The sequence below is a fragment of the Lactuca sativa genome, chromosome 9, assembly GCF_002870075.4.
Source record: "Lactuca sativa cultivar Salinas chromosome 9, Lsat_Salinas_v11, whole genome shotgun sequence".
Taxonomy (NCBI): Eukaryota; Viridiplantae; Streptophyta; class Magnoliopsida; order Asterales; family Asteraceae; genus Lactuca; species Lactuca sativa.
In genome coordinates this window covers 225621305-225693393 of record NC_056631.2, presented here as the reverse complement: position 1 = coordinate 225693393, position 72089 = coordinate 225621305, and the positions used below count along the sequence as shown (strand labels likewise).

Below are 72089 nucleotides of genomic sequence, written 5' to 3'. Positions count from 1 at the left end.
TGCTGCTAAGTGTATACGCAAGAGTGGTATATAATTTAGACTTCACAAGATTTAGGATGTGTGATTCTATCCTATCTCCTATTCCTTGTCTGGTTGTGGATTTGGGGCAGAACCACCCATCCGAACGTTTAGTCAATTTAAATTATATACGAATTGTATACACGAGGTGATGGTGGAGGACCTAAGTATGAGTCTTATCATGAACTTCAGAGCAAAAGCCCGCAAGCTTAATACAAACAACCGGAGATACCTGAGTGGAGGTGGTAGCGGATTGCAAAGAACTTCATAGTCAAGTTAACCAAGGCAAAAAGTGGACTTGATTGCTATTTTGGGTGATCGTCGTCAGATTCACCAAATCCGTGCCCTTCCTACAAATTTTAAGGAATCGGACAAAATATAGAAGTTAACTAGGCCATGTGTCCGAGAAATTTGTTAGACTGCACAGTGTTCCAATATCTATTATCTCCGCTTGAGATAGAAGAATCATCTCCCAGTTCAGGCAGTCACTTCAAAAAATTTTGGGAACTAGGCCAGTCATGATGCATAACCTACCATCCTTAAAACAACAGACAGAATAAGAGAACGATTTAATCATTAAAAGTTGTGCGGCTAGCATATGTGATAGACTTTGGTAGAACATAAATACCCACTTACCAACTAGTCGATTCCTTGACCATATTAGCATTTAAAATTTGTTCCATTCGAAACCCTCTTTGGTCGCTAGTGCAAATCCTCTATGCATTGGGTTAAAGCAGGCGACACATAACTAGCTAGAGGTCCAATTTCCAGACGGCACCTTTGCTACTCCAGAATTCATCCAAGAAACTACAGAAAAGAGAGTACAAAACCAGGAGCGTCTTGAAGCTCCCAGGTTCAGGTAGAAAAACTAACGCCTTCGATAAGAGAAAACCCTTGGAAATTCCAGGTTGGTGACCTCGTCAGGTGATGGTCTCACCCGGAAGGGCAGAATACGCTTCGGAAAGCGGGGAAGACTAAATCCAAGGTACATAAGATCATTTTAGATTCTTACTAGGGTTGATCCAGTAACTTATCGACTCTGACTGCCTCAGGAATGCAATGACATACACCCTACTTTCCACGTCTTTAACTTGAAAACTAGTCGTCCGACGAGACTTTTGTTATCCCACTTGCTTTGATTGAGGTAAGCGAGAACCTCAACTTTGTGGAAGAATCAGTAGAGATCATGGACCTTGAGTTCAAGCAAACAAAGCAGAGTTGTATTCTCGTTAGTGAAGGTTTGCTAGAATGCCAAGCGGGGACCTGAATTCACTTGGGAGCGGGAGGATCAAATGAAACTGAAATATCCCCATCTTTTCCCTTAGTTTATCTATAATTTCTTAAACTTTAATTTTGATAAAAAATTCCCTTTAACATGCGAATGATGTGACAACCCAAATTTTCTATCTTGTAAAGCCAACCAACTCAATCAAAAGTCAGACTTGTTTCTGGTATCATTTAGCATTGTTAAGGTTCTGTTTAAGAGTTATAAGCCTAGTACATCCAAGGATTGTGTTAGGATGTATTAACTTAAATTCATTGAGTTGAAATCGAGCCGGAAGCACCTTCACAAGGAGTTCACGGCCGCAAACTAGGGTTTACGTACGTAAACCCATTGTAGCTGTGAACCCCTCTCCATAAGTATGGTTTTCCTTCATTTCTTCCTCGTTTCTCACATCTTCAAGGCTAAAAACTCAATTCTCTCTCAAGTATCATCAAGAACACTTCCATTTCTCTTCAATATTGTAAGTGATTCTTTCATTATTGGTGGATATCCTTCTTATTCAAGAAAAAACCCATTGATTTCATCCATGAATTCAACTCTTTTGGGTTTAGCTCTTCAAATCACCAAGAACACACACGTGTTCTGTGGGCCGTAATCACCATATAAGCTTCCAAAATGTAAGTATCCTTTTCATATACGTGTTATACATTAGGAGCTCTTGAATCCCCATGAAACAAACACCTGTTAAGCATCATCTTCCAGAGTTCACGGCCGTGAACCCTTCTTGTGGTTGTGAACCCTTCAAGTGATCTTGTTAGGGCCGTAAACCCTTCTTAGTTCATGTGGTAGCCGTGAACTCTTCAACCCATGGCCGTAAACCCTTCTTAGACCAAGCTTTGTCCGTAAACACTTAAGCATTATTGGCGATGAACACATCCTTGTGTGGCTTAACACCCTTTCATACAATCATATGTGATTGTAACAATTCATTCCAAGTGTTTCCTAGTCCCTAAGGTTGTTTCCCTACATGATTAGTTGTTATATACTCTAATTATATACATATATGTGTCATTATATGCTTAATAAGATCCGTTTGTGTTCGAGACTTCACTTGGCATACTTAGATCCTATCGATCTTTCGTTCGAACAACTCACTACAGGTGAGTTCATACCCCTAAACTTATCTTTTAATGATTTTAAATGCTTTTATGGGGGGAATACAAGTAAAAAAACATTATAGTTATAATATCAATCATATGTGATTTATAACTATCAAACAAAAGGATTTCTTAGACTTCAAAACTGTATTATCAAACAAAGTGTTTCAAAACCTTTTTATAAGCTGACATCAAGTGATCAATAACCATTCAAATGGTTAAAACTCTTTTATATGATAAACTCTTTAAATCACTACAAGAAAAAGACCCTTTTACGACGCGCAAATCACGACGCTCATTGATTTATGTTACGCAAAAGAGAGTGACATTAAAAACGTGTCATCTCTTCAAAAAATTTAAAGATTTAGGTTACGCATTGTTGCACGCCCTTAATTTAGTGTCTCATGTAAAAAAAATTAAAAACACAGAGGGCATTTTATCTAAAATGTGCGTCCTCTTCGAATGTCGCTTTATGATTTTTACTCAAAACGCGCGTTTCTAAAATTTTTAAATACCCGCTTCAAGATCTCCCTTCGCTCTCTTCTTCCCTTCTCTCTGCAAACCCTAATCGCGATACCATCTCTACTATACACCTCCACACCTCATATAATAATTCTATAATTTTTTTCTTAAAAACTCGCGTTCATTCCTGAAGATCAGAAAATGGCGACCAACAATTAGGGCTTTTATTTCCCAATTACATATAATCGTGATTTTTGTCAAGAGTTTCAAAAACACCTCCCTCACATACGCTTTTATTCTTCAATCTCACATCCAACAACAAGGGCTTTTATTCCCTCACGGCAACTGCAAGGTTCGAGGAAAAACTTCAATCGATTTAGGAATGGCGCAAGAATTGAAATTACGGATCTATAATCAGGTGCCTAGAATAACGAAGCGTCAAAACTCGACTCGCAGGAAAGAATCAAGATGGAGACGAGGCAAAGCAGTAAGCCAGTAACTCTCAAGAATCATTTATTCTGTCTCTCTCTCAATTTCTGAATTTTGGATACATCCAATTTCCATATACCCTCGTCCATCTTTCTATCGACTTCTAAATACCTCTCTGTAGCTTGTGATTTTCTCATAACTTAGTTGCAAAACACGTATTGCAGATCCTGCTTCTTTGGACCGCAATGATTAGGCATCGCCGAGCTCTTTTGGCAATTTCTTTTTGACATCAATCAGGTACTTTACGTGTTAATAGATTTCTAGGGCTTATGTATGTTTCAGTTTCTATGCAACTTCCCCAAATTAATCTACATAAAATTCAAGGGTTTGTAATTTTTTAGGTTATATGCAGTGATTAGGTTAATTTACTCATAGTTTTGATTAAATTTTTTTATCATCATGTCCAGGTCCCTTCTCTACTGTGTTCCGTGAAATGATACTCTCCTACATTATGCAGCCATGTTGTATAATCTTAGCCATTACACCTGCAAATTCAGATTTGGCAAACTCAAATGCACTTCAAATGGATGGGATTGTTGATCCTGATTGTAATTATCAAATATACTATGCTTTGTTAATGGTAATTATCAGGAGTTCCATTTGTAATTCACATAGCATTTCAATTTTGAGTAGCTAAATGCTTATGATAATAATATAAATATATATATTTTTTAGATTGGATCTTCACCTGGATTTGAAGATGGAGAGTTTGAATCTTCTAAAATAATTCGCCCTGCTGCTTTGTTTTATCACAATGAGGATGATTCTTTCTATTTTGTTGACTCAGAGGTATTCTTTTTTAAATGAATAATTACAAATATATTGATGGGGATATAGTCTTATTATGGTTTTTACTTTTCATATATCAAAAATAATTAAGAACAAAAAGTAGTTTAGTGACTTGAATCATTGATAAACTTTAGAGTGCGAAAGACATTCCTTCAAATTCTGAGGAAGTTGATCCTAAATTACATTTTTACCCCTGGCATCTTCTCAAGTCATTGGAAAATTACCACATTTTACATGTCATATTTTAATTAACATGATATACTATTAATCTGCTATATAATGTTTTCATGCAGTTTTGAAACTTTATGGATCATGGATCTGTCATCTGGTATCATTTAATAAGTGGTCAAAGGTTTGACTTCTATTGTCCACATATTCTTTTGATGTTTCTAGGTTAATTATGATGTTATTCAATAATATTTTTTGTGGTGTGAAGGATCTTCAAAGATTATAGAGATCTGTGCACAGTTGATAAAGGAGAAATCATCCGTTGTAAAAGAAATAATGCCTAGTCAGCAGCTGCCACAAAATAATTTCTCGGTGGAGGGTATTTCACGTGCGGGTCTGCTTTATTCTGTGGTAACTTTTCAGGACAATATCGTAATTTGTGACACAGGTAAAATTAAATATTTTCTTTTTGTTTTAATTGATGAACTACAATATCCTCTAAGAAACAAGAGTGTTTAGATGGTCAGGTGGTGCGGAAATACAACAAAACTTGTGAGCCAATGACAAGCTTTGAGTTTTCAAATTTTGGAATGCTAGGATTGCGATACTAGTTGTTGCCCCTTATGAAATCAACTTATGATGTGTGAGTAATCTTATTCTAATTCTATAACCCATGAATCGACCCGCCCCACCCTTTTAGGACACTCATGTATGTATACCTTTTTCTATCGATGTGATAGTGGTTTTGGTGTCTCGGGACTTCCCATGGATCATATTCAACATTTCAGCTTGTTACCAGGTAATTAATTACCTGTCTCTATCTACATGCTCTTTCACTTGATCATTGAATCTTAGCTAGAAAAACAGGTTAACTAATTTAGTTAAGTAGGTAACAGCTTTTGAAATAAATTACATGTCAATGTAATGGTTATTTTATATGAATATTTTTTTGTAGGAAAGATATTCTAATATAATATATGGATAGACATTGAATCGTGCATAGTTGGTAGGGATGATACAGTCACATTAACTTACATCTCAATGTTTATTAGATTAACTCTGTAATAATCTGTAGTTGCCATGTGGAATTGGATTCCAATTCCTGCCAATCCCATGGAGGGTCATTATGAAGTTGGAGGTAGTCCTGCTCGACCTCAACATGAAAATCCCATGCACTTTCACTACCAGTCAAATCTGTCTCTTTTAATCTTGTATAAGGAAAGTGGCCTTGGGTTAGAATTGAATTTAGATGCATGAATAAATAATTCACACCACTTTTAATCACCCTGTTGATGAGACTGCATTTCAGGGTAATACATTCTACTACATTTGAAATTCCTTTTATAATTAGTAATGCATTTACAGTTGGATCTTATGTAATTTGCTTCCTTTTTTTTTCTTCTAGAGCCTTGCTGGTATGCTTGTAAAATTTTTAGCCATTCCAAAAAAAGAAGTAATGCATTTACATTTTTCTGAATCACTCTGTTGATGAGACTAATAAAATATCGACACAGTATCGCCAACCTAGACAGAAAACTTAATTCAGTCAATTCAAACAATATATCAGCTTCCTAATTACTAAAAAGTAACCTAAATTAAAGTAAAATAATCTTCCATAAAAGGCAAATTAAATGACAGGAGGAAAAATCCTGATGATAGAAGGATAAGTCAAACTGAATAAAAGGATAAAGAAACAAAATAAACAGATAAGGAATCTAAATAAAAAGACAAGGATGTTTACTAAAGGGAGCGTTTGGGTCGCGAAATTGGTCTTTATGTCAGGATTTTGGCTGCAAACATGAAGTAATCATTTTTTTCTTTTCATTGATTGCCTTTTCAAATTATGTACCTAGGCATAAACAAGTAAGTGATCTCTTCATACTTGAAAGCATATAAATTTGGGCTAAATGCCAGAAATATCAACATACTTTCATCTATTTGTAATTTGTGGATTATAGCATTCCCCTTCTATTACAGCATAGTAGTTTAAATGTGCAAGGGATTTTCAGTCACATTAACTTACATCTCAATGTTTATATGAGCTCTATTTTTCACATGGTCTAGGACCACTAATTGCTTAGGATGGTAACTGGGTTGTCTTTTCGCGCCCTCCTTTGATACACCATAAAGGCATGAAGATTCTCTCTCTCTCTCTCTCTCCAAATACTAAAACAAACAACAACAGGTAAATAGATGCCAACATTTTGCTTAAAATTTTGTGAACATTGAAAAAAAACGAGGTCGATAGTGCCTTTTTCATGAGATTGTCAAAAGTTGAATAAAATAAAAAAATAAACAAGGGTAATATTGTAATATGGAGGGTCTTAATACATAAAGTGACCAACCTCTCACTTAGCACGACAAGTCATTTTGATTTTATTAAGTAAAAAAGAAACAACCTTATCTATCTACATGCATTTAGTCATGTACTGTTGTCCCACAATTTGTCATCATAGAAGAAGACCCTGCTGTCCCACAAGGGTAATATTGTAATATGGCTGCTTTATATGTCATCATAGAAGACCCTGCTGTCCCATAATTTGTAACAATTTGTATTATCATTATTTGATTTTAATAATAATATGTTTTGTTTTATTGTTGAGGTTATAAACTGATAGTCTTATGTTTTATTAAATCTGGAGGATCAGCTTTGAAGAGGAAATTACCAGAGGGAGAGGGAGAAGGATCCCATTTGAAAAAGCATATGAAACATGTTCATTACAGCTTTCCCAATAATAATATTTAGAAACATGTTCACTATTATTTCTATATATATATATATATATATATATATATATATATATATATATATATATATATATATATATATATATATATTTCATATGTCATTGTCACAGGAAGTAGATCCATTTGAGAGATTAACTGATCAAGACATCCGCACTGCAATCCACAATGCAACTGGTCCTAGATCCGCTTTATTCGTGCTAGAGGTTTAAATATTTATTTATTTATTTATTTATATTAATAATTTAACCCTTTAATATATATATATATATATATATATATATATATATATATATATATATATATATATATATATATATATATATATATATAGGTTCCACTTCAAGTTTTGGTCCGAAGACAAATAGCTTGGTTGTTGGATCATTGTCTTCAATGTGCTAGACTTGTATACAATGAATTAGTAAAGGTATTATCTTTTTTTCTTTTTCTTTTTCTTTTTCTTTTTTTATAATTCAGAATAAATAAATATTTGGGAAATATTTCAGATCAGCTATAGTTTTCTAGTGCATAAACATCAACCTTCACAAACAATGATTGGACACTTAGTAGAAATGGAGGTATTAGACCAAAGTACTTCAATTGCGATTTTTATACATACATGTTCCTGTTCATTAAACCAAAGTATTTATACTGTCAGGTTACTTCAGTAAAAACTTGTAGTTTGTATTGACCATTGACTATTGATTGACTTACTTTTTTCTGTTTGATGCAGAGTCAACTGGTAGGGAAATTGTTAATTTTTCAAAGTAAAACAAAGGGTTGATTGAACGAGGGAAAAGAAAACACCAACACTCCATGGCTAATAAGAATAAAAAAATAAAGATATGAGGCAAAAAAGGTAAAACAAACTCGTATGTATGAATATGATTTGTATGGTAATTAAATTTATAGTGTATGTATGTTTTGGTTTGCATGCAGTCTTTGTTTCGCGGCTTGGACAAACTTTGTAGCACCTGATCGTCCATGCCATTCTTGGTAAAAACAAATTTATAGTGTACTTCTTCCATTCATGTTAGCATTTTCTCATTATGATGTGTTGTTTCTTTTGTAATTTTATTTTTAGGATGTATTTTACTTTCTTAAATGTTTAAAGTTACAGGACATGAGTATGGGCACATCATGGAACATTTTAGGGCAGTTGTTGGTTTTCCTCTTGGTGATCCATCAATGAAGTGGCCAACATCATGTAAAAACATTTTAGGGGAAGATGTAAGTATATGTTTTTTTAATGAATAATGTAATCATATGTATGAATATGAAATAAAGTTTGTTATTTGTATGACAATAAATTTTATGCAATGGATTGTATTTTTTGTATATTGTATTTTATTTTCTGTTACGAGGCATTAAATGCAAATTTAATTTGAAAATTAGTAATCTGTAACTAATATTTTTTTTTAACATTTAAAATTATGATTCGCAAAAATGTGTGTCATCTTCATTTATGACATGCCCTTTCTTGACAGGGCTTCCTTGATACGCATTGCGTGTCATAAACACGCGTGTCGTAAGGTTATGACACGCAAATGCATGTCGTCTTCCTTTATGACAGGGCCTTCCTTGATACGCATTGCGTGTCATAACCGCGCGTCGTAAATGCGCTTCATAAATGCGCGTCGTCTATAGATGACGCGCAAAAGAGCGTCGTCTCTCTTTATGATAGGGCCTTTCTTGACGCGCATCTGCGCATCGTCTGAGTGTTTTACGACGCGCAAGGAGCGTCGTAAAAGGCTGTTTTTCTAGTAGTGAATGTTTTACAAAACTCTTTTAAACTTATATATTTTCAAAATCATGTTTATATAGATATAGTAATATTAATAAGATTTAAAGCACTTAGGAGTGATAATTCTCTTTATTTCCTTTTCATTGTTTGGATGTGGACTTAGGGTATCGGTTGTTTGAATGAATGTCGTTTAAATCTTAGTTATATATTATGTATATGTATGTAGATATAAAAGTACTTTCAATCAGTTCAATACCTTTAGGTAGCAAAGGTGTACAACACTTGATCAGTCATTCAATTACAGAGCTTACTAGTAAATTATAATTGGTATAGTTTAGGAGGTTACTACTTACTATTTCTAGAGCAATTAAACTTACATGAATTAGTTCTTACGTAACAACGTGAATTTCCAAAACAATTTTCATTTTTAAAACAGAATTTCATTCATAACAAAATCAATTGTATTACATGTCATCTCAATAAACAACTCCAGAATCTCAAGTACATAAATCTTCAACAGTGTGTACAGATCATGTCGGCGCCTTCCCGCGATCCTCACTAGTAGCTGAAACACATATCACATAACACGGTAAGCATAAATGCTTAGTGAGTTCCCCAAAATACCACATACAACACATACGCCACTCAGGGCCATAGCATTATGGGACCTTCCGATCCACATATCTCAGGGGTCTTCCTTCCCAACCCTAGTAGATCTTCCCGCTCTACTCGTAATGACCTTCCGTCCCTCATCATCTTGACCTTCCGGTCCATACACTGTTAACCTTCCGGTCCATATCATAATGACCTCCCGGTTCATACCATACTACTCACAACATAACATAACACATATATATCATATAACAACATACATCACATTCTACTCATAGCACATAAGACCTTCCGATCACACATAACTACCACTCTAGGTAAAGTATAGTGACAAGACTCACCTCGTACGATGTCGGATAACCTCTCGTGCTCGATAACCCAACCTAGCCTCTTCCTATCAACATAATAACATCTCTAATCAATACTTCCTCATGTCCTCATTTCTAAAGGATGGGTAGAAGACCATTCTACCCCTCCCTGACCTCTCTTGAACCAGCTTGACCAAAATCCAAAGGTCAACTGAAGTCAACTCTAGTCAACGGTCAAAATTTGACCAGACTCGTCGAGTACACTCGGGTGACTCAGCGAGTCCAAGCGTGTCCTCTGAATCCTTCTAAGGCCTCACTCGACTCGTCGAGTGAACCTTCCACTCGATGGGTTACCACTGGTCATGAATCACGGGGCAAGCCCGACTCGACTCGTCGAGTTCTCTTATGGACTCGGCGAGCTTCTTCCATAGCAACACTCAAATGACCTTCTGAGGTCAGATCTGTTTCGCTAACCTATAAATCTGACTTCCCAATGCTCAATAATCACGTAAAGGTCCCATATTGACACTCATGCATCGTCCATAATGCTTCTTTTGGTGAAATAGCTTCTAAAATGGCAACCTAGGTTCATATCTCTAATGGAACAACATAAAGCAGAATGGAAGGGACTCTCTAGACCTCTTAAGGTCCAGATCTAAGAGTTATTCCACGTTGGGAGCTTAGAAGCTTCGAATCCAAGCTAAAGAAGGTATAAGAAAACCCTAGATTCAAGTAAATCACCATAAACACGAGATTAACCATAGATCCATACCTCTAATAGCCTCTTCTGATAAAATGGTAGCAAATATAAGCTCCTTAAGCCGACTAGCTTGCCCTCCTTCCATCTTCCTTGCAAAATCACACTAGAGAAGATGAAAATGGCTTCCTCTCTCTCTCTCTCACTATGCTCTTTGGTTCTCTGGTGCTCTCAAGGGTGAAGGTGGCTGCAAATGAGGGCCAAAAGTTCCCTTAAATAGGGCACAGGCTCGAGGATTTAGGGTTTCTACCCACAGTGCGGACTCATCGAGTTAGCAAATCGCGATCCTACTCGACGAGTCTAGGCGTCAACTCGTCGAGTCCCTCTCCTTGACAAAAATAAATAATTAAAATATGATACCTGGAATTCTGGATGTTACATCTTACATGAGTTAGTTCTTAAATGAGTCAGTTCATACATGATTCAGTTCAAATATACAATAACTAGAACAGGAAGGAACATACAATAACTAGAACAGAAAGGAACATACAATAACAAGAATAGAAAGGAACATACAATAACAAAAATAGAAACGAACATAGAATAACAAGAACAGAAAGGAACATACATCCTTTCACAAAAACAGATAACAATAATGTGAGATACTACTTCACGGCATAGCAATATATTTCTTATGTCGTGTTTTGTAACCAGAGTCTCCTGGACGGAGAGCGTGCATTGTGTGTATAGGTCTATACAGGACTGACAATCCCACATCCCAACTATTAGCTACAGTCCGGTAGGCAAGCAAAGGGGGTGATAAATGTCACATAAATTTTGACGCCAAAGGTATAATCATAAATTGTTAGTTCATAACTTTATGAATTTTGCGTTTTTTCTCGGGAAGTCTTAAGGCGAGGATGTGTTGATAGAAGTGTAGAATTTCTCGTTACCTTTATATGGATATAAGGAACGTAGAAAACGCACTTAGAACGAAGGAGTTATAGTCGATTGAAATTTAAGTGTTTTGGAGCTTGGTCGAGTACGTGGGGTGTACTCATCAAATATGTAGGGTGTAGTAGATGAAATGGTTGCGGGTGGCATCTGATTATGACGGACTTACTCATGGGTACGCAGGGCGTACTCCTTTCTACTTGAAACCTTGATTTTTGGGGACTTAACCCTATTTAAGCTTCTTTTATTCATTGAGCCATGCAAAAGCTCAAAGTTAATGACTTTATGGATCAAGGCATGTTTTGGAACTAGATCTAAGCATTAGACATTTTAGCTTAAGGGGTTAAGACATTTTCTAAGTGGATTGTGGATATAGTGCGTACGTGGGGCGTACCTCCTGGTTCGCGGCGCGTACTGAGGAAAGTCATGGTACGCTGAGCATACCAAATGAGTACACGGGGCATACTCAGTCTATTGGGGTTATCTCAATGTGTTGACTTTTTGACCTTGGACCGTTGTCCAGAAGTTTAACCTGGGTTAACCATTGGGTATTTTGGGCCATTTAGGATATTGGGCCTTCTCGGATTAGGCCTATGACGGGTTTAGGCCCAATTTGGATATTGGGCCTTATGGTGTCATTTAAGGGATTGGGCTTGTGATGCTAGTGGATTGGTCTTTGGATTTTGGCAAAGTAAGGAAAGAGGTCAAATGTACTTTTACCCTGAAGGTTGGTCGTTGGGCTAGAATTCTTGTCAGGGTCGGATTTGGGCGTCGTTTGGGGGTGGGGCACATACCATTCTGATGGAGGAGGTGCACAGGTCGAGGTTCTCGATCCATCCTGGGGCCACTAAGATGTATTTGGACCTGAAGAGAGACTATTGGTGGCCCTGTATGAAAAGGGATGTTGCGTGGTTCGTTGAGAGGTGCTTGACCTATCATAGGGTCAAGGCCGAGCACCAGCGTCTGCATGGCAAGTTGTAGCCACTTAAGGTTCCCCAGTGGAAGTGGGAACATATTTCTATGGACTTTATCACCAAATTGCCAAGGACCGTGAGGGGTGTCGATGCAATTTGGGTAATCATTGTCCGGTTGATGAAGAGCGCTCGCTTCCTTGCTATCAGTGAGAGCTCTTCTATAGAGACACTAGCAGAGTTATATGTGAGGGAGGTGGTATCGCGGCATGGTGTACCGATCTCGATTGTGTCAGATCGAGATGTACGTTTCACTTCTAGGTTCTGGAAGAAGTTGCATGAGGAGTTGGGTACGAGGCTGCATTTCAATACCTCTTACCACCTACAGACGGACGGACGGACGGACAGGGTGAGAGGACGATTCAAACGCTCGAGGACATGCTTCGAGCATTTCTTTTGGACTTCGGAGGAAGTTGGGACACGTATTTGTCGTTGGCTGAGTTTTCCTATAACAACAGCCACCATTCGAGTATTGGTATGCCTCCCTTCGAGTTGCTATATGGGAGGATGTGTCAAACTCCCATCTGCTGGGGAGAGGTAGGGCAGCGAGTGATTTGCAGCACTGAGATAGTTCTTCAGACGACAGAGCAGATACAGTAGGCCAGACAGAGGTTGTTAACAGCTTAGAACCGCCAGAAGAGTTATGCGGATAGGCGACGGTCCGAGCTCGAGTTTTAGGTGGGAGACATCATACTCCTAAAGGTATCTCCTTGGAAATGAGTGATCCAATTCTGGAAGAGGTGAAGTTGGGACCCCGGTACATTGGTCCTTTCAGGGTGACCGCTAGGGTGGGCAGGGTAGCATACCGTTTGGAGCTACCTGCGGAGTTGAGCCAGATACATGATACCTTCCACATGTCTCAGTTGAGGAAGTATATTGCCGACGAGACAGCGGCTGTACCGCTAGCGGACATTCAGGTGGATGTGAGCATAAATTATGTTGAGAGGCCAATCGCAATTATGGATCGAAAGATCAAGGTTCCGAGGAACAAGGAGGTGCCCTTGGTTCAGGTCCAGTGGCAACATCGGAGAGGGTCCGAGCTGACTAGGGAGCCGGAGTCAGAGATACGGGAGCAGCATTCGTGGTTGTTTACGGCATGAGACTTCGAGGGCGAAGTCTAGTTCTAGTGAGGGAGAATTGTAATATCCCGAAATTCAGGTATATCTATTTAACCCTTCTTCCCTTCTAAGTTGTCAAGTTTAGTCCTTAAAAGAAGATTATGGCAAATGAGTACGTTGGCGTACTGAAGAGTACAATGCACGTACTCATGTGCTTAGATTTGACACGGAGTCAGTTGGCTACGCTGGGCGTACCAAGGTTACACCGGGCATAACCGGCCCAAATGCAAAACCCTAATTGTGGCTTGAGCCCTTTATAAGGAATGTTATGGCCTTATCCTCAACCACCATTTCAGAGAGTGAAACCCTAAGAGAGATCTATCCTTCGTTCTTAACCTGTGTGTGTGCTTTTGAACTTGGAAGTTCCTTTGTGTGTTTATGAAGAAAAAGAGAGGATCATTGTGGGAGCTAGTCTTGGAGTGCAAGCTTTGGATATAAGCTTTGCAAGGGTGGGAGCATCACTTGGAGGTAAAAAGCTCAGAACTTTCCTCTTCATTTTGGTTTTGTGTTTCATGGTCCAATTTCTTAGGGTTTTGTCCCAAGATGGAGACTTTTTTAGTAAATGGTCTCCATAAGCCTTGATCTGCACCCTTTCATCTTTGGATGTGTTGTAGACACATAAAAATCCAAACTTGGTCGTCATTATGGAGTCATGCATGAGTTATGGTCTTAATGATAAAAGGGGATCAGAGGTTGGAAGGAGTTATAACCTTTTCAGCCATGCAAAGGCCGAAAGGTTTTGACTTTATGGTTTAGGAGGTAGTAGAGTGCCTAGATATGTATGAATCGTTGTCTTAATCGATTTAGACCAAAACTTTTGAGAATGGGAGACTGGGACTTACTTTGGGCGTAATCCCAGTATGCACCGCATAGGGGGTCGAGTCCCCCGATTTTGGTTAGCCGGAGTACGCCCCGCGTACACGAGTTGGTACGCCCCACGTACTGCTTGCTATTGACTTTCGTTGACTTTTAGGGTTTTGGTCAACATTTGGACTTTTGGGTCAAGGAGGGGTAAAATGGTCTTTTAGCCTTTTGTGGAATTGTAGAAAGAGTAACCTAGCCTTTGGGAGTCGTTATTTAATTGAGGAAATTATTTATGTGGTTAGGCGGAGGCTAGATCAGTATTTCGAGAGCGAGATTATCCGAGTTACCCGAGGTGAGTCGTCTCACTATACATTACCTAAAGTGGTATCTATGTGCAGACCAGAGGGTCTTAGGTGTATATGTATGTTTGAGATTTTGTATTGTGATATATGTATGCTGTGTGTTGTATAGACCGGACCGAAGGGTCCAACAATATAGACCGGACCAGGGGTCCAATGATATAGACTGGACCGGAGGGTCCAATGAGTTACGGGAGTAGAGGGTCCCGCTGAGACACATCGACCGGAAGGTCATACAGAGATATAGCGTCGAGTGGCGTATGTGTTGTATGTGGTATTTTGGGGAACTCACTAAGCATTTATGCTTACAGTTTTTTGTGATGTGTGTTTCAGGTACCAGCGAGGATCACGGGAAGGCGCCGGAGTGCGTCGTACACACTGAGGGATTTTATGTATTGAGATCTTGAGATTTGTTTTATTCGGATAATATGTGAAACATTGGATTTTGGGATTTTCTTCTGAATGAAATTATGTTTTTTAAAATGAAAAATTGTTTTGAAAATTTACGTTGTTACAAGTACTCAATGGCTATCGAATTAAATTAACCAATTATAATGTTATTGTTCGGTTGGGGCCAAACACCGAACCAAAAATCTATATACACAACCCTAGTTATCTTTACTATGTTAATTTATAAGTCTCGATATTTGTGGTTGTCTAGGGTAATATGATTATCTTCAACTAGAAAGACTATATTGCTATTAGGATTATAAAATAATATATATATATATATATATATATATATATATATATATATATATATATATATATATATATATATATATATATATATATATATATACACACACACTAGATGTATGCCCACGTAAAGTAGCGACGATAAATTACTATTTCGCAAATAGTTTTGTTATGGGGAAATATATAATTATTAGATTTTATTATTAGTTATTATGTAATAAAAAGTTGATATTTTAAAATAAAATATTTATGTTTAGAACTTATATCTATATTGTTTGTTATACACTTCATGTAAATTAATTATTTTGGTGTCTAGTTCAAGAAATATAAATTAATTTATATAGATAAATTTAATATCTTAAAATTGTCATTTTGCTCCATATTAAATTTCTTAATGACCTTTCTTAATTCAAGTCTTTAAACTTTTGGTAAGTATTAATGATTTGTTTATGCATAACTGATTTGTACATAAAGTTGTGTATCTTGTACCTCTTAAAATTCAAGATATGACTAATATGTTATATATATATATATATATATATATATATATATATATATATATATATATATATATATATATATATATATATATATATATATATATATATATATATATATATACCATAACTTAACGTCCCCTCTCCCGGAACTGGTTTTTAAACATTTTTTTTCAAACTAGTAAAATTATGGTCCTTTCATGCTTTTTATACTCGTTCCCAAACTATTGGTCTGACCCGGTTTACAATAAAGAAGATGTGCATTATTATGTTTAAAATGTACAATTTTAATATAAAACTTTATCATGTTAGTCGGTTCAGATTTGATTCGATAGTCGACTGAAACTACAACCTTTTCTTTTTGTTGGTTAGATGGTCGATGTGTAGGGTTTTATAAGGTTCACATCCAATCCAAAATAAGTAATTATTATATTTTAAAAGATATATTATATACAATTAGATATAATATTAAAGCCTTGCTTTTTTATTAGTTGCATACTAAACTTGGTTACTTGGTTGGTTTGTTGAAAATGATTCATTGCAATCATCAAAACCAACTAATAATTTTAAAAAGAAAAATTAGTCTTACATAAATTATACCCTATGAACCTACAAAAGCGCATTTTATACGATTCGGTTTGTTTGTTGTCTATGTGACCATCTTAGGCCTGTCAAAAATAACCGAAACCCGTTTTACCCACCCGACCCGTTCCGAATTAAGGTAAAATGGGTCGGATAGAACGTGTAAGGGTATGAATATTTGGGTAATAGGTTAACCCGATAATAATATAGGTCGGGTTTAAGATTTGGATATTAATTTTCGGGTATACCCGAATACCCGAATTCGTTTTTTAAATAATACCCAATATACATTATAGTATCAAAGGTAGTCAGGTCATGCTTCAAAAAAAAACCCTTTGGTTTCTTCTTATGATCGACGCAAGCAAATACCACGTTAAACCCTCATCGACTCAACCTAAACGACGTTAAACCCTCATCAACTCCATCTGAACCTTGATCGATCAAAAGTTGGTTCGAGTATGCAATCACAATCACAGGTTCGATTCTTTGTTGTGTTATATATGCATGTCGATATATCACAGAACTACGTTCCAATGTTATGATTAATAGAGGTCTTTGCATTCTTAGTCTCTTTACTTTACTGAATCCATGTGGGCGGATATTGAAACCATATGCAAAATGTACATTTGAGAAATACTTTTATATTCAATTAGGGATTTCAAACTTTGCATGTACCTTTTAAGTAAAGAAGAAGACCAATTTGAATCATCAATTTGAGAATGGTTAGGGATATCAAGTAAATTTTGGCCATATATATATATATATATATATATATATATATATATATATATATATATATATATATATATATATATATATGTGTGTGTGTGTATTATATATGCATGTCGATATTCTGAAGCTTACTGAATGAATTTTTTATGTGTTGAAACCATTTTGATCTATTTGTTTATCCTTCTTTATCTTAATTTAGTTATTTAAGTTGATAGCAATCTAGTTGGATTGTTGAATTGTGATCCTCTAATGGCATTATTTGATATGGAAAACAGTAAGATTTTTTTTGTGCTCTTTATCTCAAGTTTGATTGAAAGTAGTATTGGTTTTGTAAGGAAAATATCAAGGTAGTAAGTATTGGTAATTTGTTACTGTTTTATATGTAATTGTTGGTAATTTGAAAGACGACTATTTTATTTTTTGCAGCGGGTCTCTAATCAGTTTGCACCCCCCCCCTCCCCCCCCCCCCCCCCTTTATATATATATATATATATATATATATATATATATATATATATATATATATATATATATATATATATATATATATATATATATATATCTTAACCTCCATACAATTCATATTTAATTTTCATACTTTTTTTTTATATACTTGTAGATGTCTGAAACGAATGAGTATTTTGAAGATGAGACGATTAACCTTGAAAGCCCAACCAATGATTCAGTTCCGGTGGTAAATGAGAGACAACCAAAAAAGTACAAACCAATATCCAAAGTTTGGGATGAATTCGAAAGATTTACGGACAAAGAGGGAGTTGAAAGATCGAAATGTAAGCATTGTGGTTCAGAGTGATACAAGTGTGAAGGAAAAGGCTATGGTACCAAAAACCTTTTAACTCATTTAGAAAAATGTGTGCCTTACTTGGCTAAAGTAAATGCCGGTCAAACACAAATAGCTTTTGGTGATGAAAACAAATTAACATCTTGTAATTTGATCAAAAAGAGAGTAGGAAGGATTTGACACACATGTTAGTAGTTGATGAACTTCCATTTAGTTTTGTGGAAGGTGCAGGCTTTAAATATTACAATAGTGTTACTCAACCAATGTTTAAAATTCCATGTAGAAGTACAAGTACAACCGATACCTACCAATGGTTTCAAGAAGAAAAAGAAAAACTTCGAGCTTTTATAAAAAAAAAACATTGGTAGGATTTGTTTGACCAGCAACACTTGGACTTCTACACAACAATCAAGTTATATGTGTCTCACCGCCCATTTTGTAGAAAATGAATGGAAATTGAAAAAAAAAAGTGTTGAGTTTTTGTCCTCAAGAGAGTCATCATGAGGTTGATATTGGATTAGTGGTTGAGAAATGCTTAATAGATTGTGGAATAAAAAATGTTTTCACAATTTCCGTTGACAACGCAAGTGCTAATGACGTAGCAATTGAGTTTTTAAAAAAAATCTTTCAAAATTCCAATAAGTGTCTCTTAAATGGGAAATGGACACACATGAGATGTGTTGTTGAGATAATTAAATGGGCGGTAAAGTGGATTAGGCAATCACCTTCAAGAATTGGTAAATTCACCAAGTTTGCTTAGCTTGTTAATTCGGGTACAGCAAAACACTTGGTTAGAGTTGTTCCAACAAGATGGAACTCTACTTATTGTATGTTGAATATTGCCCAAGCTTATGAAAAAACTTTTGAGAGATACAATCTAGAGGAATATGAGTTTCGTTCCAACATTAAAAAGGCAGGTTTATCGATTCCTTCACCGAGCGATTGGCAACATGTTAGGCATTTGTGTCATTTTTTAAAACCATTTTGTGATGTTACTGAAAGGATTTCCGAGACACTATACGTGACATCAAACACGTGCATTGAAGATATTTATTCCATTTGTACACTCTTGGATGATGCTATTTCTGATGCTAGCATTTGTGATATTGCATTGGCAATGAGAGTAAAGTTTGATAAGTATTTTGGCGACGTAGAAAATATGAATTTGTTGCTTTACTTTGCTTTGATTCTTGACCCGAGGAACAAAGTAAAGTATTTGGTTATACTACTTGAGGATCGTTATGGAAAAGAAAAGATGGAGGAGAAAAAGAAATATATTATGGATTCTATGTATGAATTATATAATGATTACATTAGAATTCATTCTCCAAGTACTACTTCTAGTACTACCAGGTCTAGTAATTCATCGTCAATTTTAGGGAAATGCCAAAATACGAATGCTACAACACCAAAACCACCATTGACAAATAAACTAAGATAAAAGTGATGGGTTTGAGCCATAAGAACTTTCCTATGTGCACATGCAAACCTTAATGCTTGGATCTAGGTTTCTCTAATTGAACATGCATTGAATCCAAGACTTACAATACTAGATCTAATGTAAACAATTGAATCTAATCAAATGAAATTGGATCTAGAACAATACCTTGGATTACTTGCTTGATACTTCTTCTTCTTGGAGCTTAGAGTCACAATTGTCACTCCTCTAATGGCTTACGAACACCAACTAGCAAGAAGATGATCTTAAGAGAGAGATAGAGTAGGGTGAGAAATCGGCCCTAGGGTTTCTTGCCTTGCATGAGTGCCGATTTCCCTCACCCAAGGGATCTATTTATACTATGAGCTACCAGGGTTTCACCCTTAACCCTAATTGAATAACTTAGGCCCTAAGCAATCCAAGATCCTCCTAGATATTAGGCTTGGACGATTTTATGGTCTCCTAAACCTAAAATCCGTCCACCCTTATATCCATAAGGATACATAGCCCAAAACATAACTATCACACATTTGACAGTTTATGCCCCTTTATTCAATTAGCCTCTTTAAGTCACCAAATTAATTCTCAATTAATATATGACTTATATTAATCAAATAACATTATTATTCCTTTAATATATTACTCTCATAATATATTAACAATAATATATCTTCTCTCTTAACAAAGCATCCTGTCAAGTTGCTATGGTGAAGGCAACCCAAAAGGACCATGCACAACCGGGTCAAGTACTTACCAAATATAGTTACAGCCTTAGACACTAATCCAATAGTCTCCCACTTGGATAAGTCTAGGAACTATATATGCAAACACAATCCGATTAGCAATCGTAGCACTCAAAGACACTGTTAAATTCTGATCATATCAGTATCCTGTCCTTTAGATAAGGGATCGTATAGTCCTCTGTTTAGATATTGTGCAAACAATCTCATGGAACTTATTGTCCAGCAGTTGGTTTCTCGATCTCATATTCATTTGACATAGAACTTAATTGAACACATCAATTCAGTCCTGACCGGGCCCAGCACATAAGTCAAATAAAATCATCGAGGAGCCCTGATATCGCTTTTACCCTCTTAGGATAAAAGTAACATATAAACTTCGACTTATATGCATTTACTTATTCACTAATCAACTATACACAATAATGCGTTTTATGACATCAATTTACTGATGCGTTTTCGCATTATCAATGCACAACCAATTAGTAAACAACAAACCATATATCTTGGTTTTAAGACCATATGATATTATCGTCTTGCGATCACCCATTTGTCACATTCCATAAGGTGATTCCAGCAAGCACAGGTTTATTCCAATGCTATAAACTTATTCATAAGTACTCATGAACGTTGTAGCAAACATTTGCTATGTCCAATACCTTTTAGACAATCTACACACCAATTCATGACAATCTTCATTCATACCTACTTCCAACATATGAACGATTGTGGACCATTCGAATAATTCGATTATTCTTAATAACTCAATTATTCAGGAAGTCAAAACATGCAAAGTGAAACAATAGTTAAACAATTAACATAAGACAGTATCTTTACTCATAAATAATACTCCTTTATTTAATCATCAAATGTCAATTACATTTATCTATTACATGTTTCCAAACTATCTAATCTAAACTAATATCGTCTTTCAGCCCAATGCTCCTAGTGTGCTGCAAATTCTTAACCCTACTCAGTCCCTTCGTAAGCGGATTTGCTGGGTTATCTTCTGATGATATCCTCTTAACCACGAGGTTCCCTTCTTCTACTCGATGTCTAATAAAATGATACTTTTTGTCGATATGTCGAGATCTACCATGATCCTTTGGTTCCTTGGTCAAGGAAACCGCTCCCTCATTATCACAGAAAGTTTCCATAGGCTCCTTTATGGCAGGCACAACTCCAAGATCACCAATGAAGTTCTTCAACCACATCGCCTCCTTTGACGCTTCGCTCGCTGCAATGTACTCTGATTCGCACGTTGAATCAGCTACGGTCTCTTGCTTGGAACTTTTCCAAGTCACTGCTCCTCCATTTAGGGTAAAGACCCAGCCCGACTGCGAACGGTAGTTGTCCCTGTCGGTCTGGAAGCTTGTGTCACTATACCCTCGCACCTTTAACTCATAACTTCCTCCGAGGACTAAGAACCATTCCTTGGTCCTCCTAAGGTACTTAAGTATATTCTTTACTACAATTCAATAAGCTCTGCCTGGGTTCCCTTGATATCTACTGACCATGCTCAAAACAAAGGCCACATCAGGGCGAGTACAAGTCTTAGTGTACATGATTGAGCCAACTATGGAAGTGTAGGGTACTCGGCTCATTTCAGCTATCTCGGCTTCGGTACTCGGACTTTGAGTTTTACTCAATTTGGCATTACTCTGTATCGGTAGTTCTCCCTTCTTCAAGTTTTCCATACTAAAACGTGTTAGTACCTTATCCAAGTAAGTATTTTGACTAAGTCCTATTAGTCTCTTCCTTCTTTCTCTCACTATCCTTATTCCGAAAATACAGGAAGCCTCTCCGAGGTCCTTCATAGCGAAGCACTTCCCAAGCCAGGACATAACCTCCTGCAGAGTCGGGACGTCGTTTCCTATGAGTAGTATGTCATTGACATACAAAACGAGGAAGCTAACTATACTCCCACTGGCCTTGACATATACACATGATTCATCTTCACTTCATACAAATCCAAACTCTTTGACTTTCTCATCGAAGCAAAGATTCCATCTGCGAGATGCTTGCTTAAGTCCATAAATGGACTTCTCAAGTTTGCACACTCTATTGGGATGCTTCGGATCGACAAACCCTTCTGGCTGAGCCATGTAAACATCCTCAGCCAACTTCCCATTAAGGAAAGCGGTCTTGACATCCATCTGCCATATCTCATAATCATGAAATGCAGCAATGGCTAGCATCACCCTAATAGACTTTATTTTGGCAACTGGCGAGAAGGTCTCATCATAGTCAACTCCGGGAGTTTGAGTAAAGCCCTTCGCCACCAATCGCACCTTATACGTGTGCACATTCCCATCCACGTCGGTCTTCTTCTTGAAGATCCATTTGCACCCAAACATCTTACATCCGGGCACATTGTCAACCAAATTCCAAACTTGGTTGTCATGCATGGATTGAATCTCGCTGTCCATCGCCTCTTTCCATTTTGCAGACTCTGGGCCTGCCATGGCTTCTTTATAGCTATTAGGTTCATCTAGATTTATTAGTATACCATCACTAATATACGTGTCCCCTTCGGTAGTAATATGAAAGCCATAAAACTGAGGCTGAACTCTAACTCTTTCGGAAAGTCTAAGAGGTAAGGACTCGTCAATTGGTTCAACCGGAGTTTCCTCCTCGGGTTGAGTGCCAGTGTTAGAGGTTTCTTCATCGCTCGATTCTTGAATCTCTTCAAGATCGATTTGCCTCCCACTGTCTCCTTGGCTTATGAGTTCTCGTTCTCGGAAAACCCCTCTCCTCACAACGAAGAAAACATTGTCACTCGGTCTATAGAAGAGGTAGCCGATGAAAATACTGATGGGTTTGAGCCATAAGAACTTTCCTATGTGCACATGCAAACCCTAATTGCTTGGATCTAGGTTTCTCTAATTGAACATGCATTGAATCCAAGACTTACAATACTATATCTAATGTAAACAATTGAATCTAATCAAACGAAATTGGATCTAGAACAATACCTTGGATTACTTGCTTGCTTCTTCTTCTTATTAGAGCTTAGAGTCACAATTGTCACTCCTCTAATGGCTTACGAACACCAACTAGCAAGAAGATGATCTTAAGAGAGAGGGAGGAGGGTGAGAAATCGGCCCTAGGGTTCCTTGCCTTGCATGAGTACCGATTTCCCTCACCCTAGGGATCTATTTATACTATGAGCTACTAGGGTTTCACCTTAAACCCTAATTGAATAACTTTGGCCCTAAGCAATCCAAGATCCTTCTAGATACTAGGCTTGGACGATTTTAAGGTTCCCAAACCCTAAATTTCGTCCACCCTCATATCCATAAGGATTCATAGCCCAAAACACAACTATCACACATTTGACAGTTTATGCCCCTTTATTTAATTAACCTCTTTTAGTCATCAAATTAATTCTCAATTAATATATGACTTATATTAATCAAATAACATTATTATTCCTTTAATATATTATTCTCATAATATATCAACAATAATATCTCTTCTCTCTTAACAAATCATCTTGTCAAGTTGCTATGGTGAAGGCAACCCAAAAGGACCATGAACAATCGGGTCAGGTACTTACCAAATATAGTTATAGTCTTAGACACTAATCCAACAGTCTCCCACTTAGATAATTCTAGTAACTATATATGCAAACACAAACCGATTAGCAATTTTAGCTCTCAAAGACGTTGTCAACTCTGATCTTATCAGTCTCCTGTCCTTTAGATAAGGGATCGTACAGTCCTCTGTTTAGATATTATGCGGACAATTTCATGGAACTTATTGTCCAGCAATTAGTTTCTTGATCTCAGATTTATTTGACATAGAACTTAACTGAACACATCAATTCAGTCCTAACTGGGCCCGACACATAAGTCAATTCAAATTATCGAGCGGCCGTGATATCGCTTTTACCCTCTTAGGATAAAAGTAACAGATAAACTTCGACTTATATGCATTTACTTATTCACTAATCAACTATACACAACAATGCGTTTTATGACATTAATTTACTGATGCGTTTTCGCATTATCAATGCACAACCAATTAGTAAACAACAAACCATATATCTTGGTTTTAAGACCATATGATATTATCGTCTTGCGATCACCCATTTGTCACATTCCATAAGGTGATTCCAGCAAGCACGGGTTTAGTCCAATGCTATAAACTTATTCATAAGTACTCATGAACGTTGTAGCAAACATTTGCTATGTCCAATACCTTTTAGACAATCTACACACCAATTCATGACAATCTTCATTCATACCTACTTCCAACATATGAACGATTGTGGACCATTCGAATAATTCGATTATTCTTAATAACTCAATTATTCAGGAAGTCAAAACATGCAAAGTGAAACAATAGTTAAACAATTAACATAAGACAGTATCTTTACTCATAAATAATACTCCTTTACTTAATCATCAAATTTCAATTACATTTATCTATTACATGTTTCCAAACTATCTAATCTAAACTAATATCGTCTTTCAGCCCAATGCTCCTAGCGTGCTGCAAATTCTTAACCCTACTCAGTCCCTTCGTAAGCGGATCTGTTGGGTTATCTTCTGATGATATCCTCTTAACCACGAGGTGCCCTTCTTCTACTCGATGTCTAATAAAATGATACTTTATGTCGATATGTCGAGATCTACCATGATCCCTTGGTTCCTCGGTCAAGGCAACCGCTCCTTCATTATCACATAAAATTTCCATAGGCTCCTTTATGGCAGGCACAACTCCAAGGTCACCAATGAAGTTCTTCAACCATATCGCCTCCTTCGACACATCGCTCGCTGCAATGTAGTCTAATTCGCACGTTGAATTAGCTACAGTTTCCTGCTTGGAACTTTTCCAAGTTACCGCTCCACCAATTAGAGTAAAGACCCAGCCCGACTGCGAATGGCAGTTGTCTCTGTCGGTTTGGAAGCTGGCGTCACTATACCCTCGCACTTTTAAGTCATCACTCCCTCCAAGGACTAAGAACCATTCATTGGTCCTCGCCCACGGGTCTCACCCAACCATACTACTGAGCAACCCTGCTCTCAGGTCTCACTTACACTGCTAATCTCATACGGGCCTCGCCCTTACTCCGCTAACGAAGCTACTAAGGAATGCTACAGCTGACCCGCAGTCTTACATCACCTTCCATCACTGACTGCTAATGAATGTTACAACTGCTTTGTAGTCTTACAACACTTTCTACCACTGACCGCTAATACGAAATCACCTCGTGCTATCAGTTCTCAAGATCCACCTTCTGGCTCACTCTAGTCCTACAGGCGATCCTCCAACCTGAATTCCCAACCACATACTAACCATCACCATTATACGCACTAGCTGAGGGGGGGGGGTTCTCAAACTCCCAACCCTAAACTCCTCGATCCATCAAACGCTATACTACTTCCTTTCCTTCTCAGAGATCGAGCACTCATTCTGGATCTGCGTGCTCCTACCTTTTCATACTCGGAGGATTCTCCCCCACTTCGATCCTGCTTACCCCTTGCTGCTTAATACTCAAAAAGAAATCCCAATCCTTGCTACCATTCCATAATCAATCTGCTGAGGAACCCAAGCTTACCATAGCCAGGGATCTAACCAATCCATCTCCAAAACTATACTACTCCGAACTAGCGAGACGTACCAAGTCCCTCCCAAGCATGCTACAGTTACTGCATCCTATGAAACCTTCTCCAATAGAGCACATCTCCTAACTACCATTTAAATATCCTGGGTATGCAGATGACATATAACTCGATCACAATCAACCGCTAAAAAATAAAATACTCAAACCGATAATGATACAGAACCATAACAATATAATCATGCACATATAAAAGAACTGAAAACGGAAGTCGCATACCTGCAACGTCCGGCGCTACTCGCGTCTCCAAGGTAGTCATCTGAAAAGCCCTGCCTCTTACCGCAGGCACTTCTGCACGGCCCTGACGGCCGTCTGTGATCCTCAAAGTTGCAGGGGCAGGTGCCATCACCCGTCCTGCTACAAACAAACTGGGGCATTGGGCCTTCTTGTGGCCTCGCTGATTGCAGTGAAAACATATCAAATCCGATCCCTGAGTGGTGGTAACAGTACAATCCCTGCAAAAATGACCAGTCCGACCGCACTTGAAGCAGCTAAACTCACCACCGCTACCACTCCTGCATGCGCCCCCATGCGCCCTGCCACACTTCTCGAACCGGCTGCGGTCCTGATGATCCCTCGATCTCGAATCCGATCCCTTGGGCCTTTTGCCCGAACCTGCAGCTACCTGAACCCCATCTGGCTTTCTCTTCCGGATCTGCTCCCAATCAATTTCCCTCTCTCTAGCCCAAGAAATCATATCTTCTAGCGTCTTACAGCTGGATCTGCTCACGAACTCCCTGATATCATCCCTCAACATCTCATGGTATCGGGCCTTCTTCATCTCCTCATCCGCGACATACTACGGTATAAGAAGATCCCTCTCCCTAAACTTGGTGATGATCTCCACCACAGTCTCAGTGGCCTGCGTCAAATCCTGAAACTCCCGTGCCAACTGCTGCACCTCAATAATCGGTGAAAACCCCGCCCTGAACCTGGCCGAGAAATCGCTCCAAGTCATCGCGTCCAACGCGGCATCATCCCCCAAAGCATGACCAATCTCCTCCCACCAATCCCTCACTCTGTCCTTCAGAAGACAGGAAGTGAGTATGACCTTCTCCCCCTCAGGACGTCGGCTCGTACGGGATGCGTTGGCAACATCAGCCAACCACCTGCTGCTAGCGATAAGGTCCCAAGCCCCATGATAATCTGGTGCCCCGCAAGCCCTGAACTCCCGAAATGTCAGGGTACGCGCTCCCACCAAGGGCATCATCTCGGTACGGAAGGCTCCCATCCTCTCATCCAAAATCTCTGGTATACCCTCCTTGACCGTGACAAAGATCACAGGAGTCTGGTCTAGAATACTGCGAGTAACCTCAGCTGATATCAACTCCCTCATTCGCTCCTCGAGCTGCTCGGCTCCTGAACCCGAGCATGATCTCTCTCCGGCGCCTGATCCGCCCGTTGGTCTCTCTCTCAACGTCACCATGCTGAAAATATAATACATCCACTACCAGAATACTCATCACTACGGCGAGACCAAACACACACCCTACCAGGTTCCTAGTTTTGTCTCGGCCCTTCCCGAATTGAGTACGGATCCTCTGCTTTTAGTAGTACGGGCCCATACTACCTTCCACATATATCCGTACTTTCCTCAGGAATTGCTTTGACTCCACCAGGTCCCTTATCCACTACTACTGCTCCCAGCACTATCTCATCCTAGGCTTGCCCTAGGGAAACCTATGACTCAACTCAAACCAGTCCTCAGCTGCTGAAGGTCTCCTTATGATGCCAATTAGCCATCACCTAGATACCATCACATGTGACGAGGCTTAGATAATCCTTCGAGTAAAAGACTCGTCCCTACAATGGTTAGACTCAAACGAGAGCTGCAAAATAGGGTCAAATCCAGCACTCTGAGATTATTCAACCCTGATCACAGGTGACGTGACGTATCCACCTAATGGTTAACTCCCATCACTCGGAATCCCATATTGCACCAAGCAGGCAGCATTCAGACAAGGGGAAAATCTAACCACAACATACACCAGCAATCATATTCACATAGCAAGAATCTGGACTAGCATGCAACACAAACTCATATACTCAGGCATAACCTAAACAGTCTATCCTACCACTGTCTAATCAGCACTATCATGCAGCTCAAAGCCCATATAACAGGCACATAAGGAATCCTCCCTAGATCCTTAGTCCTAAGCTAGCATGTTGTTCTACTAACTGATAATCAAATCATAAACTTGTATGGGTAATTTGGGGTACATACTTGAGCTCGGCTGATTGCATGCACCACACCCTTTTTCTCTTTTCAAAATTCTTTTCTTTCTGAATTCTTTTTGCTTTTCTAAAACTGTTTTCTTTCCCAAAACTCTCTTTTTACAAAATCGTCTTTTCATTTTGAAAACTTTTTATCCGACCCCTTAGTTTGAGTTTAGGCACACCCGAGAGTATGCCCGAATCCCTCAAACCAAGGCTCTGATACCAACTTGTAACGTCCCAAAATTCAAGACTAAAAAATTTCTTTTAATAAAACATTACTTAAAGTAAAATCATCAATTCCAAACATAATTAGAGTATTGGTTTCCAAACTACATATCCGTTATCAGAGTAAAACATTCTCAGGTTGTCCGGTCTATGGTGTATGCCATGCGATTACCCCGAGCTCTTCCCTCCGCTACCGGGAGTACCTGAAACCAAAACTGAAAACCGTAAGCACGAAGCTTAGTGAGTTCCCCCATCATACCTCATACCATACAATCACATAACATACATACTGCCGGGCAATTTTTGGGTGCCCGACCTACCTGGTACGGCCATTCTGGGGTGCCGACCTACCCGTGTCAAGCCATTCTAGGGTGCTGACTACCCATGTCAAGCCATTCTGGGGTGCTGACTACCCTTCGGTCCTCACGAACGAACCTCGGGGACTATTTCACTCCATACTACTACTACTACTACTAACACATATCATAACGTAACAGATTATCAGACATATCTGGGGTGTCTGAACTACCCTTCGGTCCTAACAACCGAACTTGGGGACTGCTCCCCTCTTACTACCTCTAACTCATATAACAGATCATGCTAGCATGTAAACACAACATCACATACTGTCAGACGTATCTGGGGTGTCTGACTACCCTTCGGTCCTAACAACCGAACTCTACTGATGAGTCATGGAACCCCGTCCATGCTCCTACTGATAGTGAGATACGGGACCAGCCCACACTCACTCTTTCCCTTACTTGGGCCTCGCCCCTGATCTGCTGCTAATGATATGTGGAACACCATCCACACTCTGCTATTGGTGAGATACGGGACCTCGCCCACACTCACCTCCCTACTAGACACATACAAGTATCACACAGACAACAAGTATAAACTATCACATAAACCATTCCTTGGGCACCCGCCCGCTATCATTGGACCTCGTCCTAAATATCATACTAGCATACTGTGTCTAGGGCTAACCCCCGGGTCTTCTACTCATAACTACATGGGCCGACATTGTGGCCGTAGACCCATTCACAAAAAAAAGTCACCTACACTGGCTGAACACGTTGATGATCCGTTGGCTGCTGCCCGGCAACTCTCTGAACCCCTGCTCCACTAGCTCCCCGAGCTATCAATATCAATGCAACACTTAGTCTAACTGACCCCCGAAAGACAACCAAGTCAACTCTGGTCAAGGTCAAAGTCCTGGTCAAAGTCAACCTCCCAGGTCAACCCTACTCGCCGAGTCAACCTACTGACTTGCCGAGTTCATAAGTTCAGAGCCTTCCATTCGCGACTCGACTCGCCGAGTCAGTCCATGACTCGCCGAGTCTACCGATTACCAAGTCCTGACCTGTCCAACTCACCGAGTCTCTATTCGACTCACTGATTCGAGTCTCAACTCGAAGGGTTTGGGGTTTCGCGACTTGACTCGCCGAGTCTAAGAACAGACTCGCCGAGTCCAAGACAACCTTCAACAGACTCGCCGAGTTGTTCTTCAAACTCGCCGAGTTCCTGCCTAACTTCATCCGACTCGACGAGTTGTTCGTCCCACTCGTCGAGTTCCTCCTAATCTTCATGCTACTCGCCGAGTCCACTCAAAGGACTCGTCGAGTTCATTCAGATCTACATACATGCAGAGGACTTTTGAGTCATGCATGGACTCCAAACCATAGATCCATACTTCCATAGCTCAATCCCCACGTAAAGTTGCAAAATTTACGTATAACTAAAGAGATCTAGGCTCAAAACACACTAGGGTTTGGTTTAAGGAAAAAAAGGGCTTCACCACTACTCATCTTCTGATGCTTTATGACATATTGGACCATCCCAACACTAAATCTGAAGTGGCAAAAACACATCTAAGCCCCCAAACTCGAATTGGGTCTCAATCAACCATAAAACCCCCCAAATCTCATAACAAAATAGATCTAGATGCAAAGGAGGGGAAATGGCAGCTTATTACCTCCAATATGGACACAAACTGAAGTAGATCTCGGATCTACACCTTTCCTTTGAAGCAACCTTCTTGATCTTCAAGTTCCCTTCCAAAATTTCCTTCCTCCAAAGCTATTTCTCTCAAATGATGGAAGCTCACACGAAATCTAGGGTTTATAGGTTCTCTAGGATGATATGGAGGCTGAGGGAGGGACATAACACCCTTTATATAGGATACAACTCCCGGAATTAGGGTTTTCCTTGTTCAGACCAGACTCGCCGAGTCGCCTTGGCCGACTCGCCGAGTCGGTCACTTACTCTTCGACCCGGATCCCGCTCGGACTCGCCGAGTTCCTCCTTGGACTCGTCGAGTCGTCCCTTAAACTTAGGGTTTCCTTTCCTTTCTTGGCCTTTCTGACTTTGGGTATTATATATGGCTTGATCTTTCCATCCTTGATGGATTGCAGATATTCTAGGCAGCTTCTCTTCCAATGCCCAATTTTGTGGCAATGGTGGCACTCTGCCTCCTTTGGGTTTGGGTTAGGCTTAGCAGGGTCAACCTTGGTCCTACTAGAAAAGGAACCATCTTGGGACTTTCCCTTGCAGTGGTTCTTTGATGAAGCCTTCCTCTTCTTTCCCCTTCCCTGCCCAATAGCCAAAACAGGAGCAACATGTGGATTGGGAGTTGGTGCAACAGACTTGTCCTTGAGGTTGCTCTCAGCAGTCCTTAGGAGCCCTTGGAGTTTGCTTAGGGTGACCTCTTCCTTGTTCATGTGGTAGGTCATCCTAAATTGATTGTAACATGAGGGCAAGGAGTGAAGAACAATGTCGATAGCCAAATCTTCCCCAAAATTGACATTCAACTTGCGAAGACGATCAACATACCTTTGTATCTTTTGCAAATGCACGGTTAGAGACTCTCCACTTCCCATTTTAGCAGTGATCATATTCGTTATGATCTCATAGCGCTCTTGCCTCGTGCTTTGATGATATCTCTCCATCAAGTCTAGATGCATCTCATAAGGATACATGTCCTCATAGGACTTTTGAAATTCGAAGTTCATTGTGGCTATCATGATGCAATGGACTTTCGTTGCAACATGCTCATGGGTCTCAAAGATAGCCATTTCTTCGAGAGTAGCAATTTTTGGATTGATCTTCTCGAGCTTCTCATCGAGAACATACTCTTTTTCCTCGTAAAGCGCGATTGTGCGAATGTATCTTATCCATTCGCTAAAGTTCGATCCATCGAAAGTCATTTTTTGACAAAAGATCATTAGCGTGAATGAGCTAGCAGCAGCGTTGTTTGCGTTAGACATCTATGAATAGAAAGGAACAAAGTTTGATTAGAGTTAAGTCCCTAATTAACACCCAAAATGAAAATTTAGGGCTAGGACCCAACAACATTATCTACACATTAGAAAAAGGGATACTATAATCCAATATGCAAATAATTTGGAGGTAAGTGAATGACGATTCACTAATTCTTCACCATGAAAAACATAAGCTTTCAATTTTAAATGTATTGAGAATTCCTAGATTTCTTTGAGATTCATTGAACCTTTCAATGGCATGTTTAAATCTCGATATGCCCCTCTAGTTTGTGACTAAGATACCGAGGATCACAAAGTGGGTGTGAATAACCATGCAAATCTACATGGTGCCTTCATTGTTACAATCACCTATTCGATGTGCCGGTAAACCACACACGCTCCACCAAACTATGATAAACAATGAATCACCATTTTCCGCCTTTGCTTAGAACCAATTAGTGTGCCGGTTAACCACACACGCTCCACTAACTTCTTAGCAAGGGTGCAAAGTGTACTTTCATGGGATTGCATCAATTCACTTTTCCTAAAGTAACTAAGATTGGGAATTTTATGAAATATGTTTAGTTACTTTATATAGATTCATTATACTTATTAATGAGAAGAGGTTTGCCCTATCCTACCTGTTCAGTTAACGACCCTCCACCAGTCAAGCAAGCGATGGGTGTGAGTGTACACCCATTAAGCGCCATTTTATAGGCAGCAACCTTATACCCACCTTATAGACTGGCTTCGTGAATGAGGCCTACTAATGGTAAGACTATCATATTTTAACTCATACATATATATATATATATATATATATATATATATATATATATATATATATATATATATATATATATATATATATATATTAAGCTTGTAATAATATATTAGTATGGTGTTGAATTTTAAACTTGTAAAATTCTAAGGTTTGAAATTTAAATTATTCAAATTAAACTTTTAATCACAAAACTTAAATTTCAAAACTTGAGGACAAGTTTTAAACTTTTCAAAACATAACGATCAAATAGAAAATAATATAAATCAACTAATTAGATTATCTCAATTTGATCTTATTCAATATTACTTGCAAGACAATTCACCAATTCAATTCAAATAATCAATTATTATCATATAAGGAAATTATTATTCAACTAATTGGTAATTATCTTTTGTTTGGTCAAGAATATACTCATATATATGTTTAAAATCGGATTTTAATGACCCAAAGCAGTTAAGGCAAGTATCCTCAAGTAAAACAACAAGAAATCCCAAAACTAGCTCCTTCTGACGCTCGAACTCGTCGAGTTCCACTATGGACTTGCCGAGTTAGAGCTACTCGCCGAGTCCACAGTGGAACTCACCGAGTTCATCAGGCAGAAGCATAAAACTCGAATTTTTCAAGCAACAAGAAATCAACCAATGAATCAATTCAATAGAAATCAATCAAAGCTCTGATACCACTGATGGGTTTGAGCCATAAGAACTTTCCTATGTGCACATGCAAACCCTAATGCTTGGATCTAGGTTTCTCTAATTGAACATGCATTGTATCCAAGACTTACAGTACTAGATCTAATGTAAACAATTGAATCTAATCATATGAATTCAGATCTAGAACATACCTTGGATTACTTGCTTGATACTTCTTCTTCTTGGAGCTTAGAGTCACAATTATCACTCCTCTAATGGCTTACAAACACCAACTATCAAGAGGATGACCTTGAGAGAGAGATAGAGGAGGGTGAGAAATCGGCCCTAGGGTTTCTTGCCTTGCATGAGTGACGATTTCCTTCACCCAAGGGATCTATTTATACTATGAGCTACTAGGGTTTCACCCTTAACCCTAATTGAATAACTTAGGCCCTAAGCAATCCAAGATCCTCCTAGATATTAGGCTTGGACGACTTTATGGTCTCCTAACCCTAAAATCCTTCCACCCTTATATCCATAAGGATACTATCACACATTTGACAGTTTATGCCCCTTTATTCAATTAACCTCTTTAAGTCACCAAATTAATTCTCAATTAATATATGACTTATATTAATCAAATAACATTATTATTCCTTTAATATATTACTCTCATAATATATTAACAATAATATCTCTTCTATCTTAACAAATCATCATGTCGAGTTGCTATGGTGAAGGCAACCCAAAAGGACCATGAACAACCGGGTCAAGTACTTACCAAATATAGTTACAGCCTTAGATACTAATCCAACAAAAAGCTGAAAACAAACATAGTTGAATCAATTGGTGAGTTAGAAAAATATTTGAAAGAAAGTGTTGAAGAAGATTCGTCGGTGTTTAACATTTTAGAGTGGTGGAAAGTGAATAGTCGAAGATTTCCGATTCTATCCTTGATGGCTAAAGATTTGTTTGCCATTCCCATCTCAACTGTGGCTTCAGAATCTGTTTTTTAGCACTAGTGGGAGGGATTTGGATCCGTATAGGAGTTCTTTAACTCCTAATATTGCTGAAAGTTAAATTTGTACCCAAGATTGGCTTTAGGGTGGTATAAGTGACAACATTGATTTTGAACAAGATTGGGAAAACCTACAAGAAATTGATAAATGTAGTTTTTTTATCTTTAATATTTTGGCATGTTATGTTGTGTCCTTTTAATGCTTATACTATTTGTATAGGATTGGGAGAAGTTGGTACGTCTACTTAGAGCTCGGATTGGATATGGAAATGAATATCACAACATGAAGATGCAAGACATTTTTTTTGTTATGTTTAGACTTTTATGTTTTGAGTTGGGTTATGACTTATGAATTTTACTCTTTTTGTTATGTTTAGACTTTTATGTTTGGAGTTGGGTTATGACTTATGAATTTTACTATTTTGTTATGTTTAGACTTTTATTGTTTAGTTGGGTTGTGTTTAAACTTTTTTTTGTTGTGTTTAGACTTTAATTATTTAGACTTTTATTTCCAATCATATTCATGGCTTTTTCTTTCTTTTTTTTTTATCAAAAATTGGAATGAAATTAAAAAAGTACCTAACATATTATAAGGATTTGTAATTTTATTAATCGTAAGGATTATTTTCCTACTCAATTCTTTATTAAACCAACCAAAATGTTAAAAAATTATCAATAAGAGTCACTTAAGAAATTTTCAGGTATACCCGAAAATTACCCGACCCGAGCTCAACCCCAAATACCCGAAACCCAAATTACAATATAGGTCGGGTATCGAGTATTATTTTCTTAAGGAAATAACCATTCTACCCGACCTGTTCTACCCGAAAGCCGAAAATTTTACCCGTTCGACACCCCTAGACCATCTCACATCCGAATACACTGAACTGATTAACCTTATGTGACCATCCCACATCTGAATATACTGAACAGATTAACCACAAACCGCCAACACAGACCCTATGCTACACCTTTTTTTCATAATCCAAATATTAAAAAATCGGAATTGTTTTGTACCTAAGTTAGAGGTGCACGTTCAAATTGTTTATTTTTACCAACCAAAAAACTAAATGGGAAAAACCAGTTAGGTTAATTCTGGACCGCTAGTTAATAAGTTCAATAAATATTTGAAATATGTTTTTTTCCTGGGTTTTCTAATATAACAGAACCACTTTTTTAACTGAAAAACATTTTTATAACCGAAACCGGTCTAAAAAAATGATAAAAAGTCGGGCCGACTTTTTAAAAATCGAAAAAAGTTAAAACTGGTACATATCAAGTTTGAAGTTCGTAAAGCCCATACGAACCCTGTGTTCGTGGGCTTTTCACTGTTTTAGTGTTAAGTTATTGAATATGGATTTATGGTAACATACATACATTTTGCCTTTGCGTTTCGATGAAACGTTAGTCAAAACCCAAAATCCTACTTCCCTTTATACAGCCGAGGAGGAAACAGATTCACTACGCTACTTATCTTTCAATAATTGTTCGACAACTGATTTCTTGTGTATCTCTTTTCTGTGTTGTCAGAGAAGCACTAGAGTTGATATATATGGGCAGTTTGATGATTGGTTTTGTTCACTCTAATTACTGGCGTTAAATTTGGTTTTTGATTTTCTTTTCGGTTTGGGGTCAGATTGATTGTTCGAAGGGGGAGGAAGGAGAGTGATTTGATACAATATATCATTTTAGGTTTTTAACTACACACTTCTACATTCTTTGTTTCTGATCCGAATACCTTCTCAAAACATTTTTTTCTGGTGCTTGGCTGTGGATTTGAGCATACACACATGATGGATTATCTATCAGATATTCAATTTCAAAAACGAAGACTAAGATTGAAACCCGTCGGATTCAAGCATTTAAGCGAATAAGCGATTACTACTGTAGGAAACATTTATGTGAAAATATATGGTTTTATAAACTCTTTAAAGTATGTATTAATGTCTGATGATATGTTCATAATGAAAGTTTTAATGTTGGTCATTATGCTTAACAAATTTCATCATGTCACTTCTTAGAAATGTTAATGTTGATGCATCTCTATTAATCTTAATTCCATGCTCAAATGGGTTCGTAGATAGAAAACACAGTGGATCTAATTGTCTCCTGTCTCGAGTCTATCCTGCTTTTCTTTGTGCATAGTTTCATGTTATGGTCAAACAAAGTTAAACAACCACAAATACAAATAATTGCTTGTTTTGTGTCATAGCAGGTGAAAGACCAGTCTGATTGACAATGTCTACTTTTGCTAAACTAGAGAATGCTTTGAAACGGGCTGAAGGTGAGTGGCATATTATTGATTCATTTTCTTTGTCCTCTTCAATCATTGTCATGCTTCCATATCTGACTTATTATTTTGTTTCTTTTCATGATTAACCCATACTTGTTAACACTCGATTGCAGAATTAATAAATGTTGGTAAAAAAAAAGATGCACTTCAAGCTCTTCATGATCTAATTACATCAAAGAGGTACAGAGCATGGCAGAAAACACACGAAAAGATCATGTTCAAGTACATCGAGTTGTGCATTGACATGAGGATGGGTAGATTTGCCAAAGATGGTCTCATCCAGTATCAAATAATATGCCAACAAGTTAATGTAAATTCATTAGAGGAAGTCATAAAGCACTTCATGGATCTTTCAACCAAGAGGGTTGAGTTGGCACGTACACAGGATGAAGCTTTAGAGGAAGCTCTGGATGCTGATGATCTTGAAGTTGACAAAAGACCAGAAGATCTGATGTCAAGCTATGTCAGTGGTGAAAAGGGAAAAGATCACTCTGATAGAGAGCTTGTGACTCCATGGTTCAAGTTCTTATGGGAAACTTATAGAACAGTTCTTGAAATCCTGCGAAACAACTCCAACTTAATGGCACTTTATGCAGTAAGTTTTGGTTTATAATATAAATTTTTCTCTTTGATGTTATCTTTTATTATTATTATTATTATTATTATTATTATTATTATTATTGTTGTTGTTGTTGTTGTTGTTGTTGTTGTTGTTGTTGTTGTTATTTAGAATACAGCAGATCGTGCGTTTCAATTCTGCAAACAATACAAAAGAACAATTGAGTTTAGTAGGGTTTGTGAGATCATCGGGAATCATCTTGATAACTTAAACAAATACAGAGATCAAAGGGATAGACCTGACCTAAATGCCCCTGAAAGTCTACATTTTTATCTTGATACAAGATTTAAGCAACTCAAAGTTGCAATTGAGCTAGAACTTTGGCAGGTAGGGCTCGTTTCTATGTGATATTTATTGGCCAAACTGCAGGAAATAGCTAAATACTTTGTTACATCCAATTTGCCCTAATTGTTATATTGAAACATGTAATTATGGAATAATAGTTTTGTTGTATGAATTATGTATCTTCAGGAAGCTTTTCGTTCCGTGGAAGATATTTATGGACTAACAAGCATGGTGAAGAAAATGTCTAAATCGTCCCTGATGGCTATTTACTATGCAAAATTGACTGAGATCTTTTGGATTTCATCAAGCCATTTATACCATGAGTATGCATGGTTTAAGCTTTTTCAACTTCAAAAAAGCTTCAATAAGAATCTAAACCAGAAAGATCTGCAACTGATTGCATCATCAGTTTTGCTAGCTGCACTTTCAGCTTCTCCATATGATCACCTTAAAACTGATTCTCATTTGCAACTTGAGCATGAAAAAGAACGCAATCTCAGAATGTATAATCTTATTGGGTTCAATACTGATGCAAAGATTGAGACAAGAGATGTGGTATTACTTATTAGTCAACTTTCAACTGGTTTTTGTTTTCATGGTTATTTATATGTTTCTCTCATTAATGGTTTGTTTTATTTTCCTGCAGCTTTCTAGGTCATCTCTTCTTGTAGATCTGGTAAGATCAAGTTAATTTTACTCATTGTAGAATTTAAAAAGATGAATGCAAGAAATTTTGAATACTTGCATTGTTTCTCTATTATACCATCCTACTTTTTATCTCATAAAACATACTTCTAATTATTTTTCTTATAAGGACTAATTTTCATTATATAATAGATGAAAATCTATTGCAGCATCATACTTTCCATTTTTTTCATGATTAAGGCATCCTGGAGAACATATATGCATTAATTATAGCATCATATTGTATCTTTATTTTTCAGTATATAATATATGTGAAATGATTTTTTTTTAGGTTTCTAAAGGGATGATGACATATGTAACCCAAGAAGTGAAGGATTTATACAATCTTCTAGAAAATGAATTTCTGCTATTGGATTTGGCATCAAAAGTAGAGCCATTGTTGACTAAGATAGCAAAACTTGGGGGGAAAATATCATCAACTTCTTATGTTCCAGAAGTGCAGCTTTCTCAGTATATTCCTGCTTTGGAAAAAGTAGCCACCTTAAGACTACTACAACAGGTAAAAAAAATTCAAAACCTTATCTCATTTTAAAAACTTCACAACTTCAAATAAAGTATTTACCGTTGTTTCCCAAAAGTTACTATAGTTGTTTTATTTTTAAATTTCCTGGTTTTCTTGTTAATGTTAATGTTTTTTTAGTAAACTTTTTTTAAATGATAAATAATAAAATTTTAGACTACTTGTTAGATTCGTTTTCTATGAAAAAGAAGTTGAAGCTTAATATTTTCTTTTTCAGGTGTCCCAAGTATACCAAACAATGAAAGTTGAGACTTTATCAAAAATGGTTCCTTTCTTTGACTTCTCAGCTGTAGAGAGGATCTCTGTTGATGTTATGAAGCATAATTTCATTGCTATGAAAGTTGACCACATGAAGGGTGCAATCATTTTTGGTGATTTGGTAAGAAGTCATATTCGTTTTTTCATTTTTCATAATTTTTTGGTTATGTTCTTTCTATACTAACATTGTTTTCTTTTTATTTGAAGGGTTTTGAATCTGACATTCTACAAGACCACTTGAGTGTTTTGGCTATAAATCTGAATAAATCAAGGTCCCTAATATACCCTTCTCAATCCAAAGCATCAAAATTGAGTGCTATGCTACCAAGCTTGGCAGATATTGTAGATAAAGAGCACAAAAAGCTTCTTGCTCGTAAATCCATCATTGAAAAACGAAAAGAAGAACAAGAACGACACCTTCTTGAAATGTTATTATTCATTTCTCCTTTGTCTAAATTACATTTTTACCCCTATTTCCAAACCCTAAATTTCTTTTTTTTTCAAAGGAACGAGAAAAGGAGACAAAAAGAATAAAACTATAGAAGAAAGCCGAAGAAGCAGAACAAAAAAGACTTGCATCAGAATTTGAAGAAAGGAAGCACCAAAGAATCCTTAGGGAGATTGAGGAACATGAGCGTGAAGAAGCACAAGCTTTACTAAATGATGTTGGGAAACGTATCAAAAAGAAAGGAAAGAAGCCCATCATTGAAGGGGTAAATTTGGAAATCTCAATTCTCCCATTTTCTTTTTTATGTTGACCAAGTTGAGTTGACCATGCATGGCTTTTCGGTTGACAGGAGAAGGTGACAAAGAAGTTGATGGGATTAAAACAACTTTTAATCTATGAAGATCGATTAGATCTTGAACAAGTATATGAATATGAAACAGTAAAAACGCAATAATAAGAACAAACAGCTTGAATCAAACGTGTCGAATGATTAAATAAAATCCTTAGAAGAGCTCGATTAAGAACATCAACTGTAAAGGATTAGAAGATTACAAGAACGATTACGGAAAAATATAGAACTCTTGATCAATCGCTATTTCGATAATCTCTAGAATCTTGACCTAATATGCATGCAAGCATTTAACTTATATACAATACATAAAAGGCTCTCGGTTGGACAGGCCCAAACCGGAGAATACAAGGCTAAACAACGAGCCCAAAAGACGCAACAACAAAACTATCTTCAGCCCAACAATCTCCCCCTTTGCGTCAATTTGGAGCGAGACCTTCACTTCTTACTTGGGCCGGCGGCTGAAGCTGGTACCTTCTTCTTCACGGTGCTAAACAGACACTTGGTTATGGAGAGGATGGTCTGTCTAAACCGGATGTACCAATTGATCATATCATTGAAGTACTTGATGTCATCAACTGAATTGTCTTTACACTGCTTGATGATAGATAAGATGTGCTCCAAGCAAGTTGTAGTGTAAAGATGTTTGTCAGCTAAAGCGAAGAGACATTTCTGTCCTTCGGCTCTAGTGAACATCACAGAGTTTCGCCTCGGATCTATCTTACCCATTTGCATTTGATTTAGATCACTGGCCGATCCCACAGGTGCGACTTTCGGTTTCTTCTTAAAAACTGTGGCGACCTCCTGATCCATTAGGGCCACGTCCATGATATAGCATGCCAGCATCCTTTTGACATGGTCTATGATGGGACCATATTCAGATTCATTTGTAAGCAGGATATTGTACAAGACTATCCAATCATGAGGATTCAGATTGGGCAGATCCGCCAGGGAGATGATGTGGGCAGTTCTTGCAGATCCTCGGATGAGCTTGAACTTAACGTTTATGAATCTCCCCACGGCATAAGGCTTCAGCACCCGAACATTAACAATCTTCTGGGCGCTCCATGTAAGGTACTGAGGGCGAGCGGCTTCCAGGTAGAAGTCAATAAGCTCGCTGTCAAGCTCATCGTTCGGATGCGGGACTTCAAAAATGTTAGAGAAGGCGTGGAAGATGAACGCCTTTCGAGTCAGCGGCATATCAAACTGCGAATCGATAGAGTTGTTGCAGTCGAATGATATCACCGGCTCGAGCCATAGTATGCTTGGAGTCTCTATGGCCTCTTTTATCATACGATCCCTGGTCCAGGCAGGGAAGAGCAACTTTCGGCTCTCAAGGAGATCGTGGGCTTCTTTTTGCTTTCGTTCGGCTTCTTCAGCTTCACGCGCCACACGACTGGCATCGTCTTCAGCATTGCGACTGTTCTTTCTTTTTAACATGTCCGCAATGGTCTCCTTGTCTTCATTTTCATCTTCATCTTCATCTCCTCCCTCTGCTATGTTTTTTCCCTTGTTCTTCACACCCGAACCCGAGGCATGACCGGTTGGGGGTGGTTCGGTTGTGTGAGTCGCTTTGGAGGAAGGAGGTGGTTTCGATCCTTGCTTCATATCTCCCCCTTGTTTCGGAATGGACACGAAACTCGGCAGGCCTTCAATTTTACTTAAAAGGTCCATGGTCGGAGATAGTTTTTCAGCGAGGGTACACCTTACTGAGTGGTTAAGGATGGGGTCGTGTGCTTCCAGGATGTTTGAGAGAGCTGCGTGGACATCCGAAACACACGTCTTTATGACCTCCCTCTTGGATCGAAGAGCTTCCAATTGTTGCTGGGAGTCGGAAAGCTGTGTGCTCTTGACCTTCAGGGCGGTAGTCTTACTTGCCAAGACGTCCATCAAAGAATTTTCTGCCGCAAGATCCTCTTGTAGTTTTGCCAAGCGGGCATCGATGGAGGCACGAAGTGCCGAGTTGTCGTCGCTAAGATTTTGTCTGAGGGTAGCGAACGAAGATAACTCCGTCGAGACAAACTGGGCCAATTGTTGAACAACTGGTTCCAGAGTTGTCTTAGTGGCTTTGGCATTCTCCTGCAAAGATTGCAGCAGGATAGAAGCGTCATTGAATAGTTTATCGACTTTTGCGGTCGCTGCCTCACAGGCTCGGGTGGAGGCGTCTATGGCAGCAGTTGCTGAGGCGACATAATCATGTTGAGCCCTGGAGAAGGCGTCAACGATCTTCTGAAGGGCAGCTTCAGACAAAGATGACTGCTGGTTGGAAGAGGAGGCGAGAAGTTGATCAACCTTCTCGTTAAGCTCGCGAAGATGCTTCCATGTCACTGGAGCATCATCCTCCTCATCACTCTGAACTTGAAACGGACTATAGTAGACCGAATCGAAGTTCATGTGATCACCACCAAGGTATTGATCACCGCCATCGGAGGCGTCGTCTGGAGATTGAGGTGGTAGTGAAGCTGGGGGTGTAGTGGGTTTGGTTGGTTCAGGTTGAGTGGGTGGGGGGTTAGTTTCGGGTGGTGGTTGTGTTTCGGTTTGAGGAGGTTCGGTTACTGGAGGGGTTTCGGTGACAGGTGGTGTTTCGGTTGATGTGGTGAATATGGGTGGAGGTATAGGGATAGAGGTTGGGGGAATTGTGGGGTTTATGGTGGGAATGGAAATAGGAATTATGGGTGGAGGTGAAGGAACTGGGGATTGATGAAGTTCCATCTCTGGGGTTGGGGACCGAGGAGGTGTGTAGCCTCGTTGAGGAGAATCGTCTCCTTGTGATCCTTCAGAGTCCGAACTCCCACCTTCGGATTCGCTTGAAGAGGAGGAAATAACGAGCTTTCGCTTCGGTTGGGTCTTCCTCCTTTTCGGTTGAGGGGGTGAAGCAGCCTTCGTTTGTTTGCGCTTCTTGGGAGAAGGTCCCTTTGGAGCTTTGGACACTTGCTTCCCTTTCTCAGCCTTTTTGCCCCTGGCCACCGGTTTGTCGGCATCATGAATCGATCGCAGCATGTCCGGTGTCAGTTCCCTCGGACCAGTTGGCCTAAACTCCTTGATCGTTCTGATCAGTCTGCTGTCGGAGGGCACATCCCCATACATCGACTCCGGAATAGAGCCAATAAAAGAAAATTTTGATGCATCAGATACGATGATCTTCTTGGTATGAAATGTACCAATAGAAGACATCGATGCACCATCGGCTGTTGAAACATCGAACTTTTCCATGGCCCATCGTGTGATCAGGATCCAGAACCGGGCCAACGACACCTCAGAGTGTCGGGAAGAGGAAGAGAGGCTCTGAATCAGCTGTTGCCAAAGGACAAACCCATAGTCTAGGTTTATCCCGTTGTACACCCCATACATTATCGAAAGGAAAAGATGACTTGCACCGTCAGATCCTGAGCTCCTCTCTGACAGTCCCTTGAAGAGAACTGTAAATAACCCATTCCACAGGGGCGGTAGGCAGGACTTCTTAAACCTGGCGACGGAGGTGAGAACCTCTGTGTAGCCCATGTTGTAAAACATGTTGTACAACATCCCAACCGGAATCGTCTCCGGGTGAACTCGCGATGGGTCAGCAGCAAACCCTAACATAGTGCAGAAACGGGGGCGAGAAATCGAAGTCTTGTGTTCTGCCACTTCAAAGAATACCCTGTCGACGGCCTTGTCGTAGTAAGCCGTCGCATAGACCTGAGATAAGGCCACCATTAGCACCGTTTCAATTCTTGACAATGCAGGAGCAAGCTGGGAGTACTTGAGGCATTCAATGACCGGCGACATATAGGAATCATACGCCAGTGGATTCAGATCGATGACTAGGCATTGTTGGGGTCGGATGGGAAGAATCTGAGAAGTTGCATGAATAGATGAAGATTCAGCCATTGTTGCAGGTTTGGAGAAGAAGAAGAACGTGAGAGTGTTTGGGAGTATTTTTGCTTTGGGAATTATGAGGGCAGTAAAGAGGTAAAAGGTGGTGTTGAAGGCTTTTTATAGTGGGTGATAGGAGAGAGAAAAATCGTTTCAAATCTCTTATGGAAATACGAAACGGGTTTTTGTGTGACTGATTGGTGACAGTTGGGGCGTGCGATGATCACGTAGGAGAGAGAGTGTCAGTTTCCTAGGATTACGCCGCCCAATAAGCGCCGGTTCAGAGAAAGGAACCGTTTCCATTTCCACACGCGCCTCTTTTGCCAGATTGATGACGCTTCATTATCGCACACGTGTCCTTTAAGTGTCAGAAAAAGCGCGACCGTTTCAAATTCACGCGCCCTCCTTTTTACCGTCGTTTGAATTTCTATCCATTTAACTCCCACCGAGTCAGCCACTTTTTGTCTTTTCCCCTTTTAAACGGCTGTTTTCAATTAATGACCCACGTGGCTAATTTTTGACCACAACTTCATTAGTAACCATCCAGTAATAATCCAGCCTGTAAAATAATTAGTAACGGAGTTTTTGAAAATCTAGGATTTTCGTGCAAAGAGTGTAAAAGAGAAAGAAATAAAGCAACTCTTTTTAGGATAATCTGTGATGTCAATAATGACACGAAACTGATGATCCCGGGCACGAATCTCTTTCTTCAAGGTCAAGAGAGACCTCAAAGTGTCAGTGTGGAATCCCGTTGAATGACGATCAAACATTTATTAAGAAATGTTGAAAGGCTTCTTTTAATTAGGTTAACTTGGGGTAGTTTCGCTTTGATTCATCAATTCAATTCTTGATATAAGAACGAAAGTGAACAAAGTACTTGTGAGACCGGTGTAGTCTGTTGAACAAGTAGGTAGGAGTTGATTTTGTAGTGGCTTGGATTAATATGAAATCTCAGATAAAAATTTAAAACTGGATCCCTTGGGAAGAAATGTTATGGTGTGTAACAGTTTCATTGGAATCACGCAAAAGAAAATTTGAGATTCCATGAAGGTACATTCGTCTATGCATTGGTGAAAACTTGATCAAATTAATTGGTCACCGTCAATTCGTTGGTGTGGAATTTTGGGTTTCACTCAGCTCGTAGTGGCACGAAACTAAGATCATAAACACAGATGTTGTGTAACCATAAACCTCAGTGGTAGTTTCTGAGAGTCTCAAGGGTTACAGTGATGAAACGAATGTAATGGAGAAGTGTAATGAAGAAGGTGTAAGAAAACATAGTACCTCTGCTGCGAAAATAAGGACCAAGCAGGAGACTCTTAACTCATGTGAGAAGAGAGTGAGGTAGCTCACGATTAGAATAAATGAGTTAGCCTTATTGGGCAGACAAGGTTTGTGTATACCAGGTCATGAAGGCTATTATTCAAAATCTTATGAGGCTTGGGACACATACAGCAGCATGCTTCTAGGGACACATAAGTAAGTCATCAAATGTATTCCCATAAACGAATGAGCACACAAAGAAAAATAAATAGAATATTTTTGGAGTTTTTGAAATTTATAATAAAAAAAAATTAATAAAAAAAATAAGAGTTAAAATAAAAATAAGACCTAAAAAAACTCTTAAAAAAAATGAAATACCGAGCCCGAACGTTCGGTTGATTTTGGTTCTAGAAAATTTTGAAAAACTGAACCAGAACCTTCAGTTGGTTTCGGTTCCACAAAATTTTGAATAACCGAACCCGAACCTTCGGTTGATTTCGGTTCCACAAAATTTTGAAAAACCGAACCCGAACCTTCGGTAGGTATCGGTTTTGGAAAATTTTGAGAAACTAAGGAATTTAGATATATAAGAAATAAATTCTTTTAACAAAAAGAAAAACAAAATAGTGTAAGAAATATACAACACAGAAAAACTACCTTTGAAGTAATGAGCGAGTCAGATGGTTGAACCAAACCCGAACGTTCGGTTGGTTTCGCTTCTTACGTTTGAGGTTGAGAGGTAGTGTGAGGTACTGACTCTGATTCCATCATTCCTAGCCCTTGCAATATTTTATTGAATGATGCTTCTGGAAGAGCTTTGGTAAAGACGTCAGCCAGTTGATCAGTGGTTCTTACGAAGTGAACTTCGACGTTTCCATCTTCCACATGATCTTTGATGAAGTGATACCTCAGTGCTATGTGTTTGGTTTTAGAGTGTTGCACTGGGTTATGACAGATCCTAATTGCACTTTCAGAGTCGCAATATAGTGGGATCTTCTTCATATTGAGTCCATAGTCTCGAAGTTGACTCTGGATCCAAATCACTTGTGATGTGCATGATGCAGCGGCAATGTATTCCGCTTCGGCAGTAGACAACGACACACATGTTTGTTTCTTGGATTGCTAGCTGACTAATTTTCCATCAAGAAATTGACAGCCACCAGTTGTGCTTTTACGGTCGAGTCCACATCCTCCAAGGTCAGCATCAGAATAGGCTTGAACGAAGAAGCCTGAATTGGATGGATACCACAGACCTAAGGAGGTGGTTCGCTTGAGATAGCGTAGGATGTTCTTTACTGCCAGCATGTGAGGTTCTCGTGGGTTAGCCTGAAATCGAGCACAATAACACACAGAAAACATGATATCAGGGCTGCTAGCAGTTAGATACATCAGTGAGCCTATCATTTGACGATAGAGTGTGATGTCGACAGCCGGTTTGTCTAGAGATGAGGTAAGCTTGGTTCCGAATGCCATAGGGACTTTGACTTTTGAGTCTCCCATCATGCCAAACTTCGCTAGGAGAGTCTTTGTGTAAGCTTCTTGATTAATAAAGATGCCTTCGGGTCCCTGTCTTATGTTTAAACCAAGGAAAAAGTTAATAGGACCCATTGAGCTCATTTCAAACTTAGTCTCCATCAACTTTCTGAATTCAGCTGTTAAGCTGGGATTCGTGGAGCCAAAGATGATGTCATCGACATAAATTTGAACTATCATAAGGTGGTTACCTTCCTTTTTGCGAAAGAAGGTTGGGTCAACCGAACCTTGTTTAAATTTAGACATCTTTAAAAATTTTGTAAGCGTTTCATACCAGGCCCTCGGAGCTTGTTTGAGGCCGTACACAGCTTTATCCAGAATATAGCAATGATTTGGATACTTTTCGTTTACGAACCCAGGAGGTTGCTCCACATACACAGTTTCTTCAAGTTCTGCATTGAGGAATGCACATTTGACGTCCATTTGGAAAACCTCAAAGTTTTTGTGAGCAGCATAGGCTAGAAATATTCTAACAGATTCTAACCTAGCTACTGGAGCGAACGTCTCTTCGTAATCTATTCCTTCCTCCTGACAGTATCCCTTGACCACCAGACGAGCCTTGTTCCTTATGACATTACCTTCCTTGTCCATTTTGTTTCTAAAAACCCATTTAAGACCAACAACTGAAGCATCTGGAGGAGTTGGAATGAGGCGCCAGACTTTGTTCCTTTCAAACTCATTCAGTTCGTCTTGCATTGCTTGAACCCAATCAGAGTGATCGAGGGCAGTGTTCACTGTCTTCGGTTCAACTTTTGATACGAATGAGTTAAACAGACAAAACTCTACCTTTGAAAATAAGGATGTCTGTTTTGCCTTCAGTCGAGATCGGGTCAGAACCTTTTCAGATACATCACCAACTACTTGAGAGATAGGATGATCTCTGGTCCATTTGGTAAGAGGAGGGTAATTCGGATCGAAGGTTGGATCTAGTTCAGCATTGATCATCTCTTCTGGCTCAGATTGGCTATCGTAATCAGGCGTCATATCATCATGCTCCCCCTCAATTGATGAGTCTTGAGAAACATGAGGTTCAGGAGTTACTTGTGCTGTTGGACTTTCGGGCGTTGAAGCACCTTCGTTTGGAGGGGCATCTTCGGTTGGAGAGGCACCTTCGGTTGGTGAAGGACCTTCGGTTGAAGTAGTAGAGCTTGGCTCCCCCTGGACTTGTGAGCTTGGCTCCCCCTCGACATGAGAACTTGGCTCCCCCTCGACTGAAGCAGTGTTGGTTGGAGATTCATCAGTGGGCGATTCTCCTTCATGCATTCTTTTTGCAGCATCTTCGACAATTTGCTTCATATGATCAATTTTGTTGTCAGCTGCACCTGCTTCTGAGAGAGAAGCTTTTTCCGGTTCGTCAAAGAGTTCCAGAAAATTCTCGTACAAATTGGCGATTGAGACTGTGACTTGGCCAGTTTGAGGAAAGATTTCCCCGGCAGTGTCATCTATGGCCTGTAGCTTCTTGACATAGTTATCGTCGAAGGTTACATAGTATGTCTCTTCAATCCTTCTTGATCGTTTGTTTAGGACCCTGTACGCCTTGGATGTGAGTGAGTAACCCAGAAAGATTCCCTCGTCAGCTTTGACATCAAACTTGTTGCGGTGTTCTTTAGAGTTAAAGATGAAACACCTTGAGCCAAACACATGGAAAAATTTCACATTGGGTTTTCTGTTATTTATTATCTCATATGGTGTGAGCTTGAATCGCTTATTGAGATAGGACCTGTTCTGTGTATAACAAGCAGCAGAAATAGCGTCAGCCCAAAAATAAAGAGGTAAGGAAGCGAAACTTAACATAGTTCGGGCAGCTTCACACAAGGATCGGTTTCGTCTTTCGACTATTCCGTTATGTTGTGGTGTGTAGGACCACACAAATCGATATGAAGCAATTCGAGTGGTTCAACAACTTTTGTGTTAATTACGGATGGGTGACTTTGACGACTCTGCTTTCCCATTTCGCATGCAGCACACAAATGCTCTCTGTCAAACTTGAGCAATGGAAGACCCCTAACATGACCTCCAGTGACAAGTCGGTTGATATCTTTGAAATTGAGATGAGAGAGTCTTCTGTGCCACAACCAGCTTTCGTCGGATTGAGCTTTGGATAACAGACATATGGCTGGGTTTCCTTTGATGGGTTTCATGTTCAGAGGAAACATTTCACCCTTTCGCTCTGACTTCAGAATCACTTTCTTTGTCTTTTTCTCTATGATTTCAGAACCTTCATCATCGAATGAATCCTTGAGACCTGTACCTCCAACAAGCTGAGATACACTGATGAGGTTGTGTTGGAGTCCTTCCACATATGCCACCTTCGTTATTGTAAAGTCACCATTCGTTATCATCCCGTATCCCTTTATGGTGCCGAAAGAGTTATTTCCAAACTTGACGTTGCCACCATTAGCAAGAGATCTGTATTCCCTGAGCTCCTCTTTCCTCCCTGTCATGTGACGCGAGCAGCCACTGTCGATGTACCATTCTTCGTCAAACTGCTCGTCACTCATAACCTGCAAAAATTAAGCAGATTTAGGAACCCAAAGTTTCTTGGGTCCATGTGAGCTTTTCATGGGAACTGAAATAGTAAGAGAGATATCAACTAGATATGTTCTTTTTATTAGAGTTCTTTCATCTTTCTTTTTAATGGTATAGACTTTTATTTTGTTAGGATTGGGTGTGTTCGTTTTGGAATCTGGTTTAGATTCATCAACCTTCTGCTTTCCCTTCTGTTCAGCTGATGAATGAGGTTTTTGAGAACCAACGGAATTAGCTTTAGAGCAAGATGGAGACGAATGGGTGGAAATAAAAGAACGAGAAGAATTAGGAAGAGAGGATTTGGATGGAGATGTCTTCCTGGCTGATGACTCTAGGTGACCCTTTTGCTTTTGATCGTTGGAGGGGCTAACCTTCGAGTCTTGTTCTCTTTTGACTTTAGAGCCGAACCTCTGTGTTCGGTTGGAGTTGTTCTTGGAACCAAACCTTTGGTTTCGGTCGAAGTCCTTATCAGAACCGAGCCCTTGCTTTCGGTTGGTGTTTTCTTGCGAACCGAACCTTTGCTTTCGGTTGGTATTTTCTTGCGAACCGAACCTTTGCTTTCGGTTGGTATTTTCTTGCGAACCGAACCTTGGCTTTCGGTTGTTGGAACTTTCAGGCTTTCTTACAGGATTGTTTTCATACTTCAGATTCTTGTCCTGGTGTGAATAGTATGCATTCTGGGAGTGCCAGAATTGTTTCCTTTCAGAAAGGTTTTTCCTGTATCTTTGGTTCCTTTCTATCTTCTTATCTCTCATCTGCTTAGGTTGATGATGAACGTTCGCTTTCGTTTCTGTTGTCTCCTTGGCTGGTTCCTTTTGAACTTCAGGAGTTTTACTTTGAGCCGAGGGAGCAGAGGAAGTATCCGAAGAGGATTCAGTTTGCACTGAGGGAGTAGAAGGAATGTCCTCTTTTGCTGATCTCCCATCCTCCTGAGGAATATCTTTCGTACCACTGGTGCTTGGCTCACTGAAATTATCGGGCTTATTCAATGGTTCAGGTATGTATCTCCCTTTTCTCATCCAGGAGGTTCTTTCAGATAGACCAACGGTTTCGTTTCCATTATCTATTGGAGCTTCCCAGAAGTACTCATCACAGCCATCAGCATTGTCTTCTTTAACAATAGCTGTGAGTTCAGCTGTTTGATGTTCGGTTACTCCAGTTACCTTGTATACCTGATTTGGAGTGGTCCTGACCTTTTGATACACAACAGCCTTTTCTACTAATTTCGGGGACTTTTGTTGGGACAATCTAGCGAATTCCACAGAATTTTCAGAAATCAGATTTTTGTGGTTTTCAGTTTCGCTTTTAACAAATTCTGAGCAGTCAACCGTATCCTCTACAGAAATTTCACTCATGTTTTCGTCCTCGTTAAGCTCAGATGCATTTTCAACATCTATTTTATTTTCTGAGCTTACGTTGGCGTTTAGGGAGTCAAATTTTTGCATGGTTTCGGTTCTCAGTTTGAGTCGGTCATTTTCGTCCAAAAGGTTTTTGAGCATGTCCTTGTGGTCTTTGGATTTAATGAAGGACTCAATTTTGTCCAGTCCATACATGTAAGTCGGATTGACATCATCAGACAATATCACACTCTCACATTTGTAGGCTTCGGCATCGATTTCATCCTCCTTAAATTCTAGGAAGGGCAAAATCATGCGATGGATCTTTTGGCCTATCTCACAATCCAGGTGAAGTTGAGTAATATTGGAATATAAACGTTTAGCTATTAAACAAAAAACATTTCGTTGTTTTAACAATTTCAAATTGTCTCTCTGCATATAAATGTTTTCGTCTTTAACTTTAACTAATTCCGACTCTTTTAACTCAATCCACATTCGCCGCTCCTTACTCTTCGACGCCACCCTGCTTAATTGATCAGTCAGGTTAGAATTGGTGACTCGAGTTTGAGTTAAGCTACTATCTAAATGAGAAATTCTTGTATTAACATTTTTTAGTTCCTTCTCATATGAGGATGATGGTACTTTGGATGAAATGAAAACAAATTGTACCTTCTTTATCAGTTCATCGAGCTCATTGAACTGCTGGCTGAGTGGTTTGGCCGTAAAGCACATATCCTCCTGTACCTTCGGTCCATTGCTTCCTCCATCGGTATTGTATCCCCTCATATGAGATACGTCAGTCACCATGAAGCATTTTCCACCACTTCTTTCCTCCTTAGCCACATAAGCCTTTCCATGGGTAGGCTTCCTCACTTCTTCGTCTTCTGAGTCAGTAGACCAAACTTCTGTGCTACCGAACTCATCGTCATTGACCGAACCCTGCACAATAAGAGCATTAATAGAAGGGTTAGCGGTAGACTTCTTCTTTCTCAACTCATCCAATCTCTTCTGCAGCACGGCTTCCTCATCATTTCCATCGTCCTTTTCAGCCATCTTCTTAAGAACACAGTCCTTAGCATAGTGGTTCTTGCCACCACAATAGAAACAGCTTACTCCGGAATCGCCATCTGCTTTCGGTTCCTTCTTGGGCTCCTCAGCTTTCGGTTCATTGTTCACTTTTTCCGAGCTGTAACTCCCCTGCCAGTTTCGGTTTTTGTTGCTGGGGAATCTCTTCTTTATGAACCTCTTAGGATTGGATACCATCATGGCATAATCCTCAGTTGTGAGGTCATATTCTTCCAAGTTGAGCTCTTCATCCTCCATCACAGCTTTACTTTTAGATAGGAGGACCAACGAACCAAGACTAGAGACAACATTCTTCTCTTGAACCACAATCTTCTCTTGCGACTTTAGAATACCCACCAGTTTCGCCAAAGAGTATGATTTAAACTGTTCATGGGCTTTGACTGTGGAAACAACTGCTCTCCATTCAGATCTCAGTCTGTTCAAGAAAGTAACCTTTTGTTCGATGAGCTTCCTTTCAATGTCGTGTTTGATCATCTTGCTGAGAAGATGATTGAAGCGATCAAACGTCTGGGTCACTGTTTCTTCGGCCCCTTGCCTGAATTCACCAAATTCAGATAGAAGCAAGGTTTGGATGGAATGTTCAAGATCTTCGTCTGTGGAATACAGTTCGCGAAGTCTATCCCATACTTCCTTCGCCGTAGTGCATGAGCTGACCAGTCTGAATGTGTCGGACTGAAGGGCGAATCTGATCAACCTTAGCGCCTTAATATTGCACTGGAATTTGTCTTTTTCATCTTGCGCAATATCCGTCACGTCCTTAAGCAGATCGTTGTACTCTTTTTGCGTCTTAATGATTCTGGATGTTGCAGAATGTGAAAACGGTCCATTGATGATGGCTTCCCAGATGAGATAACCATTGTCCTCCGATCCAATCACGTAATCTTCAAAATGATGCGCCCATACTTCATAGTCATGGGTATATAAGATTGGAATCTTTGTCGTCGAACCAATGCTGTTGGAAATATTAATGGGGTTTGATTGCGTCGCGTCCATTATGATCGTAAAAACCTGTTCAAAGATCAGACTTGTAATAATGCAGATTAGGGCAAAACAATAAATATTAAGATACGTCAATTAAGATGACGGCTCAATAAATATCGATGATTGCGGAAAAACCCTAATGGAAATCTTTTTCACAGAAAAGATGTGTATCGATTACACAGCCTCCTGCTCTGATACCAATTGATGGGATTAAAACAACTTTTAATCTATGAAGATCGATTAGATCTTGAACAAGTATATGAATATGAAACAGTAAAAACGCAATAATAAGAACAAACAGCTTGAATCAAACGTGTCGAATGATTAAATAAAATCCTTAGAAGAGCTCGATTAAGAACATCAACTGTAAAGGATTAGAAGATTACAAGAACGATTACGGAAAAATATAGAACTCTTGATCAATCGCTATTTCGATAATCTCTAGAATCTTGACCTAATATGCATGCAAGCATTTAACTTATATACAATACATAAAAGGCTCTCGGTTGGACAGGCCCAAACCGGAGAATACAAGGCTAAACAACGAGCCCAAAAGACACAACAACAAAACTATCTTCAGCCCAACAGAAGTCATTGATGGAGCTAGCAATGCAGGAGCAAGTTAGAGAGAGGCAGGAAATGGAAAAGAAGATGCGAAAACTAATCAAGACTATGGATCACTTTGAAAGGGCAAAAAGGGAAGAAGTTGCACCTCTCATTCAAGCTGCTTTCCAAAGATGTTTAGCTGAAGAGAAACTCCACCATGAACGCGACCAACGGGTACTTACTATACTTTGTAAAAAAAGACGTAAATGCCCCTAACTGTCTTTACATATGCAACTTTAGGTTGAGTTGAGCAGAGAGCGTCATGAGGGAGATCTAAAGGAGAAGTATAGACTTGCTCATGTTATGGAACATAAGGTATGTAATGTATTTTTGAATATTATTATTATTATTATTATTATTATTATTATTATTGTTATTGTTATTATTTTAAATTTGTTAAAAAAAAATATGTTGTGCAGATGGAACTTGAAGAAAGAGTTGTGAGGAGCCGAAAGGCAGAGTTTGATAGAATGAGAGCTGAAAGAGAGGAAAGAATTGGTCAAATCCTCAAGGCACGAAGAGAGGAAAGGGACTTAAAAAGGAAAATGTTGTTTTATTTGAAAACTAAAAAAGAAAGGCTCAACAGGTTGCTTGAGGAAGAAGAAACCCGTAAACGTAAAGGTATCTTTATTTATGTCTTTTATTTATTTATAAGATTAAATTACATTTTTGGTCCCGAGATGCTTTTTTTTTCAATTATTTGTTCAAAGTAAAACGACTATTCAATGTAATTTATGCATGTCATGCAATATGTATATAGAGGCTGAAAAACATAAGAAAGAGGGAGGCTGAAAGGAGGGCAAAGTTGGATGAAATAGCTAAAAGACAAAGGAAAAGAGAACAAGAATTGGAAGAAAGAGAAAGTCTCAGAAAGGAAGCCATCCTACGTGGAACACCACTGCCACTTGATGGCCCAACCATACCCTCTAAGCTTTCGGTTGCTAGAGTTTCCACTCCGGCAGCAGCGACGACAACACCAGCTGCAGCTGGGGGAGGATCTGGTGGTGGGAAATATGTCCCCAGGTTCCGTAGCGGTGGGGCGGTAGAGACAGCGGCGACACAGGGTGGGGGAGTGGGAAACAAGAGGAGCATGAGGCGGCTCCACCAAGTGACAAGTGGCGTCCGTCTTCATTTGGTGGTGGTGCTACTAGCGGAGGAGGAAAGAGTTGGTCTTCAGCTAGGTTTTCACGGTGAGAGTTTGGTTTTTGAGTAGAATGGGGCGATATATATTCTTTTTGAAGTATGGGAAGAATTATGAGAGAGAGAGAGAGAGAGAGAGAGAGAGAAAGAGGCTGTGTATCTCGTTTTCCAAATGATTAAGAGACTCATAATATTATGTTAAGATCGTTTTACTTCCCTAAGTTTTTTATTATAGGTATTCATTTCTATTATTTGGTTCTTGCTTGCATTGCAGTCACACTTGTTACTTTGTATTATCCTCTGTTTATAAAGAATTTTGTGTATAGTATTCATCTACATCTAGAGTTTACATAAAATTAGAAATACAATAAAATTGTTCAAAAACCTAAACCACTCAAAAGTTACCATGTAAGTCTTTGTTTGGGATGTATTATTACTTTATTAGATATTACCAATAACAAATACTTAAATTTCTATCAACTTTTTAGTTTGGAAAAAGTTTCATTGAAAGATGATGTATGTTTTTTTTTCTTCGAACGGCTGAATATATTAAAAAGAGAGGTTAGCGCAAGGCTAACAAAAAATTACAAAGGAATAGACAAGATCGGGTTTAATCTCCAAGACAACCAACTAACACTAATTTTTCTATTTTTAAGCACAATACAATTATAAGAATAGTCAATCAATATATCAATCAATAAATTCCTTCTAATAATAAAACCATTAAAAAGAACATCGTTATGGAAGCTCTAAAACCGCATGTTTGAAAGAAGAAAAACGAACATTGTTGATCCAACTCACAATACCTTCGACCCCCACAAATATATGAATGCTCAAATAACACCATCTGTCCAAAAAACACAAGTCCGCAACTACTTGACAAGAAATGAGAATATGCAAAAGGTTTTCCAAATCCGAGTTACGAATGCCGCAAACAATGGAAGGTAAGTTAAAGATTCATGTTATTTGTCATGTAAATTACAAGTTGGAAATAAATTTATATAGATTTCTATCAAGTTGGTTTGCTTGACAAGTTTATATAAACATATTTACAAGGCCAAATGACTTCAAAATGTTAAGTTTGATAGAAATGTTAGGATTTATCATTTTACGTTTTTTAGGTTCGTTTGCGAAAAAAATTTAATCTTACAATTGTTGCAGGTTTACTGTTTAAAAACAAACATATCTATGAGGTTAATGACTCAGAAAAAATTAAGTAAAATCAAATATTTTTGTAACAACTAAAGGTTTTGTTGAAGAGTAATATGCCAAAAGATAAAATTGAAAAAAAAAAAAGTTAAAACCTAGAATATACAAATGATAATCTGTACATTTCCTTACAAACTCAAATTCCATTTGGTTAACAATAATTATTTTTAGTTGCAACGACCCGAACCCGTTTCCCGACCTTCCCTCGCCCTACGAATTCATAAACCCTTCTTCAACCCTCTTCAGTTCAATCAACTTTTCTGTTCTGCAAAATATGAGTTCACTCGCTATGAAGCTCACAAGATCGTTACGCGTCTCTATTCCTTCCCAATCCAGCCCTCCATTAGGTATCTTTTTCATTGAAAGTTCTCTATTTTAGTTTTTCATTTTCCTAAATGAAATGATAAGGCGAAACCTGGGGTTTTCCTTTCATTGACAATCAAATGGTGTGTAAAAGCCCTAGTAATACATGAGATCATCATTTAGAATCGATGAGTCGTTTTTTTGGAACATGCGTAACGACGCATTGATTATGCAGCAGTGGGCGCCCAAGGAATCTGGAAGAAGTTTTACTCATCTTCTGCTCCGTTCGACAGTGCTGATGAGGCAGATGGTAATCCAGCTGATACAATCGACGATGATGATTTCCTTCCCCAAAAGCCGGAGTTACAAATGCAAGGAGTTGATCCCAGAAAGGGTTGGGGGTTTCGTGGTGTGCATAAGGTACGCATAATACAGCTTTAACATCTGATCCCTTTCTTTATATACTAGACTACACCTATGATCTATATACATGTTTGTGTTTATATATGTGTATATAAGTCTAGAACCAAAGCAATAAATGAAACTACTTCATGATTTATAAATTTGCCATGGAATGGAAGATAAACATACATGAAAACCTAATTAGTTTTACTAATTTGTGAATTGACAGGCGATTTTATGTGGAAAAGTTGGGCAAGCACCTCTGCAAAAGATCTTGAGGAATGGTAGAACTGTCACCATTTTTACTGTTGGAACTGGAGGCATGTTTGATCAAAGAACAATTGGAGCCAAAGACTTGCCAAAACCAGCTCAATGGCATCGTATTGCTGTACACAATGACACACTTGGTGCTTATGCAGTTCAACAACTTGCCAAAAAGTATGTTTATATATTTACCAAAAGAATCAAATGCAAAAAATAGCAACATACTTTCATTCATTTCTTTATTATAGCATCCAAGTTTCTTTTTTCTTTTTTCTATTTCTTGCATTTAGCCTCTCACCACAATTTAGTGAGGTTGACTTTTTAGATTGATGCGTGTTTACATCTTTATTTTCTCCTGATGTGGAAACATTTTTTCTTTTTTTTTGCAGCTCTTCAGTTTATGTAGAGGGTGATATTGAAACAAGAGTTTACAATGACAGTATTAATGGTGAAGTAAAAAATATACCCGAGATCTGCATTCGTCGTGATGGTAAAAAACATTCTTTGAAAAACTCTAAACGATGTAATATTTATTGTATTTATAATCAATATAGACGTCATTAAGAGCTTTTTTTCTTGAATTAGTATCTGTGTCGCATTTTGATAAAATTAATAACATTTTAAAACACTTGTCATTATTTCATATGGGTAGGAATAAAAGTAGGAGGATATTTAATTTCTCTTAACCAAATGCAATCACCAATAAAAGTATGAACAATATTTTTCCAATTTTATTTTTTGCCATTTTCATGAAGATGTAGTTTATGAGGATCTAGTTGGTAACCCAAAAGTAAGGTCTGGTGTGAAGGTATGCCATTTTATTGAAATACAACTTATAAATAACTTAAAAATCCAACATATTACATGTGATATAATTAATAGAGTGACATGAAAGTACCCTTAAGTAACTAGCAAGTGAATAGCAAAAAACTAATTTGTTTAAACAGTAAATGTTGTATGTGGAGTGAATCCAAAATTTCAAATTGTTCTGCTTAATTGTCTAAAATCGGTGCATAATCTTGCAGGAAAGATTCGTCTTGTGAGATCAGGAGAAAGCATGACCAGTATTTCCTTTGATGAACTACGTGAGTCTCATTTCTCATAAATTATTTACATGATAATCTATAATCCATGATTACGTGATATTCTTGATACCAAAATTCATCAAAACATTCTAGTGGGGTGGAGCCACTGTGTATCTGATTTACATATCACATTATGTTTTTTGGGCGGGTGTGGGCTAGGTGCTAGGAAAATAACTTTTTAGTAGAAACTTATTATTATTAGTGTGCATGGGGTCGTTGGATTTTGTCACCCGCGTCGGTGGGCTGTGGTACCGCCGTTTGCTTGTTGCAGTGAGTTCGGCGACGTCAGCTTGGGCGGGTATGACGGCAAAAAAATAAAGAATCGTTTTAAAAGACAATCCAAGTTGCTAAATATAAGTCATAAACCAAAGTGCATGTTCTTACCATCAACTTGTTATTTTTTAACATCAGATATTTTCAAAAGATATACCATTACGTATGTTCAAATTGTTTTATAGTCATGAGTTCAGCCATTCACATTAACATCAGACCATTTGTTTTGAAAAAAAAAACGTTCAAATATGACTTATTAGCATGTTATATCCAAGATCTAGTTAGATAGTCCCAACAAATGTCTTAATCATCAACATTGTTACGGCCAATTCGTTTAATAAGTATTTATAAATTTTAAGATTTCGGAACCGGTTCAACGGTTAGTCGGTAACCTGACGGGAGTAACAGTTCCTAAAAAATGAAACTTGAATTAGAACCGGTCTTTAGCGGTTCCCACTTTTTGGAACCGGAAGCAGAACCAATGGCCTCGGTTTCAGTTCTAGAACCAACAGTTCCGAGGCATTTCCGGTTCCAAAAACGGGTACCTGCTATCCGTGCTCACCCCTAGCATCTACAACAACAAATGCAACATGCGTGCAAGCAGGAGATTAGATGCAAATTTACTAAAGGTGACACATACTAAGTACCACAACTTGCAAAATCTTTTCCACATGAGGTGGCATGCGATGTTCTAAAACACCATGTTAAATGGTGTACCGTTGGCTAGATAGGTGACAACCCCCCACATCCTTCATAAAAGGAAGCAAAACATCAGATCCCAACACATACAAATGTGGATCGGATGCCCTATTTTCAAGTCACATGAACGAGTGAGGTGAAGATGGTTTTGGTCCAGAGTTAGGCTATGTTTTGACGTATTAGCTGATAGTTGAAAAAATAGTTGATAGTTGAAAAGCTAGCTGTTATATGAAAACCCAACTAATAGTTGAAAAGCTAGCTGATAAAAAATAAAGTTTGGTAAAAAACTAACTGAAATATATAAAATGACATAAATAGACATTTAAAAGAATATGTTTTTTATAATTAATTAAGTGTATATTTGGAAAATTAAAAAAAAACTCATAAAAAGCTAGTCTAAGGGCGTGTTTAGCAAAACTAGTTGGTAGCTTTTAATTTTGGAGCGTTTTGTGTAGGCTAAAAGCTAAACGCTCCCGTCGCCGAACGACACTTTTTATTTTTTACTAGCGTTTTCTTAAAAGCTGCGTGCCGAACACGCCCTAAGTAGCTTTTTGAAATGCCAGCTTACTTTTTGATTTGCTAAAAATGATAACTTAAAAAAGCTCGAAAAATAAGCTATTGATTTGCTAAAAATGATAACTTAAAAAAGCTCGAAAAATAAGTTAGCAATGGCATGCTAAACACAACTTTATTGTCTTGTGATATATGTGATTTTGAATTTTATATTTTATTGGTGGCAGGTGAAGGGTTGATTTAAAAGACAGTCATTTTTTACTTGTTTGTAAAATGGAATTGACTCAAGGGTCTCAATGGGTTTAGAATTTACACCGACACAATCATCAAAGGGTAGGTAAGTAATTTTGTTGAAAACAATTTTTTTTTTTTGTATTTTAATTGCTTATGATAGCAAATTGTTTTTACAGACAGACGGATTGTAGGTTTGAGTTTCTCTAATCAGGAATCCTTTATTTGGCTTGCAAATATTTGTTTTTGTAAGAAATGACATTTGATAAAAGATTGGGATCTAAAAGAAGTATAATTTGTAACGTGTGTCGTTGGTGATGGTAATTTAATACTAAATAAATAAATAATTATTAAATTTGCATTTAACGATGTCAAGATTGAAATCTTGTCAAGATCGAGATGATAATAATATCGGAGCGAATTTACAACAATAAACTATCTTCTTTTGTCAAGATCGAGATCATAATAATATCGGAGCGAATTTACAACAATGAACTATCTTCTTTTATATGAGTTGTAATTTATATCAAAGATTATTTATACTAAAAATTCATACAAGATTTGAAATTCAAATTTCGAAAAAGTATAATCTTAATGTCATATAGCATTTTTAATGGTAGTTTTTTCTTATTTAAAAAAGCTTTTATAAAACTTTTTACAATTAGAGAAGAATGTTTTTCATAAAGGTCACTTCAAATATTTACTGTCCCGTAACCTTTTAATTTTTTTTCATGTGTTTGTCACATATGATTCTTACATTAATTAACATTATATTTTATACCCTAATTATATTTAAATACTATATTCTTTTATTAGTTAATCAATTGATTTAATGAAAAATAAAAAATTAATATACTTTATATAATTTAAAGTTGTTGTCAAAATTAAAAAATATCAAATATTATAAAAAATTCGAGTTATATAATTATTTATTGTTTTTTTAGTTTATAATCTTTTATAATTTTGAAAAAAAAAAAATCTAATAACGATAAATTATAAATTATATGACTATACGATGGCTTGATAAAACATTACTATAGATAAATGATAAATTAGTTAAATTGAAGAAAAGAAACTTTTAAAAAGATTAACCATTGTAGAATGTTTTACTAAAAACTTTTATTAAATAAAAATTAATGGATGAACGATGTGACAAAAGTAACAAATTTTTTTAAAGTTAACCATTAACAAGGTTTTACAATACAAGGAATATAGATATGCAAATCTACCTATCTAAATGCATCCATTCATAAAGATAAAATTATAGAGATACTTGTAAGTTTATTGGAATGAGGCATTTGCGAAATAGGGCATTTAAGATATTAATAATATAACATATGTATGTTTTATATTCATATTTCAAAACACTTTTAAAAAAATCTTTCTATCCATTTAGATCTGAAAGAAAAAATATCCTTCTATTTTTTCTTCTTATTCATCATGATATCAATATTAATATTAAGTCTGACCAATATTAAATGTGATGTGTTCTAAAATATTGTTAACTTTTTAAATATGACACTTATCACATTTAATATGAATAACAAGATGAATATGAATAAATGTAGGATGATATTTCGGTTCTATATCCAAAATATTTAATATTATGAGTTTTTTTCTTTAAATAACACAATTTCTACCCTTATATCGATATGCTTAGCTTTTTGCTTCCTTTCTTTACCTTTTAAAGTTTTTTAGTTTAATAAGAAAAAACTTGAATTAAAAAAAATGTTTTGTTCATAAATACATAGAGTATAAAACTTTCGTTTTAAACAAAAAACCTTTAATCCAAAAACTATTTGAAGTATTTTTTTCCAAGCTTTTAAGTTTTTAATTTTATGTAATTTTTACATTTTAAAAGCTTCAAATTAGTTTTATTGAACATTCTATACGAATAAAAACTATAGTCTCTAACAGTCAACTATTAGCTTCAAACTTTCAATTAGTTTGGTCAAACACGTAATTTTCTAAATTTCGTTAAAATGAAGTATTTTATTGGAATTCTGGACTTGTTCATTAATTTCGGACATATTCCTATATATTTCCTCATATATATATTTTTTCCAACACATAATGCTTAATCGGAAATCCAAAATGTAATTTTTTGCGGAAAAAATATTTTTGATGTGATATAAAAGTAGTTCAAAAATAATTTTGATTTAATCCAAAGGACTGGATTTTGAACATGTTATGCTATTTTTTTAAGAAAAAATAAATATACTTATATATTTTATTTTTATCTATATTTCTATTCATATAGAATAATAATATGTTGATACCATTAATTTTCTCTCTTAATCACATCTCTTAATTTTAACACTTATCTTAATTAAATTGGTAAGAAGATAAATAAAAACAAATGTAAGAGGATAAAATAATAATATCAGCTCATTAATGATTTTTTTTATAAATATATTTGTTAATGATTTTTGTTGCTTTTGATTGGTGCTAAATAATATAAATAGGGTGATATTGCATATGGAAAAGCAAATACTCAAAAGATAGTAATGAAACAACACCCAAGTGGTCAAATCATCTTCTTGTTTCATGGGTTTGTACCTAATTATATCTTTACAGATCAACAAATCCCAGAACGTGAACATATCTAATTGGTAGTTTGATTTGGTACACCACGAAATGTATGTAAAGTTTGATTTTTCTCCAGGGGACACGTAGTCTAAATCTAAATAGTACACCTGTCAACATGCCCCAAGTGCGCCAACTATATTCTACAAATGAAATCAAGGGTATTTTATGTAACCAATAACATAACATATGAGAGTACCATTTTGTGGTTTACTCGTTTATTACCTATAACCAATTTTTATTATAGTTAAGATTATAAGGGTGAAGGATTAAGAAAAAGGTGACTTTCCATCTCTTGTTTACATAAAAAACACATACACTCATTCATTCATATATATGGAGAGATACAACTAGTAATTGAGACAAAGATACGAATAGACTTTACCATATTTCAATCATTCCAACAGTTTTGCCACAATTTTTTCTCGTATCATTCTATTTTATTTTTCTCAACCCACTATATAAAAATCTCAACTTTATGAACCCTACCAATCTTTTCAATTTTGTTTTAAAAAACAAGTAAAATTTTCAATAAATTAAAAATTAATACATAAAACTAAAATTAATAAAATCATTTGATTAAAAAAACAAACTACAAACGAGAAACATAAATATGGAAATTGAAATCATTATTAAAACAATAATTAAAATCAACTAGTTATCTATGTAGACATGTTCAATGTGATATAGAAAATTCGATTGAAGTTGGTAGTAAGTTCCAGATTCGCACAATTCTAGAATCATATCTCCATTTATTTCTACTTCGGTTGGGAGATCGGTATCATTATTCAAAGATAAAACATCTTCATCTTTTAGTATCATTTTGTATGATATAAGAAAAGTATACATTATATCTTTATACATAACATCTGTAGACTGCATAATGAGTCTTATTATGCCCCCGACAACTTTTTAGTACGCCAAATGTCCATTCAACATCCTTTCTTGTTGCTTGTGCCCAACTTGGATATATCTCATCCATAAGAAAGTACTCATGCTTGTATTCTTCTCCGTTTAAAACAAATGAACATTTTGGTGTTTTTCCAAGTAGTTCGTCATTATTGGTAATTGGCAGCGGAAGTTTAGATCAATATTGCCACCAACACCAAAATATGCATGTCATACCCACAAATCTTGGGATGTTATAACTTCAAGTATCATCGATGGTGCTCTATGATAACATCGACGATACTAGCTTGCTACCAGCATACTTGTAACATCATAATCTTTCGGTATGAATTTTAAGCTTATATGTTTATATTTTCAGAGCAACTCGACGAGTTGGAAGGCTCCAACTCGTCGTGTAGAGTTTTAATGACCAAAACTTTTATAGGACCTACTCGACAAATTGGAAGACTCTAACTTGACGAGTTAAAGGTTGATCATGAAAACCCTAATTTTTAGGGTTTGCACCCTATTTAAGGACTTAGCTCTCATTGTTAGCCTCCCTCATCGTCCCTTCAGTCCAGAAAAACCCTAAATCATGCCTCTTCTTCCATTTTGAGTGTGTGAGTTTAAAGAGTGTTCTTTGGTGCTTTTCTTGAAGAAGTGTGAAGTTGTTGGTGCATAATTGAAGGGAGAAGCTTTAGATCTGATATTTTCAGTGTTGTAGTCATTTGAAGGTATAAAGTCGATATCTTTATCATCCATTTGTTATATCTCTTCTTTTGAAAGTTTATGGCCATTATTGGCTTAGTTTGGGACCATTCTTGGATTTGAGCATGATATGAGGCTATGTTTTCAGATCTGGACATCTCATGGCCTCCATGGGCTTAGAGTTGCCAACTTTATCAAGACTTAGCCCTCCTTCATGCCCTAAGTCTCATAATAAGCTTTACTTGAGTGTTTTAGCCCCTTGATGCCTTGCATGGATGTAAAGTTAGCAACTTTACATGGTATCTTAGCCCTAAGGGACCAGATATATAGTTTGGGGCTTTGGATTCACTTGGAAAGGATTGAAGATGCTTAGACTGGGAAAACTCGACGAGTTGTCCTGACAAATCGACGAGTTGGATCGAGATTTCTTGTTTTTTGGATACTGGAGGAACTCGATGAGTTGTTCTACTAACTCGTCGAGTTGACTAGGGTTTTTCCCGGTTTTCTAAATAATGGAAGAATTCGACGATTTCATAGATGCACTCGACGAGTTGGGTCAACATGGACTGTTGGCCTTGACTGTTGACTTTGAATTTGATCATCGTTGACCATGTTTGACTCGAAGGGTATTTTGGGTATTTCGGGATTGTACTAAAGTTAGTCACAAGGTGGTTGTAGGCAGTTGATTTCAGGCTGCGAGTTGGGATTTGATCTTACCAGTTCAACACTACTTGTGAGGTGAGTTTTTCCTCACTATACTCAAGGGCCGAAGTCACCATGGCCGGTCCTTTGGATTGTTATCCTACTTTATTACTGTTGTGATCTGTTATATCGGTATCCTGGTAGATAGGATGTTTCTATGTGGTTATGATTTGTTAGATCGGTATCATGGTAGATAGGATGTTGCTATGCTTAGTGTTATGTAAATCAGTTTGATTGTCTGTAGGCTGGTTATGTGCTTAATTGCTATTTATATGTCGACATATATGTGTGTGTGTGTGTGTGTGTGTGTGATTGGGTTGAGGTGGTCCTGCTTTGTGTTGTAGGCCAACATACCCAAGGTGGTACGGATAGACTAAAGGCCCTACAAAGCGGTCCAGTCAGGCCGAAGGCCCGACGAGCGGTCCAGATAGGTTGTAGGCCCTGTGAGGCGGTCCAGCCATGCCGATGGCTCGGAAGCGGTCCATATAGGCTGAAGGCCCTACGAGGAGGTCCAGCCAGGCTGAAGGCTTATCATGCATGTTGTTGGTTATGTTTATGTGATGGTATTTTAAGGAGGACTCACTAATCTTTGGGCTTACAGTTGTGGATTTTGTTTCAGGTACTTCAGATGATCACGGGAAGGCGAAAGCATGATCGTGCACCTCCTCGTTTTTCATATTGTGATTTCTGTGAAAACTTTGATATTGGATTTTGAAAACAATTTGTAAACAATGGATGTTTTTGGAATGTTTGAAAAGTTTAAAATTTTCACGAATTTTATGGATGTTACAAGTTGGTATCAGAGCCTTGGTTTGAGTGAATTGGAGGAACACTTGTGTGAATCCAATCTTAAACTAAGGAAAATATTTTCAAATGGTTTTCAAAGTACTAAAGGAAGATGCGATGTGCACGATTAGCCGGAGCAAGTAAGTAGGCCCCAAAATACCATACTGTTATTTGATATTGTGGTATGTTAGAACAACATGCTAGTGATAGGCTAGTGATCTTGAGGAATTGCATGATAGAATTACCTGATTATATGATGCCTGATAGCCTAGCGTTTTCCTTATATGAAATTGACATCATTACTGGAGATGCTTAGTGTATGCATCACGATTGTATATAACTAAGATCTTATAGCCTGAGAATGTTTGGTTTGGCCTTATTTCATGTCCTTGTTTGATGAAGGGCTTAGGGTAGGATCGGATATTGGAATGTCTATAGGCTCCAGTGTTATGTATGGCTAGCATACACTAGTGTTGAAGGGTTGGTGGAAGTTTCATGGATGAGTTGTACGGGGTCTGTCGGCCAGTTGTGAGATGTTTAGCCTTCCTCTAGAAGTGAGGAGATCAACCGGATGTTTACCGAGAGGGTGATGTTTTTCCCGGAGTTTGCGAGTCATCTGAGCATGCTCAAGATTGACATTAGACAATTCGTTGCTACCCAACACTGTGATACTTTACTGGAGTTACAGGAGGCCGCCTACCGCTAGGCGGCGTGAGTTGGAGATCGAGCGGGAGCAGAGGTAGGCCCCGACGCAGGCGCAGCCAGCGCCCCCTCTGGCACGTATCACAATATTGTCCGCTTTGGGGCACTCGACACGAGGACTTCCCAGGGGGTCACCTATCCTGGTACTACTCCCGCCCGAGCACGCTTAACTGCAGAGTTCTTATGGGATCTGCTGCCCTCACGGCTTTTAAACGTGTTGTGATAGGGAAGGTATCCACACCCCTTATAAGGAATGCTTAGTTCTCCTTCCCAACCGATGTGGGATCAGATCTAACCCACTTGTAACGCCCGTAGATCCGGGCTAGTCAATTTAGAGATAATAGGGGTCGAAAACGACTTTTCGACAAAAGATTATTTAGAATAAATAATTTGAACCAAGTTGTAGTATATGTCACAAGGTTTCCGTACATATAAAGAACGCCGAAATCCGAGTTATAACGAAGAAGTTATTGTTGGATTAATGTCTAAGTCCATAACTATATTTGGTATGTACTTGACCCGACCCGGCATGGTCCATTTGGGTTGCACTTCACCGACACAATTTATATGGATAATCTTTTGAGAATAGTATGTTTATGATTAATATTAATATATTATAAGTTCTAATATATTAATATGGAATCATATTATTTAATTAGTATTGATCAAGAATTAATTTATAATTAATTAAGTGATCAAAAGGAACTAATTAAATATGGACTCTTATATATATGGAATGGGCCAAGTTCATTTAGGTTGGGCTAAGCCTTCATGGATAGTCCATGGAGTGTTTAACCCATGGATCCTAGGAAATGAAAGGTCATGGGTATTAGGGTTTAACCCTAATCCTCCATACTATATAAAGATGTCTTTGGTTGGTGAAATTGGCACTAGTGTGGATACACAAAAGAAGGGCTAGCCAATTTCACTAGAGAGAACCAAGTAATCATATTCTCTAAAGTATTCCAAGGTGTCTTGGTGATTTGTGATTCCACTTGAGGCTTCCACACTATTGGGGCTAAGCTCTTAAAGCTTGAAGACATCAAGCTACATCAAGAGGTATGTATTCTATCTTGTTACGTTCATAGTTTTTTGTATGCTAGATTAGGATAATACCTTGGATGTTCTTATTTGCATGTATAATAGAGAAAACATAGATCCAAGGTATTTAGGGTTGCATGTACACTTAGGAAGTGTTAGAATGCTCAAAACCAACAGTGGTATCAGAGCCACGGGTTGTTTTCTGTTATATTGATGCAAATATTTTATTTTCAAAGTTTGAAAAAAAAAAAAAAAAAAAAAGAAAAAAAAACATCAAGTTTGTCAAATTTTAAGATAATTACTTGTTCTTGTGAAAAACTAATTATTTGTAAAATTTGAATAATTTGCTTTATGAGTTGAATTAGGTCAAATTTAATAAAAGATAAAATAATATGATTATTTTATTAGTTTTAAAAGTTTGATCTAAAGAGTTTTATTTTTTTTTTGAAACCTCCATAAGTTATGGATTTGAAAAGGTTTTAAAAAAAAAATTGATTCAAAGTTTTTATGGAGTTACAAAATTTGGTGTTAATGTTTTAAAGGATTCCATAACTTAAGAATAAGTTATGGATCACCAAAAGTTGTTTGTGTTATCTTGTTTTATGAGTGAATTTAGATTAATGATGAAAATTATGTGATAGTTGGTTTTAATCCAAATTAATCTAAGAATTGATTCTAAAATGTGTTTTTGTAACTTGTCCTCAAGTTATATGAAAAGTCACATTTAAGAATCATAAAACTCATAAAAATTGGCAAAGGTTACAAAAATGAAGAGTCTAGTTCTAATTAAATGATTTTATGACTCCATAACTTGTCCTCAAGTTATGGAGGACCAAGAGTCTCTTCATTTAATAAAATAAAATAAAATAAAAAAAGGTGTAACCTTAATTAATTCCATAAGTTATAAAATAAAGAAAAGTTAATTCTTTTATTAGTTTAAAGTCTTCCATAACTTGTCCTCAAGTTATGGAACTTGAAGAGTTTTTGGATTAAAACTACTTTAAACACATAAGTTATGGAATTAATTAGTTTTGAATAGTTTCAAAACTTGCCCTCAAGTTTTGGAATTTGTAAAGTTTTCTCTTATGAATACTTTAATTCCAAGTTAGCCCTTAGAATTTTAAAAGTTAAAATTCAACCCTTATACTTTATAATATTATAAGTTAATAATATATATATGTATAAGAGTAAAGTCAGTCTTACCGCTAGTACGCCTCATTCACGAAGCCGGTCTATAAGGTGGGTATAAGGTTGTTGCCTATAAAATGGCAACTTAATGGGTGTCCACTCTCACCCACCGCTTGCTTGACCGGTGGAGGGTCGTTAGCCGAACGGGTTTGACAAGACTATAATTCTCATTCATTAAAAGTATTAATGATAATACTAAGTAACTAAACTCTTAATAATACCCAATCTTAGTTACTTAGGAAAAATGTGAATAAGGTGCTAACCCATGAAATTACACTTTACACTTTGTCTAAGTCGTTAGTGGAGCGTGTGTGGTTAACCGGCACACTAACTTGGACTTAACAAGGTAGGTAAAGGGTGACTTAATATTTATCATAGTATCGATGGAGCGTGTGTGGTTAACCGGCACATCGATTGAGGGGTAATTTATTAAGGGTACCAAGTGATTTGCATGGTTACTTCACACCTTGTTTTGTGATCCTCGGCATCCCAGTCACAAAACCTGAAGGGCACACTCGAGATTGAAACATGCCTTTGAACAGTTCAATGAATCTCAAAGATCTAGGAGTTTCAAAACCAATTAAAACCTAATAATACATTTCGTTTATCTTGGTGGAAATTGGTGAATCGTCATTCACCTACCTTCAAATATTTTATAGCTTGGATTACGGCATCCCTCTTCTGAGTTATAAAATAGTTTGTTGGGTCCTAGCCTTAATATTTCATATTGGGTGTCATATTAAGGACTTTAAAATCAACTATCTTGAATATCTCCCAAAAGATGTCTGGTTTAGACATATATGATCTTCCCAAATCTTTTGAAACAAGGTTTCCTAATGAAGATGATGCCCCATGGATATCATACTTCTTTCTCCTCCTCCAACTATTCTCCTTAACCCACAAGTTCTTGAAAAGTTTAAGGTCACTCAAGCCCTATTGGCAAGGCAAGGTCTAGGTGTGATCACATCTTGGAGATGTAGTCACATATTGACAAGCCGGGAGAGTTGGGTGTCAAAGTCTTGAGAAAGTTGGTGGTTCAATCACTTTCTAAGTCACATAGTGAGTTCCTTTGGGACACCTATGAAACAGACTATGACAAGACCCTTAATGATCTTATCTATTTGCTAAGATCAACTTCCTAAAACTTTATGGACATTGACAATGATGACATTGGATATCTAGTAAAGCTCTCTCTTCCCGATGGAAAGGGATCGGCCATAGTCAACTCGGTTGACCAAATGGTAAAGAGAAAAGCTAAGTCTACGATAGTCTCGTGTACCATTATCAGAGGGTCCATATGTTTATATTGCCAAAGGAAGGGGCATTGGTTGCGAAGCTGCCAAATTTACCTAAGGATGTTAAAGTCAATAAGTTTGACTCTACTTCAGGTAAATTCCACTATCTAACTCTGTTAAGTTTCTATTCTGAGATTCTTGATACATGATGTGACTGGGTCACATGGTGATGTTTTAAGAATCAAAGAAAAAGTGAAGAAACTTAAAGAAAGAATATGTTGAATCTGATCGCGTAGATGGATTTCTATCGCATAGTTTGAAGATCGGATTCTTGAGCTACTTCTCAGGAGTTATGAGATTTTGCTTAGGAATAGATAACAACAAGTTTTCATATGGATTGTAAGGATAAGTTTTTCCGCAAAGTTTTAAAATAAAAGAAAATTTTTTTGATTTTATTTATTTTAAAATATCCTTACAATGCCATTTGAGGAAAAATTGTTGCTTATATAATTCCGTTAAGAGCAAGAGTGGAAATATGAAATTGATTCTTTCATTTGTGGTAATGTCTAAATTTACCAAATAAGGAAAGATTCTCATCATCCAAGGTTCAATTGGACCGGAACTTGGAATCATGCAAGTTGTATAGCATGATGAATGAGAACTTTCAAGTTTTGGAAAATTAAGACTAATTACTTGTTCACATGGATGTGTGAGTCAAATAAAGGACTTAGGGATCGAGTACACATTCTTGTGCACTGATTAAGTCCACCACTAAAGATCGATAAGAAGAATCAAATAAGGCAGAAGGATAAAAGTTTCTCAATCTGAAAAAGATGGGAGAGTACTTTAGTATCAGTTTTGTGATCATCTTAATGATTAAGAAACCATAGCACAATTAGTTCTCTAAGGAAATCTTAGTGCATTCTTATGACTAAGAAGAGGGATCTTGAATTGTTGAAGTGGTTAAATCAAGAAGATGAGTCATACCTCGTTCCAATACAAGTCTTAGAGTCATACTCCAAGATTGTCATTTGAGTGACATGTCTTAAAGAAGGTTTAAAACACTTGTCAAATGTAAGAGTAAAAGTTTTCTACTCTTGTACATTTGAAATTGGTAAGTTGTGATGTTTTGGATAAAACAAAGACCAACTTAGGCCAATTGGGTAAAGTGTTTTTCTTGATTAGAATCCGCACTATCTCTTGGATGTTTGACAAGGGAGTCTTATATGTCAAGAGGACAGTGGGAGTCTTACAGGTCTTGAAAGTCTCAAGAAATAATCAAGAATAAAACCTCAAGTTCTTCACTAGCACACGACTTGAGGTTTATAACCTATCGTGTTGACATATCTGTGCCCATTCCAGTTAAAGTTGGATTTGCATATGAGTTCTTAGAGTTCTCAGTTTGTTGCATAACAACTTGGAAGCAATGGCAGGCCCTTGAGCTGCCAGGTGGCAAGAAGTTAAGATTGAGTTCAATCCATATGGTTTTGGATTTGTCATTATCTTTGTCTTGTGATTATGGTTTGACAAATTCATATGGGTAGGAACTCATACACCATATAAATCTAAGTGTCATAAGGTTTCTCTCCGATTCATGAAAATGATGGTGAGGAAACGCTTTCACTAAGTAGATTTTACGAAGATATCAATTGTGTTATTTGCATTTTCAAAAGTCGTTAGTGGAGCGCGTGTGGTTAACCGGCACACTAACATGGACTTGTGAGAAATGGCAAATGCCTAAGCAATTGAGACCATGATTACGGTATCCCTTTTCATGGTTCTTGAAATTGCTTAGACACACAAGTGTGCTATCTAAGGGAAGGTGTATGATTTTGATAAAGTTTTATCAAAACAATCTAGCATCAGAAATCTGAACTTTGGTAAGAAAGTCAATGAAGTATTGATTTCTAGAAGTCCAGGTGATTTCTGAGAACATGTCAAAGCTAGTGGGAGCATAAGTGTTATGCTAATAATCATCATGTTAGTGGGAGCATGATAATTATGATAAGTATTGCAAGTTAGCAATGTTAATTATAGAAAACAAAAGTTTCAATTGGGAAAAAGTTGTTTTGCTATAATTAAGGGAGAGAAAATTATACTTCATCTCAAATCTATAAGCTTAGATCGTGAGGTTTTAATCATTTAGTCAAGGATATATATGAATTTCATGTTGGAATGGCTCAACATAAGGAAAATTTGTATATGAGTCCATTATTTGCGTTCTAAAATTCGATTATGATTACGGCATCCCTTTTCATAATCTGAATTATGAGAACTTGGCAAATTGAAATGGAAATGTTATAGCAAAAGACTGGTTTAGTCTTTATGTGAGACATCATGAATCGATTCCCATATACTTCGGATATAGGATCGATTACATGTGCTATATTCATCCTTTCTAAAATTTTCCAAATGCCTGGGGCATTAAGAAGGGAAAAGGTTTAGAACTGGATATGACTAAAAGGATTAAACAATTGTCGAGGACAATCTAAGGTTTACCAAAGATTGGTTGCTCAAGGACAGTTGGAAGTATAGTGATAATTCTGGAAGGACCATATTGACATAATCTGTAAGGAGGCAACTCTTGTTCAGAAGTGATAGTCAAAATGGAATCTGGAAATGTTTCAAAGTTAGAATCGTCAATCTGTGTAAGATTAAGGAAACTTAATGCAAGAAGAATATTTCCAAGGAGTTGATCTCCTTTGGAATACTCTGTAATGATTGTTGCCAAGTCTTTATGACTTTGTGCATAATCATTACGAGAGGATCAATGCATATAAGTTTAGAATCTAACAGATTTCAGTAAATGGCATGAATTTGGAATTCCTGCATTTGCGGTAAGGATTTGGGAGTGTGAAAAGAGAATCATTGAAGTTATGTTCAATGGATCTAGTTCACAAAGTAAAGATCATAGACAAACATAGTATGCATACTTGGTGTATGGCATGACTAGTGTTTAAGAAAACATAGTGTACATGCTTGGAGCATGGGACAACTATTGTTTTAAATTCAAGAATAAAGTTGATAGCTGAAACAGTATACAATGAATAATGTGTAATCATATGGTGATAAATAAAAGGTGTTTTATTTATGTTCAAAGGGTTGATACCATATTGGATTCTATTATTATTGTGTTTCACTTTGCATGTTTTGACTTCCCGAATAAACTGGGTTATTCTTCCGGAATGACTAAGTTATTCAAACCATCCACAGTCGGTCATATTTTGGAAGTAGATATGAATTAAGACTGTCATGATGGGTTGTAGAGGTCTAAGGTGTTGGACAAGGCTACAACAATCATGAGTGCTCATAAGTTCTGAGTATTGGATTCAACCCGCGCTCATTGGAATCACTTCATGGATTTTATCACGAGTGATCATGAGACGATAATATCTTATATTCTTCAAACCTAGAGATATGAGTTGTTACTATGAGTTGATAGTACATTGATTGCACGAAAACGCATTTGGTAACTCGGTGCTATAAAACGTGCCTTTGTGTATGATTCAACAAGTAGTAGAACAAGCCATATGAGTCGAAGTTTATCCGTTCCTTTTACCTTCGGGATAAAAGCGATATCTGTGGGCCCCTC

The 72089-nt window shown here is 37.6% G+C and overlaps 2 protein-coding genes across 6 annotated transcripts; both read left to right on the top strand.

Moving 5' to 3' along the window:
• Positions 1 to 36113: 36113 nt before the first annotated feature.
• LOC111876905 (eukaryotic translation initiation factor 3 subunit A) lies at positions 36114 to 53755 on the top strand. Its single transcript, XM_052767914.1, is given in 15 exon segments — positions 36114 to 36159; positions 36282 to 36763; positions 36899 to 37114; positions 37259 to 37627; positions 37719 to 37748; positions 38049 to 38276; positions 38515 to 38676; positions 38763 to 38983; positions 39061 to 39268; positions 42713 to 42730; positions 52528 to 52716; positions 52783 to 52857; positions 52962 to 53163; positions 53303 to 53325; positions 53327 to 53755. Coding segments are annotated over 15 exon segments (2898 nt in total).
• Positions 53756 to 55046: 1291 nt separating this feature from the next.
• On the top strand, positions 55047 to 59022 carry LOC122194392 (single-stranded DNA-binding protein, mitochondrial). Of its 5 annotated transcripts, none has more exons than XR_002845141.3 (7): positions 55049 to 55238; positions 55430 to 55614; positions 55826 to 56034; positions 56250 to 56350; positions 56886 to 56945; positions 58658 to 58763; positions 58841 to 59022. XR_002845141.3 is itself a non-coding variant. In XM_023873460.3 (6 exons), exons 1-6 carry the CDS (start codon positions 55166 to 55168, stop codon positions 58672 to 58674), a joined length of 645 nt encoding a protein of 214 aa, XP_023729228.1. In that variant the 5' UTR covers positions 55049 to 55165; the 3' UTR covers positions 58675 to 59022. The 5 variants fall into 5 exon arrangements, 3 of the variants coding, with proteins under 3 accessions (XP_023729230.1, XP_023729227.1, XP_023729228.1); XR_002845140.3 differs by having other exon boundaries at positions 58658 to 58767; XM_023873460.3 differs by having other exon boundaries at positions 58658 to 59022.
• The last annotated feature ends 13067 nt before the right edge of the window (positions 59023 to 72089 follow it).

Bases quoted from the DNA above. Each gene is read 5' to 3' on its own strand.
- LOC122194392 (XM_023873459.3), top strand. From the start codon at position 55,166: ATGAGTTCACTCGCTATGAAGCTCACAAGATCGTTACGCGTCTCTATT. The intron at 55,615-55,825 runs GTACGCATAATA...GTGAATTGACAG, and splicing joins GGTTTCGTGGTGTGCATAAG to GCGATTTTATGTGGAAAAGT. The intron at 56,351-56,885 runs GTAAAAAACATT...ATAATCTTGCAG, and splicing joins GATCTGCATTCGTCGTGATG to GAAAGATTCGTCTTGTGAGA.